The sequence below is a fragment of the Delphinapterus leucas genome, chromosome 19, assembly GCF_059928025.1.
Source record: "Delphinapterus leucas isolate spDelLeu-1000000601 "Yukka" chromosome 19, BTC_Dleu_Yukka2, whole genome shotgun sequence".
NCBI lineage: Eukaryota > Metazoa > Chordata > Mammalia > Artiodactyla > Monodontidae > Delphinapterus > Delphinapterus leucas.
Window position 1 is genome coordinate 47,290,032 of NC_143147.1, and position 70,957 is coordinate 47,360,988.

Below are 70,957 nucleotides of genomic sequence, written 5' to 3' on the forward strand. Positions count from 1 at the left end.
TCCACAGGGAGAAAGTAATAACACTAGGCAGAGCAGGCTGGATCCCTTAATATGATTACCTGGGATTTGTGGGCTGGTGACTCTTTACCCCAACTTTATTGGGTCCGTTCATCTCCACAAAATAGATATTCCCAGAGACCACCAATGCTGCTGGCCAGATGGTAGGCTACCATTAATTGGCCTGACCCTGCTAATCACAACTGAAGCGCTGCCTCCAGCCCGAGAGAGGGGGAGAACCCAACACTGCTGAGGCAGGGGTTGTACTGACAAGTGTGATTTAACCAAGGTCAACAGTGCTGAACCTGCTCTGTATCTGTATTTAAGACATCCTAGGGACTTCCCTGGCGGTCTGGTGGTGAAGACTGCACGCTCTCCACGCAGGGGGCACTGGTTTGATCCCTGGTTGGGGAATTAAGATCCCGCATGGCATGGCCAAAAAAAAAAAAAAAAAAGACATCCTTTTAACCTTTTAAAAACATACCAACTTGAGATATAACTCACATAGCACGCAATTCACCTGTTAAGGGTATAATTCAGTGGTATTTAGCATATTCAACCATCTCTGTAATAAACCATCTCTGTAATAAATTTTAGAACATTTTCTTTACCCCAGAAAGAATCTCCATACCCATTAGCAGTCATTCTCCATTTCCCCCAACACCCAGCCCTAGGAAAACACTGATCTATTTTATTTCCATAGAATATTTTCTTATTCTGGACATTTCATATAAATGGAATCATACAGTATGTGATCTTCTGTGACTAGCTTCTTTCACAGCATGTTTTCAAGGTTCGTCCACGTTGTGACATCTCAGTACTTCGTTCCTTTTTATTGCCAGATAATAGCTCGTTGTATGGCTATACCATATTTACCCACTCATCAATTGACGGGCATTTGGGTTGTTTCCACTTTTAGCAGGTTATTTCTCCACGTTTCATCTTATTCATCTATAAAAATGGGAGTTAACAGCTGTTTCAGGGACTTCCCTGGTGGCGCAGTGGTTAAGAATCTGCCCGCCAATGCAGGGGACACGGGTTTGATTCCTGGTCTGGGAAGATCCCACATGTTGTGGAGCAACTAAGCCTGTGAGCCACAGCTACTGAGCCCACGTGCCACAACTACTGAAGCCCACACGCCTAGAGCCCGTGCTCCACAACGAGAGAAGCCACCGCAATGAGAAGCCCGCGCACCGCAACGAAGAGCAGCCCCTGCTCACCGCAACTAGAGTAAGCCCGCCCGCGTAGCAAAGAAGACCCAATGCAGCCAAAAATAATTAATAAATTTTAAAAAAGCTGTTTCAAAGGGTTACTGAAAGTATACGTGGACTATATGAAATGCATTCTAAACTATAAAGCACTACATGCGTGTAAAGCCATTATTTTAATATTTATATGAGATCAATTAAGGAGATCTCAGTGTAATTTCCCTGAGCTTGTGGCCTATTGTTGGTTAACTCAGGGGAATTAGGTGCTATCTCTTCAGGTTTGAGCTCTGTTACGCTGAATCCACTTTGCTTTTTTCCCTAGGTAATGGACGGCATCTTTTTGCCACAGCCTACCATCTCATTAGCATTTGTTGCTAGGAGACCAGGTTAGAGAATGCTTAGCTCAGCGCAATCCACAGCCACTGTGGAAAATCACTCGAACCACAGGATCATATTTAAACATCAAGGCAGTTCCATTTCATCCCAATTTTTAGCAAGACGAGGCAAAAGGGCTGAAGCTACAGGTGTTCTTAGGGGTCTAAGTTTACCAAATATCTTGCCAACTCTCCCTTCTCTGATTTTAGGTTAGCTTTCCTTCACCACTCACACTCATGTATGCCAGGGTGACTTTTCTCCCCACTGCTTAGTGAGTGAGTGTGCTAAGGTAACGCAAAAACATTTTAATATTAGAAAAGAGAAAATGAACTAGGAAGGAAAACTTGTTGCCATAATAAGTACACAGATTCTCAAATCCATTTTGCTCCCACAAGCTGTTATTTCTTGCAGGAATTTTCCAGCTTTAAAATCTGTGGGTGTAAGAGGTATAGACGGGAAAGGCTGGGGTGATGATTGGATTATATAAGAATGACTGTTTCCTTTACCACTAGTAGATGCCTGGAGCGTAATTTCCCCTTCAAAGCCTTGGTAAGAGCAGCTGGGGATAATGAACAGTGGTTAAAGATGCTTTGTTTTACATCCATCAAAAAGGATCATTAACACCTCAACTGCTTTTTTGTACCAAGCCTGTGGAAGGGCTCCTGCTGCTGTTGATAATCACGGTAACCCTCAGGGTAGCAGGGGCAAAGGGGTGGGTAATTCACCAGAAAATGGTATTCGCTGATTTGGGTTATGTGCACCACTGCTCCTCTCCATTCGTGTGCTTAATTAAGAGCTGACTAGTATAAAATAAATGAAACTGCAATTCTTCACTGGAACTATCTGGGGAGCAACAGAAATTTTGCAGGCAGGGTATCTGCCAGAAAAACTGTGTTACCGTCTCCCCGTTATATTTCTATTCATTCATTCATTCATTTTTTTTTGGGCTGCGTTGGGTCTTCGTTGCTGCGTGTGGGCTTTCTCTAGTTGCGGTGAGCGGGGGCTACTCTTCGTTGCGGTGCACGGGCTTCTCATTGCCGTGGCTTCTCTTGTTGCGGAGCACGGGCTCTAGGCGCGCAGGCTTCAGTAGTTGCGGCATGTGAGCTCAGTAGTTGTGGCACATGGGCTTAGTTGATCCAGGGCATGTGGGAACTCCCTGGACAAGGGATCCAACCCTTGTCCCCTGCACTGGCAGGCGGATTCTTAACCACTGCGCCACCAGGGAAGTCCTATATTTCTGTTCTAGACTTTGTCTTAATGTCACATCTGATTCTTACAGGGCAAAGGCTTATGAGTCCAAGAGACATCATATCGAAATGGTGATACGGGAGAAGCAGTGGGAGTACAGTCTCATCTCCATTTTATCAAAGGAGAAATAAAGGTGAGGAGCTGTGACTAGGACAATACAGTTAGTCTAAGGCCTAACTTCAGTCACGTCAGGGAAAACCACAGAAGGAATGCAGAGCTATAATTGGCTCAACCTGATGCACAGCATCATGTTTCACATCATTCAAAAGTTTCTGTAAAAGTCTCTACAGTGACCAGCTGGCTGACTGCCTGGGAGTCATTTCCATTTGTTCAGTCCCTGGGGTGGAGAAAATGGAATTGCTTTCTTATAGTTCAATTAGGCAGATCTGGATGGAGGGAATTGAAGTTAGTTCACAAAAGGTGCCCAAATCCACACCCTTTCAAAAATGCACAGAAAGTTAGAACAAGAAAGTCAGGGCTCCAGATTTCTCAAACTAATGCTTCGTCACCTCCCTCTCCACCTCAAGATAATGGCCAGGACACTCTTTTGTTGACTAGTGAAGACAGGTGAAGAGAAATCCTTGGTGGGGTCTATAATTCCGACAATCCTTTTGATTATACTTTCCCCACAAGCTTAAAAATAAAAAAACATGAACTCAAGGTTTATTTTAAATTACCAAAGTCCCTGAAGTAGAGGACTAGTTTATTTTTAGTATTAAAGCGATTAACAATAGTTCTTATTCTAACTTATCCATATTCAAACTCACCTGCTCAGAAAGTTGCAAACCCATACAGTTCCTAACAAGTCCCACTAACCATTAAGAAAGGACTTACAACAATAATAGTTATGTGCACAGGAAAAAACCAGAGTAGAAAATGCCAGTCAGAGGTATCCAGAGAGAAAGCCTTTCTGTGAGTGAAGTATTTCATGTCCATTGTTCAGGAATGCTTCCGTCGGGAGCTGGGAAATCAAGATGAGAAAACCTTGGTATCCAAATTGGATGTCTGGGTTCTCTGCCATGCCTTTTTTGACTATTCTAAATTAGTTGGAGAAGGAGGCCTGAGGAGGAGGTAGAAATTCTTAACCTCTGATCAGTCACCAGCCCCAGGGTTAGGACTGAGGACTGAGTGCAAACACACTCAAGGCCTGACCTTGAATGGCAGTGGGACAACCTGGAAAACTACTCACTTAGTACTTGAGTCAGGCCTCCTGTGAACAGCCAGGTCAGCTCCATCCCAGGTCCTTTATGCTGGATACCCTCGCAAGAATGGGCATTTTGACACAGCTGGAGTTATGTGACTTAAAAGGTACTAAAACCCACAAGGATGGAAGTAACAGCCCTTAACACTATGCTTCAGATAATCGACATGACTCCACCTATAGGGCAGCAGGACTAAGTAAATCCCTAATAATTCAGGTTAGGCAGGATCTCGGGTCATAACTCATAGTAGAAGCTTCTACTCTATAAAATCCATGTACAGTATAGATCCAAGAGGCTGGGACACTTAGAGAGTGTGGCACAACACATGGTCTTCAAAGATCTGCTTCTCTTTTGCTGGGAAGGCCTTGTCACAAATTGGACAATTCAAACTATGGGGCTGCATGTGCTGCTCCAAGGTGTGATCAAACAAGTCATCAGGAAAGTCTGATTTGCAGGTGGGGCATTTCTTGATGGAGAGCTGGGAGGAAGAGCAAAGAGGTCAGTCCGAATGTAAGCTATATGCGGCAGAGACTGTGTCTGACTTTCTACTATATCCTCAGCACCTAGCATCATGCTTGGCAGATGGTAGGTGATCAAGAAATAGAGGATGAATGAACAAATTCACATTTGGAGATACTCACTGGGGCATTCTCTAACTCCAGGATCGAAAGGATGTAATACTGCCTGGAAGGGGCACTGGACATACCTTGTTTGGCTACCTGCCTGGTTCATATCTCCTCCCTAGTCCTTCTACCAAACTCAATTCACAGGTGAAAAATCTTCAGCGGAACACTGACGGATGAACCGTGTTTTCTTCTCCCCGCCCTAACAGGCTCACTCAGCTTTCGGCACTGACCAAATTGACCCTGCTGACTTGGATTATCACGGTGAACCAGTCTCCCTACGGTTCTCCCGTGAACTGGATGGAGCAGGAAGGGAAATCTTCTCAAAGATTTGCTGTGGGCAATCTCAGGAATCAAATACTTACCAGGATGGGGGCAGGACTTTCTTGGATACCTGAAGGTAATAAAAAAGACTGCACTCAATGAAATGCATCCTTAGAATACATTCTCCAGCTGTGTTCTAGCAGCTGTTTTTTGTAACCCTCATTGTTCCCCTTCTGATTCTTTAGCTCTCATATATACCATCTACTTTGATAGAGGGGATCTAGGTCAAGGATAGTGGGAAAAGAGGAAAAAATAATGAAGTGGCATTTTCAGTAGCCATTATATAATCAGAAAAAAACAATAAACCTATTTTCAGTGTGCAGAAAATGAGATTTTAATGAAAACAGTAACAATTTAACACGGAAATAGTCTGAGAATAGATTTTAAGACCAAATCCACACAGTCATTTTTTAAATGAAATGTTTAAAAATACTTTTAAGGAAAAATATACTTGTACCCCTGCCTGTTGCAAAGATCAGACTATGACTGTTAAGAGAACAGGACTGGGCTTCCCTGGTGGCGCAGTGGTTGAGAGTCCGCCTGCCGATGCAGGTGACACGGGTTCGTGCCCCGGTCGGGGAAGATCCCACATGCCACTGAGCGGCTGGGCCCGTGAGCCATGGCCGCTGAGCCTGCGCGTCCGGAGCCTGTGCTCCGCAATGGGAGAGGCCACAACAGTGAGAGGCCCGTGTACCGCAAAAAAAAAAAAAAAGAGAACAGGACTGATTTAAACTGTCGCAAAAAAGCAAATGAGGTCTCATATCGCTTTGGAGACAAAAAAGGAGGAAAGTTCCCTGTTTGGCAAAGACATCTGACCCCGGGTCCTTCAATGACAAGACTGGTTGTCACCCCATTTCCTGTCCTCCAAACCACTCAGGAGTCTCTGTTGAGCACATCCCTGCTACCCTTGGTCAGGCCACAGGGGTGGCTGCCTAACAGCCCATCCTGGGTGGCACAGTCCGCCTCTCGTGCTTCCACTTCCAAATCTTAATTAGCTTCCTCAGCTTTAGATGTATGTATCTTCTACACAGAGACATTTCTCTGACTCATATATTTGGAATATAGCCACGGGACTCAATTTGTGTCTGCTGCCTCTAGGCGAATGATCTTATTTGTGTCTTCTAGATTCAGATTTATTTCTCAATTAACACTTCTTGCCTGGCAGTCTTTCTGTTGGGTACTCAGCTTCTGCCCAACAAGTCTTAACAATGAGGCTGGTCTTAATTAGCATTTCAGATAAAAAAAAAATTTATTGGAGGAAAGGGATGCAAGCAGGGGCCTCCAGCTCGAATGGCAAAGTTGTCTTACCAGAATATGGGTTTCCATAGACAAGTCCTGGGTTTTGTCTTGCACCTCCTTGATTCGAAGCAGGCGCTTGATGCGGCAAAGAGTCATAATTCTGACCCATGTAACTCAGCAGTGTGCTGTTCTCCATCTTCAAAAGCTAAGGATAGAGTATTTACAGAGACATGTTAAAAGACAACAACAAATGGCCGCAAGGAACTGGCCAGGGATGCCCATTACAGGTAGTTCTCAATTAACAATGTGGCACTGGAGAAGCCCAAGAAATGATAAACCATAATTCTTCAAAAGGGGAAGCAGCAGCCTCAGTATTCCAAAGATCTGAGTTCTTAATATCTGAATTTAAATATGTATTGAATTTTGTTTAGAATGAATGCAAAAAGGAATTTTAAATCTTTAAATACACACCAACTGAAGGGGGTACAGAAGTTGTATGGATATGTGAGGGTGGTGGGAGCTATATTAAGACTGAAATTGTTACACATTATTGAGAGCAGAATGCTTTTTAGTCTCCTTCCTAGAACAATTTTCTTACATAGTGTGAATATTCATCTGATATAATTTTCCCTCTTCATGTTTTATCCCATTAAATGGATATGCCAACAGAGAGTGAGAGGGAGGAAAAAAGAGAGGGAGGGAATGTGAGAGAGAGAAAGAATGTAAGAGATCAAGCCACAAGGGGGACAGGCAGCATTTAAAGTTCTTAGAAAAAAGAAAATCAGTAAATTTCCTCTTAACATCTTAAGAGGGTTTTAGTATAGTTCCTAACAAAGCTCCCAAATATCAGGTCTTTCTCTTCTCGCTACAAGTTGTGTGCATTCTTCCTCCCCATCCGCTGCACACCCTTCCCCCACCCCATCGACTATTTCCAAGTCAAGGTACCGCTAACTAAATCAAGAGGATGAGAATGACAGGACCAGAAACAGACCCCAAAGTCTTTCTGCAAAATTGAAACACATTGGCATAAATGATATAATCAAAGGTAGAAATGATCACTTGAAGGCACAGCCCAGAAGGGTTATGGAGAGGGTAGAGATGGAGAATGGCTGGAGGTGTAGATCGGAGGAGCAGCCAGAATGCATGGACACCTGCTCTTTGATGCCAGCAAGCACGTAAGAATGACTTCAAGTTCAACCTTCTTATTTGCTGCCATCATCCTCAATCAATCAATAATAATGTGTTTAGCATACAGCAGAAAATAAATACTCGTTGGATGAAAGAATGAACTGATGAATGAATGAATGCATAGTATTTATTTGGGGCCTACCATGGGTCCAGCACTGGTACAGACCACCACTTCTGCTCCTGGTTTGGCAGCAGAGAAAAAGAAAAAAGTTGTGCTGAAGGAAAAGGGTCCCTCAGCTAGCACAAAAATGATGTAGGATATTACTCCCCAAAGACAATACTTAGAATAGCTGTGGAGTTAAAAGCAAAAATAATAAGTTAGATCTTCATCAAGGCTGCTCCTTTCAAGGTCACTACTGCCATGCCAAACAAGCTTCAGTTACAGAACAAAGAATGGGTTTTGTGGTAGATAAGGAAACCAGATGAAATGTACTCTTTGTTTGGGAGCAACTGTCTCATCCAATGTCCCAGAAAAGGCTCTTTTGTTTAACTTTTTATGTTATCACCACATCTCTGGGTCACCCTGCTCCTTCCCTTAAAAAGTCTTTTACACACTTACACCGTTTTCTTCTTCCATTCTCTCTTTCTCTTTCTGCAGAACATTACATATAATCTTGTTCTCACTCAGTCTTTTTGACAGGTCAAAGTTCTGGTCCTGTCAAAAAAAAAATTAGGATTAGGACCACCTATTGCAGTCTGGATCCAAGGTGGGGTAAAACAAGATCAAAGAGGATCTGGCTGTCCAAAGTGGTGGGACTGAGGTGGTGGAGAAGGAAATGGGGGTAGGGAGGAGTGGTACCATGGAGGTGATGCTGACTTACAGAAAAATGACTTAACAAAATGCCTGAAGGCTTGGGCTGGCATCAAGATGCCAGTTTCGTTTGGTTTAGCTGGGAGTAAGTGACCAAAGAGAGAAAAAGTTAGCTTGGGGGAAACCTCAAGACTGGCTTTACAGAATTAGGGATAAACTGAGCTTTTTTTAAACCCCACGCAACCATGGAAACGATCATCATCTTTGTCTTGAATAAACATCTCACCCAACACAGCGTGAAGCACTGAGTTAGGCTGGTGTGACTCCCTCCCAGTGTGAAGATAGGCATATGGACTCAAGTTACACTGAGGAAGAAGGAACCCTGGAAGGCATTTATCCAAGGCTAAAAGGAACCCAGACTGCGGTCCTGGGCTTCCCAGTACGATGGGTTCACCTGACTAGTTTCATGGAGCCAAAACTCAGAGGCATGCTTCAGCGCTTCCCGACACCTGCCTATATACACACACATGCGAATACCTCACAAAAACACTTTAAGCTAATCCTACCAGTTGTGGGGTTTTTTTTCAAGATTTTTTATTTGAATGCTGGTGCCCAGACTGCTGTGCACTTCTAGCCGACCCTGAGGTAGTAATGCGAAAGGGGGCTACCCGATGACAGTACTGACTGCAGGCCCCTGGTTCCCCACCCCCAATGGCTCCTGCTGGCTCTTCTGGTCCTGGTTCACTTCCTCAAAAGGCAGAAATAAGAAAGCACTATCTGAGTCTGTACAGAAACCTGCTCAATGGTTATAAAAACCTTCCCTGAGGGCTTCCCTGGTGGCGCAGTGGTTGAGAGTCCGCCTGCCGATGCAGGGGACATGGGTTCGTGCCCCGGTCCGGGAAGATCCCACATGCCGCGGAGCGGCTGGGCCCGTGAGCCATGGCCACTGAGCCTGCGCGTCCGGAGCCTGTGCTCCGCAACGGGAGAGGCCACAACAGTGAGAGGCCTGCGTACTGCAAAAAACAAAACAAACAAAAAAAAACCTTCCCTGAGACCCATGGCTGAGCTGGGGCCTCTATATCTGGGGATCTCCAGGCTGGTTTCTGGCCCCATACTCCATACCTCTTTTTAGCAGAGGGTGTATTCTCCTTAACAAGGATGTACAATCCTCTGGGCTTGGTCCAGGAGCCACAAACCTTCACACCCTTTGCTTCCTGGGCCCCTCATCTTTGTCACCTACCCGTGCGGCAGCCCTGAGTTGCCTGATCTGTTTGTGGAGCCGCTGACACTCTTTGTACTTCTCTAAGAAACAGGCTTTCCCCGCCTCTACCTTTGCCTTTAGGCGTTCCACCTCTTGTACCAGCTGCTCCTCCACTGCTGTTTTCTTGTTCTTAGGCTCCTGAAGCCTAAGATACATAGTCCTCAGAGTTAGGGGACTTTTGGATGCATGAGGAATAAAGAATTGCTATCAGACAGCTGGGGAGCCCCCGGATCTTTCAAAGTATTCCATGAAAACCAAGGAGGTTCAAACCTTTGAATGGCTGTAGATTATTTAAAGCAGATTTCTTTGTTACATCAGAGGTCACAAGCTCAAAAGTGCCAATAGGGGCCTGGCAATTAATGGAACTGAATGAAGGAGTGGGATGCAACAAAACAGTGAGGATGGCAGCCACATGGGGAACTCATGACCCATCTAAAGGGTCAGCAGCTCGAGCTCCAGATACTGCTACTGGGCGGGAGTGTCGGCTCATATGTTGCCAGAGCCTCTGATTTTTCAAGAAGCTGGAAATACAAATTTCTTTTAATGGGAAATGTTCCCATTTTTAAGTGCTGTTCACCAAATCAGTTTTTTAAAGAACACCATCTAGAACAAATAAAACATTCCTGTGAGCTATACTTAATCTGTGAGTTGATGATTTTCAAACTTTGTTGCATCTATTCTTTATTATATAAGCTAAAATACGCAGTATCTTATATACAGTAGGTACTCAATGATCAATTAGATAATGACTGAATGAATGAATGATGCATAGAGGATATGAGTTACATTCCCAATAACTGGATATTCTCCACACATCAGGAGTTCTCATGTCCTTACAACAGTTCAGAAAATGGAGCTTCTAGGCACCTGTGATCACCATGAGGCCTCGTTTCCAACAATATATTATAGGAAATTATTAGTCAATTAGGCTTTCATTATTACTATATTACATAGCTCAGAACAATTTATAATGATGATAATTGCTAACATTATATTAATTATAACAAAATTTGTTTGACTACTATAATATCTTCTAATTGTAGAGCTCATTTGACAATCATGAATTTGTCTGCCCCGATAGAAACTCTTTAAGAAGGGGGTAAGGGTTATTCTGTGTGATTCCTAGCCCAAGGCTCTATTTACTACAACCTCTCGTGAAGTTTAACTTCCAATATTCCTTTTCACTCGTCACATATTAGAAATGCCCACCTCTCCTAAACAGTCTATAAATGGCAGATTCTCTGTCCCTTTGGGTAGAGAGAAGAAAGTCCAGAGGTAAATGCTATTCTAATCTGTGTCATTTATCCTGTCCATCCCCTGAAAATAGGCTCTATCCCTTCCTTTCTTTAGGCTGCCTCCCACATAGCCATCCAAAGACAGACATGCCGTTAACTCCTGTTCTTTCTTCGCTGCAGTAGTTTCTTTCTGCTTCATCTCCTCCACTGTCCGTTCGAGCTCCTTCCGGTGTTCCCTCTGCACAAAAACAGATTTCAGTACCACTGCTGGGAAAACACACGCACACGCACACGCACAAGCACATGTGTGCACGCACTGGGGAAAGGCCTGCTAAGCTAATGAGTGAGCAGGGTGCAGAGAGAAAAGCAAGTCTTCTCTTATTAGTTTTTGAGAAAAGCCGTTAGATACCTCATTTCAGATGGCTTCCCCCGAGACCTTTCCCGCAGCCAGTGACACCCAGGTATATGACAGAGCAAAGAAAGAACAATGTATATATTTTTTCACAAATGCCTAAAAATATTTTGTTCCATGACTCTACCTGTTCAGTTAAACTGAGAAAGAGCTGGCCATTTTCCTTTTTCAGGTCCTCCAACTGCTCTGCTTTATCTTGAACTCCCTGAACAAGCTTCTCTATTTCTTTCTCTTGAGTTGACAGCTGGGCCTAAAGCAAAAATAGTCAATATAACCAAAATAAAAAAGAAGGAAAACTAAACAGGAACAAGGCTTTTAAATGTACAGTAACATAAGGAGATGTGTGTTCCCCAGCAACTCCCAGCTGCCAAATATCCCTAAGAACTTCTTCACTCTTCAGCTCTACCTTACACCTGAGAATCTAAGACTCAACTGAGTAAAATCTGACAAACCACCCTTTAAAGCCCCTCTTCAAGGCACAGCTTCCTAAAAAAGAGAGTTCCGCTGCTACCTGCTTTACATTCCAGGCTTTTTAGTAAGATTTTGCTTGAAAAGATTTTGTAGCTAAAAGAAAAGTTAAAAAGGGTGTGGAGGGCCAAGAACGGAAAACACACACACTGAAACTGTAGTGTGATGCTCTGAGAGATCCACCACTAGGCACTCAGTACAATGAGCTGTATCTTCCTGGGCCACCACAGTGGAGTGGTGGCAAGGCTAAGAAAATATACTTTGGCAAAGGTTTGGCATTACCTACCTGAAGCTGATCCACTCTGACTCCCATCTTTTCATTTTCTGAGGACATCTTCTGGTTTTGTTCTTTCAGTCTGTGGAAGTGGAGATGACTAAGTGAAAAAAAATACTGATTCTAGGTCAGCTCCCCCAGACCTTAAACGATTTAAGGCTGCCTTGGCCCTAAGCCTGCAGAGTTATTTTTAAATCCACTAGTCTCTTCTTCAGTCCTATTTTGGCTTCCTGACCTCAAACTGCAAGTGTTCAATACTTAACGCTAATACTTGAATTCAGGTCATTTGTCCTTACAATTCTGATACTAATTCTCTAACCTAGAATCAAAGAGCTCATGAATCAAAGAGGGAGAATCATACCTATCACTGTCATAACAGGAAGACTGTTCTAAAATCTAATCGGACCCTGCCTAAGGGTGTCTATAATACAGCAGCTCCTCCCATTCAAGAGTCACACTCACTGAAGAAGCTCTGTCTCCCAACAGTCCTTCTGCTCTTTCATTGTCTGTTCCAATTTCTTATTGATGCTCTTTAGGGTTTCTAGCTCCTCCTGTAGATTGAAACATCAAAGGGACTTAACATTTCTAAGACAGTGTTTAGTATCTCAGGCAGCCAACAAATATTTATTGAGCACTTATTATATGTCAGGCATATAGCATGACACAGCAGTGAATGAAATATCCAAGTAAAAGGATTTCTATATTAAAATGTCCTTAATATGTTCTTTCCATATTAAAAATACATCTACCTTAGGAGTTTGGGATTAACATTATACACACTACTATATATAAAATAAATAACCAACATGAACCTACTGTATAGCACAGAGAACTATACTCAATATTTTGTAATAACCTATACGGGAAAAGTATCTAATATATATATATATATATATATATAAAAAACTGAATCACTTTGCTGTACACCTGAAACTAATACAACATTGTAAATCAAATACAACTCAATTAAAAAAAGTAAGAAAAAATACATCTACCTAATGTCTCTTCTAGTGGAGCTTATATTTGTCCATTAATTCATTAAACAAATATTTAATGAGTGCCTATTACACACCAGACACTGTTCTGGCACTGCAGACACAGCAGTGGGCAAAATAAAGGTGCTTTTCTCCTAGAAACGTGCTGTCCAATTAATTCATGAAAGCCACATACATAATTTAAAAATTTTAGTAGCAACATTAAAAAAAGTAAAAAGAAATAGATGAAATTATTTTACTAATAGTATATGTATTTAATTCATTAAATGAAAATATCATTTCAATATGTAAACAATAAAAAGGAAATCTCTAATATACTAAAATCTGTGCCAGATATTAGTATAAGGGCGTGAGATCACAAGAAAAACAGAAAAAGATTCTGATCTCCAACCTCCAAGTTCACCTTTAACCAGCAGCCATACCTGCTTCTTCTGGAGCCTAGCGTGCATGTCTGCATTCTGCTTCTGGAGGCTGACACAGCTGTCCTTCAGCTGCTCGTTTTCTCTGCAGAGCTCCTCGTTGTGCTGCTCAATCTCTTCCACCTCACCCTACGAAAAAACGTTCCATAAACTCATGTTTGGCCCTTTATAGCTCAATGGATATTCAAGTCCCTCTAGCAGAAAATTCCCATAGGCTGGGATGGTTAGGGTCTAGCTGATTCCCACTCACTGTAGTGACATCTGTGTACCCCAAGTGGAAGCAGCCCCTCAGTATGTAGGGAAGCGGGGTAAGAGAGGTGTGTCTGTATAATTGCAGCATTGAGGCTGCCATTACCAAGAAAGAAAGATAAACAAAATTAAGGCCACAAAAAGTTAAAAGGGGTAATGACAAAAGAACAGAGTTTTTTCTTGCAAACACTTAATATTGTTTGTCTCTCCTCTCAGACTTAGCTCCTTGAGACTGGGACAGGATTTTAATTGATTCTTCACTACATCCCTAGTGCCTACCAGAGTGTTGGATGGAAGTAGGTGTCCTGTTAAATAACTGAGTAAGCAAATGAATCTGAGAGATACAAAGAAGAATATCTGGTGTGTCTCTCCTCAAAGGAGCTTATAAAATTTACTATGGTGATAAGATGTGCAGATGACAAAAATTAAGTAACTGGGAAAGTTAAATAACTGAATGTCAACTGAGTTACAGAAGTTTTAGAGAAAGGAGAAATCACTTATTGTTATGATTCTTGTTAACATTCCTAAGTCATTCCCTTAGGAATGGTGGGTTTGAATGGGTACTGTATAAAATTTTCCCAACAGTTAACTGTTAAGACATTCAATAAAGGCTTACTGACTAAAATTCTACCCTATCCTGGAACTGCTACCCTTAGCGGCAGGAAGGGATTGAGATGAGATGCTTACAGACCTGAGTGGTAACAACCAGGATGTCCTCCTCATTTTCTGGACAGAACTGGAAAGGGATACTTGCCCCCCGGACCACACCATCCTGATCCACATAGCAGAACTGGTAATACTCATCATCCTTGGGCAGGTAATAAGCTGAAAACAGAACATGATTTTTAATCCAAAATAAGGTCTATTCAGAAAACTAAAAATCCGGAAGTCTTTTATCTACCCAGAAAGCTCAAGCTCAAGGGAATTAATTAGTCTTGGCTGCTAGCTGTCTTCTACCTTTGATCCAGTATTTTTCTCACCTTTGAATTGGACCTCCTGCTGTTTGGGAGATTTGCTGTTTAGGTCAACGGGCAAAGTAACCCACATGAAGGTGTAGTACTCACGGGTTGTCTTCCATCCCACCTGCAATGACAAGAGGCTCTTGTTCAGCATCTGAAAGTGCTCAGGTTTGGGCCATGTCTTCGTAAAATGCACTTTTTGTTATGTTGATTTTACAATAGAGTAAGTTCATTATGATAAGATCTACCCACAATGGATCAAATCTTGTTTTTTGACTTATGATAACTATATATACAATTAAAAACTGGTATGCACACACACAGTCTAAATTACTTGTCTTAGAAGGAAACAAAAACTGGCCATTCAACACCCAGGACAAGAGTTCCAAATATTGTATCTCCAAGTCAGAAACAGAACTGAGAGTGATCGGGAAAAAAGTTGTGGGATTGTGAACCTTGATCCCGCTATTTTCCTACAACAGTGTTCTTGGAACTTCTTAATCAGAAAGCACTTCTGATCTGCCCTCTCCACTGGTTCGTCCTCTCCTGTGTCCAATTCAGTCTTGTCACCTATACCAGCCCGGTTATATCACTGCGTTTAAAAGTGCATTTTATTTTTATTTTATTATCTTTAAAATTTTATTTATTTATTTATTTATTTTTGCGGTACACGGGCCTCTCACCACTGTGGCCCCTCCCATCGCAGAGCACAGGCTCCGGATGCGCAGGCCCAGCAGCCATGGCTCACGGGCCCAGCCGCTCCATGGCATGTGGGATCTTACCGGACCGGGGCACAAACCCGTGTCCCCTGCATCGGCAGGCGGACTCTCAACCACTGCGCCACCTGGGAAGCCCCTAAAAGTGCATTTTAAAAATAATGTGTGTGTTTGGGTTGGATGCAAGAGTGTTCTTAGACTATGAGGTACCAGATAACTGAGTCCAATCTGTAGAGTTTTCTTTCTTCAGTGTTTTTCTTAATGCATGTTTAATGAAGGCTTTTTGGTGATAAAGATAACAACAACAATCTGGTAGTCATAAAGGCCCCTTCTAGGTATGGAATGCAGTAAATCATAAGATATAAGGATACTATAAAATATGCCTCAGAGCAGAAAGCTGGCTAAGTGGAAAATATTCTCACTAAATGTGAAGAGGGGTAGAAGACGGCTCAAATCCTATCTGGAAGATAAGAGTATACCGGAGAACAGAAAAGGAGCCATTGTGTCTTCAAGGGGAGAATACTCAGCAAATAAGCAAAATTACATTTATTGCCATATTGTGACCCTGCCTGAGCCCAGTGGGAAGAAAAAGAACTAAAAATAAATTCCGTGTTCATATACTAAGGAATCAGAGCAGGTTTGAAAAGGCTGTAAGTGCATCACACATACTAGGGCATGTTTTAGTGTCTCATTAACACCCACACCATTGCTGTAAGCACCTCTGGGCCACTGAAACCTGTGGAGGTACAGGCAGCAGGAATTTTATGGAGTCTTCATTCACATCCTGGAGTTTCTTAATGCACTGTGACCAAAATATCATCTAGGAAGGCCTAAGAATTACTGCTGCCTTGGAACAAGGAAGCAACTTCTAGCCACCTGAGATTTCTGTCCTTGGCTCTTCCATCTGAGCAGTCCTAGTCGCAGCCTGCCTCTTGTGCTATGACATCTCCCCTCCCCGGAACCCTGGAACATGGCATAAATGCCCGGGTAAAGGAGAGTATGGAGCGTAGGGCTCTGCGTTTAAGGAAGAAAAGCTAACTCCCATCCACTTTAGGCTTTATCACTGGTGGTAGCTTTCACTCTATGGAGAAGATGTAGCATATTGCACGTGCAGAAACATTTTGTGAGTGCCTACTTGGTGCTGGGAACCAGTGGTGTTAGGGCAGATGAGGAGTTGAGGGGTATGATTAAGACTACACTGCAAAAAAAAAAAAAAAAAAGACTACAGAGGTTTGGGAGTCAAACAAACTTGCTTCACCGCTAGGAGACCTTGGGAAGGTCACCATCTTGAGTACATTCACTTTATTCATCTGTGCACAAGCAATACTACTACTTACCTCAGGGGGCTGCTGTGCTGTAAGGATTAAATTAGAAAACACACACACACACACACACACACACACACACACACACACACACACACCCTCATCAAAGACCTGGCACATCATATGTTCTCAAAAAGTTTGTGTTCTCTCTTTATTAGTCTTAAACTTTGCTTGCACACTTTAGGGTAGGTGTTCAAATCAACAGCTTTGTGACAATGAACATCAGAGGCCATTCTCTGGGTTAACCACAATTTCCTTATTGTGGTACGCAATACCTCTGAAATGAATGAAGTATAGATGCATTTAAAAACAATGCTTTTAAACATTTGTTTTTAAAAAGAATAACACTTTCGGGACTTCCCTGGTGGTGCGTGGTTAAGAATACACCTGCTGGGCTTCCCTGGTGGCGCAGTGGTTGAGAGTCCGCCTGCCGATGCAGGGGACGCGGGTTCATGCCCCGGTCCGGGAAGATCCCACATGCCGCGGAGCGGCTGGGCCCGTGAGCCATGGCCGCTGAGCCTGCGCGTCCAGAGCCTGTGCTCCACAACGGGAGAGGCCACAACAGTGAGAGGCCCGTGTACCGCAAAAAAAAAAAAAAAAAAAAAAGAATACACCTGCCAATGCGGGGGACATGGGTCCCCTGGTCCGGGAAGATCCCACATGCCGCGGGGCAACTAAGCCCGTGCACCACAACTACTGAGCCTGCATTCTAGAGCCCGAGAGCCACAACTACTGAGCCTGCGTGCCACAACTACTTAAGCCCGTGCACCACAACTACTGAAGCCCGCACGCCACAACTACTGAAGCCCGCGTGCCACAACTACTGAAGCCCGCGTGCCTAGAGCCCGTGCTCTGCAACAAGAGAAGCCACTGCAATGAGAAGCCCACGCACCGCAACAACAAGTAGCACCCGCTCACCGCAACTAGAGAAAGCCCTCGTGTAGCAACGAAGACCTGACACAGCCAAATAAATAAATAAATAAATAAAAATAGGGCTTCCCTGGTGGTGCAGTGGTTGAGAATCTGCCTGCCAATGCAGCAGACATGGGTTCGAACCCTGGTCTGGGAAGATCCCATATGCTGCGGAGCAACTAGGCCCATGAGCCACAACTACTGAGCCTGCGCGTCTGGAGCCTGTGCTCCACAACAAGAGAGGCCACAATAGTGAGAGGCCTGCGCACTGAGATGAAGAGTGGCCCCCGCTCGCCGCAACTAGAGAAACCCTCGTACAGAAACGAAGACCCAACACAGCCAAAAATAAATAAATAAATAAATAAATAAATAAATTAAAATAAATAAATAATTAAATAAATAATAAATAAATAAAAAGCATAAGACTCTCATCTGGTTTAGAGTGAAGTCCTCACTGGAAGTTGCTCCGGCTGTCCCTCCGGTTGTCCACTACCCCCACCTCTAAACACCAGCCTTGTTACCTACAGCTTCCATCGTTCTATCACTTAGCTTGGAATTCCAAACAATTAAGGAAAAGGAATTCGATGAGGAAATGTGAATTAGCATCAGCTCCTACACAGTGCACTCAAGAACGATGTCTGATTTTAGGATGAACAGCATTGGTAAACAAGCACATGACATACTGAGGTGTCAAAACAAAGGTCACTTATGTTGGGACTCAGCAGTGTAAGTTACTTACGTTTGACCTTTATCTCTGTCTCTGTAAATAGGACGATTTGTCATTATGGTGTGTGAGTGAATGAGTAAGAGTGTGCATGTGTGTGTTTGTGTGTGAGGGGATGTCAGAGACAGAGATACAGAGGGGAAAAGAAGAGGAGCTAGACAGTAAGTTGACTATAATAAAAAGTACCATTTCTGTACTTGAACTGACAGGGCAATTAGACACTGGAAGAGGAAACCAAGGGAACTCATAAACTTTCTGTTCTTGGAAATCTTCACAAAGAAGCAAGACACGCTTATTCAGGAACAAACTTCTTGGATGCAAGATATAGGACAAGGTAAATTTTCAACATCCTTTCCAGATTTGTAATACTTATATTAAAACAAATTAAACATTGTACTAAGTAAGCAAGTGACGTTTAAATTCACAGAAATTATATAAGGGGCCACCTACCTCAGTCAAGTCATAGATGAATATTTCAAAATAGGATAATTTAAAAAACATTTACATTTGGTCTTTGAAAGTATAATAAAACTTGTGGATTGTATGATTTGCTATCTTATTTTAGCTTAAGACTGAAATTAAAATTTGAGTCCTACAGCACATGCTGGTGTGTGAAGGGAGAAGTGCTAGGGAGCTTAGTTTAGGATTTTAACATTGGCCACACATATATGCAAAATGCTTATAATACAGAGACAGACACACACTCAGGTAACTAAGATGAACCTCTAGTTCCCAGTCACTTGGTACTAAATTCACCACTTACTCTAAAGATGCCAATCCAATCCTTTCGACGGGGAATGAAATGCTGGGTGAGGGTGTAATAGCATGTGATGTCTCCTCCAGGGACGTAGAACTTCTCCACACTGTTAAAGATGACCTGAGAGAAATGACAGTGGTCCAGCAAGACAGCTGATGTGGGGGGATCTTCTATTGTCTCTTCCATGGTAGGGGTCCTGTTATGAGATATGGGATAGAATAAGGCTCAAAAAGGGTTGTCTGAAATGCTGGAAATTTCTGGGCTCTCACCCAGGGAACACTCAGTTCGGGGCAAGTCAGTTAAAGCAAAAGCCTGACAAGTATTGAGATCACACAACTTGCTTTCGGTTTCACTATGAGCCACTTTGCATTCATAACTTCCTGTGCTATAAGAATTTTCTGAGTCTCTGTGACCTCTTCACCACAGGCACCACCGCCCTCACATACCCTTGTTCTCTGCTCACATCTAGTTTGCTCCCCTTCCTCTAAATGCCTTAAGTAAGGCAGCCTAGAGGTTCCTGAGCTGGGAGCTGTTAAGACTTAGATTCTAGATTTTTCATTCCAACAAGCCCTGTGACTTTTGGAATGTCAATTTCTCTAGATTTCAGCTTCTCTATTCAATTTCATTTATCCTGTAATTATCGGGTCCTTCTATACATTAAGGCACTCTGCTAAGAGCTGGGGATGGGTGCAGAAAGAAAGGTAGGGATGAGAGAAGGAGATTATTTGACATGCAGTGGTGATGAGCATGGGTTCAGAAATCAAAATGTTGGAGTTCAAATTCCAGCTTCATCACCTATTAAACGCATGCCCTTGGGTAATTTACTTAACTGGACTCTGCGCATGGTTCCTCATTTGTAAAATGGGGCTAATAACATCTACCTCATTCTTTTTTTTGTGAGCATTAATTGAAACACAGGCATACCTCGGAGACGTTACAAGTTCAGTTCTAGACCATCTCAATAAAGCACATACCTCAATAAAGCAAGTCACACAGTTTTTTTGGTTTCCCAGTGCATATGAAAGTTATGTTTACACTATACTGTAGTCCATTAAGTGTGCAGTAGCACTATGTCTAAAAAAAGTACATACGTTAATTTAAAAATATTTTATTGCTAAAAAATGCCAAAAACTTCCAAAAGTAACATCAAAGACCACTGATAACAGAGCACCGTAACAAATATAATAATAATGAAAAAGTCTGAAATATTGTGAGAACTATCAAAATGTGACACAGAGACATGAAGTGAGCAAATGCAGTTAGAAAAATGGCGCCAACAGACTTGCTCAAGGTAGGGTTGCCAAAAACTTTCAATTTTGTAAAAAAAAAATAGTATCTGTGGGCTTCCCTGGTGGCACAGAGGTTGAGAGTCCGCCTGCCAATGCACGGGACATGGGTTCGTGCCCCGGTCCGGGAAGATCCCATATGCCGCGGAGCGGCTGGGCCCGTGAGCCATGGCCGCTGAGCCTGCGCGTCCGGAGCCTATGCTCCGCAACGGGAGAGGCCACAACAGTGAGAGGCCCGCGTACCGCAAAAAAAAAAAAAAAAAAGAAAAAATAGTATCTGTGAAGCAGATAGGTATGCCTACAATGTGCAGTGTCTAGTCCTTAAATCAGTACCTGCCATAGAGTAGGCAATTCACACAAAGTAAAGGCGGAGTGACAGAATAAAGCACGTGCACAAAGTCTGGATAAAGAGAGGGTTTAACAGATGTTAGTGACTATTACGTTTGTGTTTTTTTTCTTTTCTGTCAGTCTTTGCCCTCAAAAGAGTCCCAATCCGATATGGAGGTTAGATGAGAATTTAAGTGACTGCCAAATAAGTGCAAAATGCTCTTGGGTTCAAGAGAGAGAGATGAAACTGGTTAGGAAAATGAAGAAAAGCTTCGAGGAGTGAGTAGAATCCTAGATAAGCCCTCAAGGAAGATTAGAATTCTGACAAATGTGTTTGGGGGTGAGGAAATTCCAGATGAACGAAGCAGCATGCATAAAAACAAAGGAACGGAAAAATGCAGCCCATGGAGGACAGCAAGCAAGTTTGGATTCCTATCTATAAAATGGGGATAGTAAGCTGTATTTCACCTTTCTAGGTCATAGTACAGATAAAATGTGATCAAGGATGGGAACTATTGGGGAGATAAAAACAATACACAAAAGAAACAAAGTGTTTTGAATTGTCGGGACCTCAAAAGCCACATGCCCTGTCTTCTAAATGCATTTAGTGAGTCTATGTTTCTCAACCCAGAGTTCTACTGGGAAATGAAAACAATACTGCAGCTCAAAAAAAAAAAAAATACTGCAGCTCTACACAGCAGATGAAGAAAGAGCTGTACATTTGCAAATACTACTACATGGTATCTTACAAATTCAGCTGTTAGAACATGTTGGAAGATTGTACACACACACACAGAGACACACACACACACACACACACACACACACCCTTAAAAAAACAGTAAGTACAATAACCAGAAAAACACAGTAGCTCTTCTAGCTCTGTCCCACCCCACTTATTTCCTGGTTTTATTTTGAACTCTAAGCAAACAGGCCTCCTCTTCCAGCTCCCCCAGAAGTCAATTTTTTCACAGAGAAGGTAAGAGGACTTTGAGGCACTGAACTGTCTGTTCTCGAGACTGAGCTAAGGAACTAAGAAATATACTAGCTTTCTGGTTTGTGACACAGTTTGGCCACATCCTCAACCTCAAACCTCAGATCAGTTTTTCTAAGGAAGAAAGAGGTCACATTCCAGTCTAGGCCAGTACTTGTTCCTCATGATAAGCCGTTGACTACTGATCTGTTGGAGGCTGTGGGAGGTTGGGCAGGGAGATTTCTCAGCTCGCAGACCCCTGTCTTTCCTAGTGGTCTTCAGTCACACTGAGGCCAGCATAGCCCCTGTGTCCTAAGCCTGGAGCACCATTTATCTGAGCATGTGACTTAATCTGTCCTTTACTGTGGATCATGAGAACACTCAGGTAAGAGTGAATTCAGGGCCTGTCTCTCAATTAACCTAAATACCATCATACTCCCAATTCATCAAAAAGTGAAAGGAAGGGGCTTTGTAGGTAAACAATGCTGTGAATGATGGTGGGGCTAATTATTATCTTTAGCCCTGCTCTTAACTTGTTGGGTACCTTTGGAGAAGCTGTTTCTCAGCTTTCTCTTTTCTAAAATAGGGTGAGGAGGGAGTTCCCTGGTGGCCTAGTGGTTAGGATTCTGGGTTTTCACTGCTGTGGTTCGGGTTCAACCTCTGGTTGGGGAACTGAGATCCTGACAGAATCTCACTGAAGAAAGGACAGCATACACACACAAAATGACATGAAAGAGCTCATATTCTGAGGCCTGAGTGCACAGCCAATGGAACCTTCATCTCTTGTCATTCATCTGAAAACCTAACATCTGTCTGGAAAAGTCAACAGCCTTGGTTCCTGCTTATCAAAAATATAAGAGACTCCATGAAGTTTTCCATTTCAGAGACCTCATCACATTCCCAGAAGGACTCAGGGGACACCCAATGGCACTCCGGGTGTTTGGAACTCAATCATTCTTGAAATAAAAAACTCTTCTGCCAAGACTGCAGAAGGGTTTGAGGAGGTAGAATGAAGAAAAATAGTGGCTTTTCTGCTTCTTACCAAAGCCGACGACTTTTAGAAAAGGCCATGGGTAAACCTAGAGCATAACCATGTCAATCTACACTGGGTCAGTGAGGAGATACCTCATTCAACTTTTCCTGGAAGGAAGCTATCTACTGATTTTTAAGGTCAGTGATCCTTAAAGCTTATCCTCCCTCCCAGTGATAAAATTCCCTGGGAGAAATGGGCTCCAACAACGGCTTGGGAAATTGTCTTTCTGACAAAGCAGTCTAGAAACGACTGTTTGTGGCGGGGGCGGGCAGGAAGGATGCGGAAGGAAAATTAGAATGATTTAAGCATCAGCTCCCCTCTTTTAACCACTCTTCCCACTATAGAACCTGTCCACCATCCACTTCTAATTCTGGCAATATCCACAGAGACAAGGAAGAGAGAAGAAATACAAAAAGAGCAAATGTTAAATTTAGAAACCTAGAGTCATTAAAAAGCAGTGGGATGAATTAGGCTCCCTAGAAGTCATGGAATGGTATTCCACTTAATTCCTTACTCCTACCCTCAAATCAAAGACTGGCCATATAACGAGTGACCAGGGAAAACAAATAGAAAATTTTAAAAACAAACCATCAGGGCTTCCCTGGTGGCGCAGTGGTTGAGAGTCCGCCGGCCGATGCGGGGGACGCGGGTTCGTGCCCCGGGCCGGGAAGATCCCACATGCCGCGGAGCGGCTGGGCCCGTGAGCCAATGGCCGCTGAGCCTGCGCGTCCGGAGCCTGTGCTCCACAACGGGAGAGGCCACAACAATGAGAGGCCCGCGTACCGCAAAAAAACCAAAACCAAAACCAGAAAACAAACCATCAAACGTGGGAAAATAATGCAGAGATTCCACAAACTGTCAGAGGCACTTTACTTGGACTCTGACACAGTTGTTACTTTTTCTTTTTTTTCAGTTTCCAAAATGATTAGGGTCCTCAGAGGAGGCAGGCAATAATAGGCAATATATCTTAAAATGAGTCTCCTGAACTGGCTCCTGGCTTCTAAGAAAACCTGACACATTTTCATCTAATGAGCTTCTCAAGTCTAATACAGTACTCCCAGGACCGTTCCATGAGGGCACAGATTCTCTTATATTCTCCTGAAGGAACAAAAAGCCAGTTCTACTCCTGCTCTTTCTTGAATCTGTAAATGACGCTGATACGCTTTTTAGCAGAAAAATTGAAAAATGTTAAGCTTTCTGTCGTTTTTTTTTTTTTAAGCTTTCTGGTTTAGGTTCTAACAGTGCAAATATTCAACCAAATCAACTCACCAATTTCCCTAAAGATTTTTCCTCATGTGTGCTGAACCACAAAGAATAACCTTATAAAATGACAGCAACAAAAACTAAAATTCTAGCACAAAGAATGCCCAACATTTTTACGTTAGCCTTTTATACCAGTGGGCACATGTTTCAAGAGAAGTGAAGACTACAGATTATAAGTTTCTCTGGATCAGTTCACAGAAGGAAACCAAATGAATCCACAGCCGAGAGAGAAATGCCAATCAGTTCTTCATTTGGGAATAGTAAAAACAAAAATAAGTAAAAACTAAACACACATTCAACCTAATCCCTTCATCCTTCTGCTTACTTAAGTTTCTAAACTACTAGCAATTAGCAAAATGGACGAACTGATTTGAGTTCCACTCCCCCTGGCCCTGGAATAGATGCTTCCACAAAACTACCCTTTAGAGAACACTGACAATAGATATTATGGATATGTAGATGGCCCTGAGATGGGGAGCAAAAGCACAGACACATAGTCACCGGTCCTCAAATTATGAGAGCCACTTGCTCTAATCCAAATTTTCCAAGTTCATTCCAGTTCCTTACCTAAAATCTTTCTAGTGCCTTAAGTAAATTTTGTACCCCCAGGAGACTTTTAATACCTAATTCAGTAACAACTGTTTGGATTAGCTGTCCGGCTTATTCTAAGCAGCCTTCATCCCACATACCACAACACCACAGTGCCAACAGTACTAGGGAAGAACAGAAAAACTGTTCTGGGCAACCAGGAGAAACTGCGAAAAGCTCCAAGCTGTGGACTAAATCTCCATTTTATTCCATTTTACTTTACTGAGATTTTATACTTTTTCTGTGAAAAGGGTGATTCTGCTAACCCTTGAAGTGACCTGGGTAGTGACAGTGTTTGAAGTGTAGTAGAAAGGGGACTAAGCTAGGAGCCAAGGGACCTGGGTTCCTGTCTTAGTTCTGCCACTAACTAGCTCTGAGATCTTGGCCAAGTCACATTACCTCTTTTTAGGCCTCAGTTTCCTCATCTGTAAAACACATGGATCAGGCAAGAAAATCTCTAAGGAACTTTCCAGCTATAATGATGATCCCAAGTGAAGGAAAAAGGAAATGAAAGAGTTTAACTGTCTTTTCATCTAAGAAAATGAGGAAGCATGGTATTATATTAATAAGTACAGTCAAAAATTTTAAAGAGCCCTATTTGTACTATCTGACTCCAAAGACCACATGACTTGTGTTATGTAACTCTTACTACCTTTCTTAGGGTCCTTTCCACTCCACAGCTGTCATTTCTGCAAAAGAGTAGAGTTTCAAATAGACGCCCTCTGAAAGTATCTGTGAAAGCGACTCACCTGGATATTCCTTAATCACGTGCTCTACATAATCTACAAAGACCTATTGTATTAAAAGTCTTTTGCTTTTAACAGTTTTTGCAATAGTGGAGATGTTATAATACATAGCTTTTGTATTATTCTACTCAGCTCCAACCATGGCCACTTGTTGGCTTACATCAGAAGCAAAGAATCCAAGTGATAGAAAAAAGTTTAAGTGTCCAGGAGGGGTTGAAATCATAATAAATTAGAGTGGGAACATTAGCCCCAAACTAAACTGGGGGGGAAGATGGGGGGACGGTGGGGAGGGAGGGGCTACCGGAGATCAACGGTAAAGAAGCAGGTCACCGCACCCCAAGTGCTCTTTCTTCTCGGTCGTCTAGAACATCTCCTCCAATTACAAACGGCCTCAACTGAAGGAAGGGGGCTTCAGGGATCAAGACTGGGAAACTGAGGCCCAAAGAGAAAGTAACTTGCCTACGGTGACTGGGCAAGGTCCGCCCTCGGCCACAGCCACCAATTACGTCAAGCACGGGGATTAAGGAACCAGCACGACCTCGGCCGGAGAGGCGGGGTCATGACGCCGTGACTTCAAGACCCTCACTCGGGTCAGAGGGTTCCTTCTGCCCCAGGAGCCGCCCACCCGGCCCCGGGCACTGAAGCCCTGCCCTCCTCGGGGAAAAAACTGCCCTCAACCCTCCAAAGCCGCGGAGGGGCTCCAGGGGCCCCATGACGCCACTCTCCCTTACGGTCACCCTAGAAAGATGGAAGGAGGTGAAAACCGAAACCAGCCGCACCACTGCCCGCCCATGGCCCTTTCTCAGGACTGGATGTGTGAAGTCGGGGAACCCGAGGGCCCAACTCTCCCTAATTGCCCACCTTCACTCCAGGGACTCACCAGGGGCTGCAGCCAGCGGCGGCGCCACAGCAACAGGGCGGGGAAAGGGACAGAGGCGGGGCTGAAAGCCCAGGGCAGAGCGGTCCCGTCTGACCCCGCCCGCTACGTCGAAACGGTCAGCAAGCCCCGCCCCCACCGCGGTGCTTTTGGGGACTTGTAGTGTTTAGGTGACTGGGCCCCAGGGTTGCTCCGCAGCCCTGTATGGTTTTCCCCAGTCTGGAGCAAAGATCACATTCCAAGGAGCCTACTTCTTTCCCTAGAAAGAGCCATTTACCTTCCTTTAAAAAAAATTTTTTTTTTCTTTTAGACCTGAGTGAAAGCTCCATACATTTGAAGGACCATTGAGAGGTCATCTTCATTTTTCTCCTGCTCCACGTAATACTTCACTAAGAATCTTATAGATGAGAATCTCTTTGTCATTTAATCATGCCTCCCACTTGCCCCTAAAGGAGGCCCAGCAACCTCCCTGGGTAGCCCAGTTTGTGTTTCATCATTACCCCTCCAGAAAGAAATTATTCTTTAGTGTTAACTCTGTTAATGTAGTGCTCTTCTTAATCGGAGTAAGAATAAACTCAGCAAGAATCCTGCTAAGTCAGTTTAGAGAAAATTCCCCACCCTTGATATCTGATCAGACCCTGGCCTGCCTTCAGCAAGAATCCTGTAAGTAGGTTTAGCAACAATTCCCCCACCCTTGATGTCTCCTCTTAGTAATTTTCTATCCACTTGTCCTTATTGTATTTGGAGTTGAGTGCAATCTCTCTCCCCTATTGCAGTAGTCCTGGTTAAAGTCTCTTTTACTGTTTTATCAAGTGTCAGGATAATTATTTCTTTTTTAAAAAAATTATTATTTTTATTTTTGGCTGCATTGGGTCTTCGTTGCTGCACACAGGCTTTCTCTAGTTGAAGCGAGTGGCGGCTACTCTTTGTTGCAGTGCGCAGGCTTCTCATTGTGGTGGCTTCCCTTGTCGCGAAGCACGGGCTCTAGGCGCAGGATTCAGTAGTTGTGGCTCGCGGGATCTAGAGCGCAGGCTCAGTAGTTGTGGTGCATGGGCTTAGTTGTTCCGTGGCATGTGGGATGTTCCCAGACCAGAGCTCGAAGCCGTGTCCTCTGCATTGGCAGGCATATTCTTTTTTTTTAATATAAATTTATTTATTTATTTTTGGCTATGTTGGGTCTTTGTTGCTGCGTGCAGGCTTTCTCTAGTTGCAGTGAGTGGGGGCTATTCTTCATTGCAGTGTGCAGACTTCTCATTGCGGTGGCTTCTCTTGTTGCAGAGCATGGGCTCTAGAGCACAGGCTCAGTAGTTGTGGCGCACGGGCTTAGTTGCTCCACAGCATGTGGGATCTTCCCAGACCAGGGCTTGAACCCGTGTCCCCTGCATTGCCACGCAGATTCTTAACCACTGTGCCATCAGGGAAGCCCTGGCAGGCGTATTCTTAACCACTGCGCTACCAGGGAAGCCCAGGATAATTATTTCTTAACACTGAACATGCTGTCTATGGAAGGTTAAATTCAGAAGTGCCCCTTCTCCAAGGAGTAGCATCTGTCTAAATCTGGAGAGAAAGTTTTCCATGTCATCTAACCAGGGATTTATGCCCCTGAAGCCACTTGAGGTTTCAGGCAGGAGAATGAGCATTCTTAATCCTGCCTTCTCACCAGACTGGTGGCACTCAACTGAGATGAAAGGATGGTGGGAAATGATGAGTAAACCTGGGAGTGGGGTTTCTACTGAAAGTTCAGATCACCTTCTGAGTTACCAAAATAATACTCTTCCCTTTAAAACTCTATCTACAGGGGTGACCTTAGAATCTTGGATATATTTCCATTAATTTTACTTATTAGCTTTCTTAAAAGCACTGAGAACTGACACCTCCTACACACACACAGCTTACTGTCTATGTTAATATGACAACTATTAACACTCTTGCCTGGAAGTTAAAAATGCAAATAAATCCATTGTTCATTTTAAGAACTTCCTAAAAGAACCATCAGCTTTTCAATAGGAAGTATCACTTGACAATTCTGTACACTCCAAGACTCTTAGAACCGCTGGCCTCAAAATCCTTGCTGTGCCCTCCAGTCCTAAACTATTATATCATGACCCTTGCCCAATTCTAATCAAATCCTGCGGCCCCCGCACCTGCACTGAAAGATTCCCGCCCCCACCCCCACCCCGCCTCCAACCAATCTTCAAATTCTCAATAAATACTACTACTTTGTCCTGCCACCTGTCGGCCACTATTACAACTCTGTCAAGATACTAGTCTTCCTTACTGCAGTAAGAATAAACTCACTTTTGTCTTAGCAGTAGGTTGTTTTGTTGATAGCTTGGAGAGCTAAATTTGACAGCACAGAATAAAAAAAAAAAGGTTAATTAGTCTGATTTACTTATTTCCAATAGAAGTGTCAAGGGAAGCCTGCAAGTACAACCCTTTATAACTGAATATTGAAGAAATGGGAATTTACATTCAGACCTACAGAGAAAATCTTCCACTTTTATCTTCAACTTCCAGGTATGGAGTCGAACAAAGACTGGGGATTGGGGTAATTTGTCTGTGCCTGACACAGTGGGTTATCTCATTTAATTCTTATAAGAGAAGCACTTTTATTATCCCCATTTTACAGATGATAAAATTGAGGCTTAGAGAAATAAGGTTACTTGCCCAAGCTCACACAGCTAGTAAGTGCCATTAGAAGGCTTTGAACCCAGCATTCTGACTCAAGTATACTCTTAATCACTATGCTCACTATACTTTTCATGAGAGTTCAGTAATCCATAAGGGACGAAAAACACAAAAATGAGTTTAATACCACGATATTGGCTTTAGAAGAGGAATTGACGTGGTGCTAAGATAGAAGAGAATTAATTTTTCCTAGGGGCAAGAAGGAAGGTTTCATAGAAGAGGTGTTAAAGAAAAAATTATTCTGAAGCCTGTTAAATGGTAAGGAAGACTATTCAGAACTGTTGCAATAGGAACATTAAAACAGGGGAGAGAGATTGTGCTCAGCTCCAAATACAATAAGGACAAGTAGGAATTTATAGCCATTAAGCAGAGTGAGGGGGTCAGTAGGTGAAAAATTACCAAGAGGACACACCAAGGGTAGTGGGGATTCTTGCTAAACTGACTAAATAGGATTTTTGCTGAGGGCAAGCTAGGGATGGATCAGATATCAGGGGTAGAGGATTCCCTCTAAATTGACTTAGGATATTTGCTAAAACTGGACTTGGCAAGGATTAGACACAGAAGCCAAATGTTGAGACCTAGTTGAGAAAAGTGCTCAGAGGCACCTAACTGGAGTTTGGTCAAAGAGACAGTCTTTGTCAGACGCTTGATTTATTTGAATAACAAACGTGGCAGGCAGAAAAAGTGATGGGAGAGAAATCTGAGATGGAGGGAGGGAGTGGTCATCTTCAGTGGTGCAGTCCTGTAGAATTCTCTGCGATGATGGAAATGTTCGCTACTTCACTATCTGATCCAGTAGCCACTTGCCACGTGTGGGTATTGAACACTTGAAGTGTGGCTATTACAACTGGAAACTGGATTTTTTCTTTTAATGTAAATTTAACTAGGTCTACATGATCATTGTCCTGGCTAGTGCAGATCTGCAGCATCTGGGTGGCAGGGGTGTGGACTTTGGGAAGGAGAAGGTGCCCAGGTAGCTGCTGCTACTTTCACCTTTGCCCTCAGCTCCAGCCCTGCCCAGTCCTGTACAGTAGCAACGGCTCCTCTGGCCTTTGGACTCTCGACTCCATGGAAAAGGAAGGTGAGAGGAATTTTTATCACTAAAGCTTGCTGTCTCTGTAACCATTTAGAGACTCTGCAATTTGATGACTTACAAAGCAGAGATAGCTTGTATGCCCAGGTTTGAGAAAGAGAAGGAATGAGTAATCAATGGGAAGAAGGAGACTATTAATTAGGTCAAGTATGGTATTTTATAAACTTCAGGAGAACGAGGAACCAGGGACTCCCCTGGTGGTGCAGCCTGGGTTTGATCCCTGGTCAGGGAACTAGATCCCACATGCATGCTGCAACTAAGAGTTTGCATGTCACAACTAAGGAGCCCACATGCCGCAACTAAGACCTGGCGCAAACAGATAAATAAAATTAAAAAAAAAAAAGAGAGAGACAGAAACAGGAGCCAGGTATGCCTCAAATTAACCATGCGTTTCTAAAATGTTCTGGCAAATCAAATCACCTACTAAGCACTTCAGGGGGTGTTAATATTTAAAGGTGCCTTGGAATGTCCTGTTAAAAATTTGGCAATAAAGATGTTAAAAAAAAATTGGGGAGAGATATATTTGTTTTTTAAAATTACATTAAATAAACTAAAAAAAAATTCTATAATCCCACCCATGTTTTTAAGACTGCCATCTGTAGAGAAAAATGTGTGTGTTGCACACCCTTCCTTTAATTAGCTGATTCAAATTGATTTCACGGGAACTATTTCACAATTCTGTAAATTTTAAGTAATTTGTGGACAAGTAATTTCTGACTTGTCTGACAGAGGCTTGATTGTTTTCCCTCCTTTCCTTGTGGAAAAAAATCAGTTTTACCTCTGCTTGCAATTCCTTTCAACATATATTTTTTAAGTATTTATTTATTTATTTATTTGGTTGCATTTGGGTCTTAGTTGCGGCGCACGGGCTCTTCGTTGTGGCGTGTGGGCTTCTCTCTAGTTGTGGCGTGCAGGCTTAGTTGCCCAGCACGTGTGGGATCTTAGTTCCCCGACCAGGGATCGAACCTGCATCCCCTGCAGTGGAAGGCAGATTCTTAACCACTGGACCATCAGGGAAGTCCCTCCTTTCAATATTCTAATGGAAGAAATTTTCACATATTGTGGTATGGGGAAATCATTCTGGCTTGTAGACGATTGAACTTGAATTTTATGCTAACTACAACAGCCTGTTTGTGGCCTATCGAACATATATTATACATCTGTTTTAGTCATCAAAGAAAAGGTTATATTGACCAGAAGTAAAAAATGTCCATGTTAAAAATAAAAAGTAAACGCCTCCCTTCCTGGGACACCAATGCTGGTACTCCTTTGATGATAAGACTCCCTTCCCAGGTGTCAAGGCCATACTGCTTGCTGTGTATGTGCTGATCTGGTGTTTTTTTAAACCTTGAAGGAATGTATCCCTGACTTTTTTGATGTTCTTTGTTCTGACAAGATATAAAACTGTGTTGAAAACCATGCTTCTCCAGAGCAGTTCCTCAGAGATATCTGAGGGGCTGTGTCCTATGCTATAGTCCTCAGTTTGGCTGAACTACAACTCCTTTCTATTCCTATTATAGTTTGGTTATTAATTATTTACATCGACAATGCTTGGAGTTCTTGGCAGGATATCAGAAAAACTGGCCTGAGGTCACGTGGATGCTACTTTGTGCTGGTGCTTGGTACCAAGCCCCCCTGAGGAGACTCCCACCCTCCACCCCTGCTTCACAGCACTCTTCAGATGCTTTGGTGAGTTTTTCCTGATATCTGGATATCCTTTTATTAAGTAATGGTCCATCACTTTTATTTGAGCTGTTATCTTAAGATTCGTAGTCTTAAGGGGGTAACAGTTCATTTTCTAGGTGAAAGTAACCTAGGGAGAATTCCTAGACAAAAGGACCTAGGGGAAAATTCCTAGGCAGGGACCTAGGGAGAATTTCTAGGCAAAGGACCTAGAAAGAACTTTGGAGTGAACTAGGTCAGCTGACCTTTTTTAAAAAATGTAGCTTAAAATTGGAAAGATGTGTACTTTATAGTAAAATTAAACTTTAAAAAAAAAGTGGGAGGGCTTCCCTGGTGGCGCAGTGGTTGAGAGTCTGCCTGCCAATGCAGGGGACACGGGTTTGTGCCCAGGTCCGGGAAGATCCCACATGCCGCGGAGCGGCTGGGCCAGTGAGCCGTGGCCGCTGAGCCTGCGCGTCTGGAGCCTGTGCTCCGCAACGGGAGAGGCCACAACAGTGAGAGGCCCGCGTACCGAAAAAAAAAAAGTGGGAAACTATGCTTCTAAAGCCTATCAGCTCCCAGACAGACAGCCACCCATTGGAACTGTTGGCTTCATGTACAATTACGGAGCCAATACTTGCAAGTACTTATCTAACCCTAAAATGGCCAGGATGGAGCTCTTTTGACATTCCAGAACTGCTTTTTGCATGTGCAGTTAAAGAAATCTGGCTTGATAAGACATCTTTTCAAAATTCTTACCCTGAGAGAACAAAAGTACTCCTAGGAGAAAACTTGAAGTTATAACTCTTATCATGTCCTTGAAATGCAAACACAGCCCACATTGCCTGAGACTACAGCCTTGGCTCAATTACTGGAAACTAAAATTGAAAACAAAAGGCAGGTGGGGGGATAGGGAGGAGAGAGGCCTTTTAAACTCAAGCAAGAAAACTATGAGATCTCTGTGTGTGTCTATCTGTCTATACGTGTGTCTTGTGTGTGTGTTATAAATATGATGTTTCTACCTTCAGATGATACTATCAAAATTAATTTGTAAAAGAGCTCTATTTAATTGACTTAAAAGTAAGCACTTACAAATCAAATATTTCTACATGTAATGAAAAACTAACCCCAATTTTTAAAGGATCACATGATCTAAGATTAATCTTTAATGAATGAAAACAAGTTTAAGTTATTGGTTTTATTAATACAGGCATGTCTTTGGAGTCATCAACATTAAGTGTAATACTTTTAATGTGCCTGGGTTTACTGAAAGTCAATAAACTTATGTTATCTCTGTTATAAAACTTGTCAACAAGAAAATTAACTTGGTATGATGATATTTTCATAAGTAATAAAATAGAGACAAATAGGATAAGAGTTTTTAGGTGATTAAGAATAATTACATTTTTTAAAATTAATTAATTAATTTTAAATTTTTATTTATTTATTTTTGGCTGCGTTGGGTCTTTGTTGCTGCTCGTGAGGTTTCTCTAGTTGTGGCAAGCGGAGGCTGCTCTTTGTTGCAGTGGACGGGCTTCTCATTACAGTGGCTTCTCTTGTTGCAGAGATCAGGCTCTAGACACACAGGCTTCAGTAGTTGTGGCATGCAGGCTCAGTAGTTGTGGCACACAGGCTTAGTTGCTCCATGGCATGTGGGATCTTCCTGGATCAGGGCTCAAACACGTGTCCCTTGCATTGGCAGGCGGATTCTTAACCACTGTGCCACCAGGGAAGTCCCGAGAATAATTACATTTTATGGTATGTCTATTTTTTTTTTTTGGCCACACCACGCTGTTTGTAGGATCTCAGTTCCCTGATCAGGTCACAGCAGTGAAAGCCCAGAATCCTAACCACTAGACCACCAGGGATCTCCCTGGTATGTCTACTTAAAAATAGGTTCTCCAGGGCTTCCCTGGTGGCGCAGTGGTTGAGAGTCTGCCTGCCAATGCAGGGGACTCGGGTTCGTGCCCCGGTCCGGGAAGATCCCACATGCCGCAGAGCGGCTGGGCCCGTGAGCCATGGCCGTTGAGCCTGCGCATCCGGAGCCTGTGCTCCGCAACGGGAGAGGCCACAACAGTGAGAGGCCCGCGTACCGCAAAAAAAAAAAAAAAAAAAAAAAAAATAGGTTCTCCAGGTTTTTGGGTTTTGCTAAATTAATTTAAATAATGGAACTCATTGAATATTCAGATCATTTCCAATTAAGATAAAATACTAAAACATTAATTGCTAAGCAAGTCTAAGTTTACCTACTTTGTCTTCTTAGATGTTTGGGTTTATTGGAAGAGAAAATGTATGTTTCTAGAGGTTTGGAAATATATTCATAAGTTCACCAATGAGGAAATGTTGGTATGACAAACAGTTCACAGTTGCTTGCTTCTTGGTTTCTTAATCTAGCAACTAAGGTTTTTTAAGGGCTAAAAATTATAATACACATGTAATTAAAGCTACTAGAAATAATATGGGAAACGTTTCAGTATACAAGGAAAATAGGTGTGTGTTTTAAGTAAAAGAAGGTATGAGGAGGGACTTCCCTGGTTGCACAATGGTTAAGAATCCAGCTGCCAATGCAGGGGACATGGGTTCGATCCCTAGTCCGGGAAGATCCCGCATGCCATGGAGCCACCAAGCCCGTGCGCCACAATTACTGAGACCACATGCTCCAACTACTGACGCCCGCGTGCGTACAGCCCATGCTCTGCAACAAGAGAAGCCACCACAATGAGAAGCCCGCGCACCTATATGAAGAGTAGCCCCTGCTCACCGCAACTAGAGAAAGCCTGCGTGCAAAAACAAAGACCCAATGCAGCCAGAAAAAAATGGTATGAGGAATGGAAATGAATTTTGTTAAGGGAAAAGAAAGTAATTTTGCCCTAAAGTGTCTCAAAGGGAGATATTAAACTAATTGGGCTTATTTGTTATGTTAAATTACATGGGAAGCATTGTCAAATAAAAGGTAACATTAAGCCTCCTTTATGTTATGCCTATATAAATATATATTATAAACGTTCCAGAAATTATGTGAAATTCCTGGAAGTCTTTTTTTTTTTGGCTGCTTCAGGTCTTAGTTGTGGCATGTGGGGTCTTTGTTGTGGTGCGGGGGCTTCTCTCTAGTTGTGGTGTGTGGGTTTTCTCTCTCTAGTTGTGGCATGTGGGCTCCAGGGAGCGTTGGCTTTGTAGTTTGCAGCACGTGGGCTCTCTTGTTGAGGCGCACAAGCTCAGTAGTTGTGGCTGGCGGGCTTAGTTGCCCTGTGGCATGTGGGATCTTAGTATCCTGACCAGGGATCGAACCTGTGTCCCCTGCATTGGAAGGTGGATTCTTTACCACTGGACCACCAGCGAAGTCCCTCCTGGAAGTCTTATATGTCCTTACATAAAAATGTCATTAGTCATCAAAATTGAGGCTCACACTAAAGGGACTGAACCGAAGTATTAGGGAAATGCTCTAGCTGACTTTGATACAAAGGCAACAACAACAGAATCTGTAAAGGTTATGGCACGTGTAGATAAAGTCCATTCTGCTTTTGCAAAAATGAACCCCTTGCTGTCAGACTTTTGCCATCTTGATGTCTTTGTAACATGACAACAGTCTGCTCCCAAATCAGAGAAATTAAGATGGGTAAACAATAGCTGTAAATTAAACAGTTGGGGCTGCTATGGGAAACCCAATACAGCTGCTTGGCTCTTCCTGGCTCCCTGGCAACCCCCTTTTTGTTTGATGGGTTAAAGCCTTCCCTTGCTGCAAAGCTGACATCCTCCCAAGGACAAAGAAACTGTTAGAAAATGTATTTTCCGTGAGGGGTATGCTTTCCACAGTCTCCGGTGATCAAGGCACCCACTTCACTGGGCAAATCATAGGAGTCTTCTTTTTATCTTTTATTTTTTAAAATAAAATTTTTTTATTTTTTATTTTATTTTTAAGTTTTTGACCATGCCACATGGCATGCAGGATCTTAGTTCCCCAACTGGGCATCGAACCCGTGCCCCCTGCAGTGGAAGCACAGAGTCCTAACCACTGGACCTCTAGGGAATTCCCAATCATAGGAATCTTAAAAAAAATCTTACAAACTTCTTAAAATGATTACTGTCACCATCATCCTCAATCACCAGGCATGGTCAACAAATCTAAAGGAAAAACTAAACTCAAGCAGAACAAACATCAACTACATGGGATTTGACTAATTGGTAAATGTGATTATGATTTTTGTGACTTTTTATCTGAAATACTACTGGCTTTTGGGCTTCCCTGGTGGCGCAGTGGTTGAGAGTCCGCCTGCCGATGCAGGGGACACGGGTTCGTGCCCCGGTCCGGGAAGATCCCACGTGCCGCGGAGCGGCTGGGCCCGTGAGCCATGGCCGCTGAGCCTGCGCATCCGGAGCCTGTGCTCCGCAACGGGAGAGGCCACAACAGTGAGGGGCCCGCGTACCGCAAAAAAAAAAAAAAAGATTTACGATCAAAAGGGGGAAATAATGGAAGAAATTTTCACATAGAGGTATGGGGACGTCATTCTGGCTTATAGATGATTTAAGTTGAATTTTATGCTAACTAATACAGACCGTTTGTGGCCTATCAAACATACATTATGCATCTGCTTTACTCATCAAAGAAAAGGGGACGTTGACCAGAAGTAAAGAATATCCATGTTAAAAATAAAGTTCCTGGGACACCAGTGCTGGTACTCTTCTGATGATAAGACTCCCTTCCCAGGTGCTAAGGCCATACTGACTTGCTGTGTACATGTTGATCTGTTTTCTTTTGATTCTCCCTGGAAACCTTGAAGGAATGTATCCCTGACTTGTTTGATGTTCTTTGTTCTGACAAGATATAAAACTGTGCTGAAAACCATGCTTCTCCAGAGCAGTTCCTCAGAGTTATCTGAGAGGCTGTCTCCTGGTTGGCTCCAATACAACTCTTTTATATTCCTATTATAGTTTGGTTATTGAATATTTGTGTTGGCAATTCTTTTTATCAGACAAATTGTACTGCTTTATTTGAACGATCTGACTATCTGACTATCTTCAGTGAATAAGTTAAATAACATCTTTAACATGCATTCACTTTTATGCCAGTATGGGTCATGGTTTTACCTTTTTTTTGTTTTTGTTTTGTTTTTTAATTAATTTATTTTATTTTGTTTATTTTGGGCTGCATTGGATCTTTGTTGCTGCTCACGGACTTTCTCTAGTTGTGGTGAGTGGCAGCTGCTCTTCGTTGCAGTGCGCAGGCTTCTCATTGCGGTGGCTTCTCTTGTTGCAGAGCACTGGTTCTAGGCGCCCAGGCTTCAGGAGTTGTGGCTCGCGGGCTCTAGAGCGCAGGCTCAGTAGCTGTGGCCCACGGGCTTAGTTGCTCCGCGGCATGTGGGATCTTCCCGGACCAGGGCTCGAACCCATGTCCCCTGCATTGGCAGGCGGATTCTTAACAACTGTGCCACCAGGGAAGCCCCGGTTTTACCGTTTTTGGTGAACATTCTCTTAGTATTTCAAAATTTTAATGCAAACAAATACATGTTTGACATAATTATAGTCACAGCCTTTATAAAATTATTTTTCCCTTACTACTATGAGGTAAAAAATTCTTTTATACTGCTGTAAAACTTCATAATGATTGGTTTCGTTTTTTTTTTTGGTTGTTGTTACATAAGTGATTCTACCACAGTCTACTTCCCCATTCTCTAACCACTGAATATTTAGGTTATGCATTAAACAAACTTTATTTATTTATTTATATTCTTTTTTGATGTGCTGTGCAGCATGTGGGATCTTAGTTCCCTGACCAGGGGTTGAACCCACGCCCCTGCAAGTGGAAGCACAGAGTCCTAGCCACTGGAATGCCAGGGAATTCCCTAAACAACTTTTAAAAAGCAAAGATTCTACATCTATTTAACTGCTTTGTAATTCTTGAATTTGACTATCATTACTATTTTTACCCTATAAAATGACAGCAATGTGTAAGTGAGAGGAATCCATACTATATACCCACGTCACACACATAAATATTGTTTGGCCCACCAAAAAGGAGTGTTGGTGGGAAATGAGTGCTCCAAGCACTTTGAAGAAAAATAAAAAGGCAACTTTGCAGAGGATCCTTTGCTACATGCAGTGCACTTATAAGTGCATGTGTCTGGGTGTCTCCCATGGCACCCAGCAAACTGCCTTGCTCATAGAAATTGTTCAAGTAATGTGCCTGTTATTTCAGCTGCAGTCAGGGCACTTTCTATGGAACTTGTTTCTAAGAGCATCTATGCCAAGAAAAGGGTGCCCTAAAAACAGCCATGAATAGCTCCTTTCAAGGAAAGCTGTTTTCCCCAGAAGGCAGAGGGAAGATGAAGAAGGACAAGATAAAAACAGAAGCCTGGAGAGCTTCCCTGGTGGTGCAGTGGTTAAGAATCTGCCTGCCAATGCAGGGGACATGGTTCAAGCCCTGGTCCAGGAAGATCCCACATGCCGCGGAGCAAGCCTGAGTACAACTACTGAGCCTGCGCTCTAGAGCCCACGAGCCACAACTACTGAAGCCCACGCAACTAGAGCCCATGCTCTGCAACAGGAGAAGCCACCGCAATGAGAAGCCCGTGCACCACAACAAAGAGCAGCTCCTGCTCGTGGCAACTAGAGAAAGCCCGTGCAGCAACAGAGGCCCAACGCAGCCAAAAATAAATAAAATAAATAAATTTAAAAACAAAACAACAAAACAAAAAAACCAAAGAAAACCCAGAAGCCTGGAAGCTCCATTGCCCTCGTCAAGTAACCCCATTCCGAGGGGCTCTCTCAGCCCCACCAGATACATACCAAAATGGGAGGCATCAAAAGAGGTGCTGGACAGCAACTTCTGTTTCTGTTTCACCAATAACAGTAATAAGAATGTGTGAAGGAAGGAGCAGTTCTCTATGAAACCCTGCAAGGCCTTGGCCAAGCCACCATATTTTTCCGGGCCTCACTTTCCTCATCTGAAAACAAGAGAAATACCAGGGTCTTTAAGATCTCTTCTGATTTAACAAGACTTCTGATTCTGTGATTGGACACAGTTCTATAACATTCCCTAATACATTGCAGCATTTCAACTCCCTACTTCCTCCCTGGTACATATACCAAGACTTTCTTTTGACTGGCACACAGGAAGAGAGTGCTTCTAGGCGGGACCTTGGTTCGGGGGAGCGAAAGCAGGACTCTCTCTTTTTTCATTAATTACTTAAAGGAAGCATCTCAAACTGAGAGTGTGTGTCAACTGTAAACAACCTTCTGAGGGGTTTGTTATTGTTTTACTATTTATTTAGTCAGGTGGGTGCCTTAGGCACAAAAAGTGAAAACAAAAGTTTCAGACCTGTATTTTTTCACACAATCTTTCCTCTGAGTTGGAGCTCAGAGGAGGGTACGTAGTTCACATTTTGCAAGGACCAGAAGGACCCTCCAACACACTGCTTCAACCTTCATACCCAGGCTCAGAAAACCCCTCACTTATTTGTCACCTGTATTTTTCTGTTTCCGGTTTGTCTGCTACAAATCGCTGATGCTCTCAGATCTCCTGGCTGTCACTCTCTGGCCCTGGAGAGGATGCCCAATGGGGTCGAAGCCTGCTTTGTTCTACAGTGGGGGCAGCTCTACTATTCACCCTGTGTTTGTTCTTGTCATCACCCCTGAAAGGACAGCAGTGCCAGGCTCTGGCCTATTAGCTCCCACTGCAGCCAACCCTCTCATAAATAACCCGTTGTCAGGGATTTTAATGGAAGCCCTCTGGAAGCTGTAAATCTTTGCAGCTCCCTCCTGCATCCTCTCCCTCATTTCCATCACAATATCACTCCACAGGAACCAGAGACCAAAGTGTGAGCTTGCCAGAGCAGATTGGTAGGACACTGGGGAAAGAAAGAGGCAGGATGGGGGGAGGGGAACCAAGCTGGGACAGTTGGTCTTAGGGAAGCATCTGCTGAGTGACAAGTCGATGATGGTCACCTGGATCCTCGAGGCCCTGGAGAGGGGGAAGGGCAAGATGGCCTAGGGCCACCTGGAGGGAAGAGGGAAAAGGGAAGAGGGAAGAGGACAGGATGGCAGAGAGTTTTCTGGAAGAGCAGCAGATGGGCTGCTGGTTCCACCTCGGGCCCTACAGTGTGAATTTAAGTACCACGTAGCAGGATTTCAGTGTCTGCTTCGGGTTAAGCTATGCCTTTGCCTCTATCCTCCTGCCTGGGCAGATCGGCAGGTAAAGGGGCAGTGTCCTGTGTTGGCAGGAAATCTTTTCCTCTACCAATTTAGGTCTGAAAGGTAACAGTTTATAGGCATACGAGAGCAGTCTAGAGTGAGTAACTCCCCCGATAGCTAGGAATTAAGGTTTATACATCAGTTTAATAAGGGTGTGTGTGGGGGTGTTCAAGGCTTCAAAGGATGGAAGGCTCTGATGAGACTTATTTAGACAGTTTGTTTGGAATATCCGTGTATCCCGGGATGCTGCCTCCCTGACTGGAGGTCTCCCTGGAGGGGTGGGGGTGTTGCTGGGTTGTAACTGCTGGCTCTTGTAAACCTCTGCATTATTCAGATAAGGGAAGTTCAGATTTCTTTCTGCATCTGCTGTAGCTCAAATGTTTCCACCTTAAAGTAAAAACCATCCTGAAGGGTTTTTATTTTAGTCCCTTCACCTGCTGTTTCTCCAATATCCTATCACAGCATAGCACGAAGTCCTGGGCATAGTCACTGACCAGAATGTTCCCAATGAATCTGCTAAAAGCTTACATACTCTAAGAAACACTCCTGGACTAACTCCAACATGCTTCACATCAGAGATGTGGATTTTGCCTCTTCCCTTAGTTGTTTCGACTACAGGTTTTCTGAGATGGCCTTGTTTCTCTTTACATGTCTCCTCTCAACTGCTGGAAAAGAGCTCTACCCTCAGTGGAGAGTAATGATCCAAATCTTACATAAATCTTACTCCTTGGGACTAAATGATTTTTTTTTACAGGAGCAGTTACATTTCAGTGGCATCAAGTTAAGCATCTGGAAAAATTTCAAGAATGAAGAGGGATGGACACAGGCAGCAAGACCCCTCGGCTCAATCCATAAGGGAGTTTCTCCAAATCACTATGGTTCAAGACCTTAACATCTATCCTTTGTTCAATCTTTCACCAATCCTGAATCAACCCAGGCAGAAACAGCCCTACTGGCTGCCAATCCTTTGCAGGCAGGACTCTGAGCTTAGACAGGTGGAAACGTTAGGAAACCACAATTATTTAAATCCAGTCACTACTCTGATTCTCCACCTAAGGACAGTCAAGGTGTTGCTTCGAGAAGCCAAGACCCCTGAGCCCTGGGCGGCCCTCTCTTATTGGCCAGTTCAGTGCAAGGGCCAGGACCCCCCACACTCTGAGGAGATGTCATGATTCAATAAGCCTGAGCTGTTCATCACAGGTTTGTGATACCCATTTTACTGCTAAAGAAGCGAGGCCTCAGGTCACGTCTGCTGCCTGAGGTTACACAAGCAACCTGAGATCTTGACTTAGGTCTCAATCCAGTGCTCTCTGCAAGGTGCCTCCTGCTCCCGGTTTTGGCTTTTTATCCTCCGCAGAGGCCCGAAGGGCAAGGCGCCCCTAGCTCGGCGCCACCCGCGCCGCCGGAGCTCCGGAGGTAGACTTGCTGATCTGCGTTAGCCAGGACGTTCCAGCCGCGCCTGCGCACGACGCCCCGACGGCGCGGGCCCGGACCGACGCGGACGCGGGGGCGGGGCGGACCGGGGAGGGCGGGGACCTGCGTAGGGTGAGCGGTAGTCGCGCCTCGCGCGCTGGGAGCGCGGCCCGGCGTCCCCGCGTCCTTGGCGTCTCCCGGGGCGACCTCGGGCGCTTCCTTCTCCGAGCGGTTAATTGGGGAGCGGGATGGGCGCGCGTGTCAGCCTACCGCAGGGGCCAGTCGAAGGCCTGGAAAGCCCTATATGCAAATAGGAGGGCCGGGCAGACCCCAAGTTAGGAGGGGCGCGGGTTGGGGTTACGGGTTGTCTGGCAGCCAATGGGAGCGTGTCTCAATCCTTCGAGCAGTGGACCCACAAGTGTGGTTGCGAGCGGTACGGGTGGCAGAGCGGGGCCGAGACGGGAGAGTAAAAATCGCGGGTAAGAGCGCCCCAAAGCTCGGTGCTGTCCCCAGGCCGCGGCTTCCTAGTGCCTCCCCACTGAAAACCAGGTTCTACATGTCCCCGTTGGCCCCCACGGTGCCCAGTGCCCCAGGGCTACCCCCTCTGCTCTCCCTGGTGGCGTTCTACCAGGTGGCAAAAGCCACCCGCACCGCACCCGCTTCCTCTCGGCTCCATAGCCCACCGCTTCTCAGCAGGTCTAGGTATCGCTCACCCTCTTCCACGCCCCATACTGAGTTCACTGCTAAAATATTCTCACACCCTTTTCTCATCCTCAAGACCCCCATGCCAGGACCTTTCTCGCACACCGACCCTTCTTTTCCCAGCTCCTTACTCCCCTCCTGTCCTAGCTTTTCTCCCGAACCCGGGTCGCCCTTTGTGTGCACCCTCACTTCCTGACCTCCCTCGATTTCCCAAACCCGGTGCCCCCAGGGAGCAGTCCCTTAGATACAAGAGATCCCTGGGAATCGCACAACCCTCTCCACCTCCCCCTTCCCCATCTTTGGATCCTTCTCTTGATAACCTTTCTTCCTTTGCCTGGAGAATCCTTAACAGAAAGACACTGCTGTTTTTCTTGGCAACACAGCCCTCTGCAAATAACCTACCCCCTTTCCAGCCTCTTTTTCTTTCATTTCCAGATGTTATTTCTCACCCTCCTTAAGGAAAACTCTTCTAGGCTTGAGAAAAGTTCTTTGGGATATGAACCCTAGGGAAAAATGTAACTTCCATTTGGGGATGACGCAGGAAGGGAGCCAACAGTTTACTAAGCACTGGTATGTGCCAGGCACTTAAATAAGTTATTTATTGTATACACCAATGCCACCATTATATTTTCATTTTACAATATAGCCCTTATTTTGAGCCAAACACTGCTTTAAGAGCTTTAGAAATATTAACTCATTTAATCTTTAAAGCAACCCCATGAGATGAATATTATTATCTTCCCTTTACTTATGAGGGAACTGAGGTACAAAGAAACTCAGTTACTCACCCACAATCGCCCTTGTAGTAAGTGGTAGAGATGGGATTTAGATCCAGAACCATCTGTCTTTGTTAGTTATGCACTGCGTTTTGTGGAGAAAATGACTGGGCATGAGCCTGCTCTGAAAACTGCATCTTCCAGTTTTGCAGAATTCCTCAGTTTCTAGCCGAATAAAAGGTGGCATCTGAGTCAGCAAGGTTCTTATTGTTCCCAGGGAATGTGGTCAGTCATTCTCAGCACTTACTGGCAAAGCCCTTGAGTACCTGAGTGTCCCCTCCCCTCCCTTGTTAGTCCACGTTTTGCTAAGGATCCCTTCAGGCCCTGTGCTGAAATTCAAAGGGTGGCTAGAATGAAAAGCCAAAGACCATAGAAGGCATCTTATTTTATCCTGCCTGCTTCAAAGCTCAATGCACTTTTCTGGATATGAAGCTTTTATCTTCCTGGTGATTCTGTAATGATGGAGAAGACAGGGAATGAGGGAGGAGATAAGTACTGGCTTCTTATGACATACTATGTCAAAGAGGCAAAGCTGAAAGCAAGATCCAGGGGTCCTACCTCCACACCTTTTTTTTTTTTTTTTCCCCTATCTACTTCGACCTTTTCCGAGGGCTACCCACTGAAAACCTTCAGAGGATGCGTCTAGGAGGGGAATGAGGACCAAAAGATGAGAAGGGGAGGGGAGTGCAGGAAAGCCTATTATTTGGGAGAAGAGAAGGAAAGTCACAGGCAGACACAGTAGGAAAAACTCTTCAGTGCCGTATGAATTCCTACAGACTGAAAGAAAAGTCTAGGCTGTGAAGGTCAGGGTGAAAAAACTTGGCGAAAACTTGAAACACTTAACTACCAAATGATTCTTTTCCTCCCATTTACAGAACACCCATATTAATTCAGCCTTGCAAAGGAAAGCACTAAACATTTCCCACCCTTCTGCAATACCCTTAGAGCCAAGAAGAGTAGTCAACATGAGTAGTCCTTCAGAAGTGGAAACGAGTCCCTCCAAGTAACCTGCAAAGTGTTCGCTTGCATGGAGCCATCCCAGTGCTCATCCCCTCCCCCTGGTGGCCAATGAAGGTCATTTTCATGCTGCCTAACCCGGCTTTAGTTGGCAGCCTCTGACTTGGAAGATCCCAAGATCAAATCCCATACCAAAATGGAAGGAAACATCAGGGTTTCTTCACTGTCTTAACTCTCCTACTTGGGAAGGTGAATTGAATGTGTCTTGTGTCGTCAAGAAAAACCGAAGATGGTATTTTCTATGTTTGCTACATATATTTGTACAACATAGTGTTCTTTTTTGAACTCCCCAAATCCCTTGGTCCTCATTGCCTGCCCACCTACCTGGCATAATGGAAAGCTATGTAGAAGGGCAGGAAGCTGGGGCTTTGATCCTGGCTCTGCAGACTTCTCTCCGGCTTTGTGCATGTCCCCTCCAGCAGCTGGGAGGGGGGATTTCAAAACCTTTAAAAAGCAAACAGATTGAACTAGACACACTCCAAGGTCCCTCCCAGTTGTAATATTCAGGACTTCCACTAGAAAATGTTCTAATTACACTCCAAATAAGAGCCCTGGTACAGCATGGATACTGGTGAAAAGAAGGGAAAGAAACAGAGTGAAAATAAATGCGAAGTAGAAACAATAGGGCTGGTCCCAGGTTATGTCAAACCTGAGGAGACCTAGGCCCCTTGTTGGAAGTGGGAATTTAGAGGCACTTGGCTTTAAGGAAAACAATGTGGGACCAGCTGATTCTTAAGGGACTAAAGTCACCGAGACTGTTTCTGGGAGCTAAGAAGTAAGTTGCTTCTCTTTATGGTCACAATCATTTATAGGTGATCAACAGAGAGGAAAAGGCAGTGCATGGAGTATAGAGGAGAGACAGCTGGTGGGGTCAGACAGACATGGCTTCTAATCCCAGCTCTGCCTCTTAACCTCTCCATGTTTCAGCCTTCTCATCTGTAATAGAGGGAAGAGAGTATCTGTGATATGATATTATGAGGATGAGATGAGACAGTATGTATATAAAGTGCTTTAGTATAGTTAATACCTGTTACTTGGTAAGTAGGTTGTAAATTGTATTTACTATTATAAGTGAATGAAACTAAGTGTTTTAAGTGCCTGCTATATGAAAGGATGCAAGGTCGATGCTTTAAAAAATGTTTTTTATTTTTTAATGCTCACAGCAACATTTCTATTATATAAATGGGGAAAAAGAACCTTAGTTAGGTGAAACTAGTTCATGCATTTATTCATCCTTCCAGTCCATTCATTCAAGAAGCATAGAAACCTCTGCTGTGCGCCAGACGCTGTGGTAGGAGCTGAGAATTTAGACATAGCCTCTTCCATCAGGGAGTTCACAGTCCAGGGCCACACAGCTGAGAATGATAGGTAGCAATTAGTGAGCACCTACTATGTGCCAGGCACTGGTCTAAGCACATTGTATTAACTCAAATGAATTACCTCATCTAATTCCCATGGCTGGGGCAGACCATTTTACAGATGGGGAAACTAAGGCAGAGGGCTGTTATGCTAAGTAAATTGCCTGAGGTCACACAACTAGGAAGTGGCAGAGCAGGGATTTAAATCCAGGCAGATAGCCTCTTAGCAAGTGATTTAAAGCCACATCCCTGACTGCAGAGGCCCTTAAACTGGGAAATAGATATAGTATTTCAGGATGCCAGCAGCAGCCCCCTTCTCTCTTTTGTATTCTCCTTAGCCTTGTCCTTTGAATCTGTGGCCCCACCTCTTTTGATTCCCCAAGGCTGCAAGACTGCTTTTGAACAAATTTTAAGGCAGGAGAGGAACCCCCAGGTTAGCAGGGAGCAGTTGTTGAGACTGGGAAAGAGAAGTAGAGATGCGCAGGTGGAAGATGGGTAAATTCAGATGTCTGGGGTCAGGCGTGTAGCCTAAATGAGAGAGAAGTGATCTGAGGCATATGAAAATGTCCCCTCTCTCTTAATGCTACTATATGGAAGATAATAGCACAGGGACAGCTGTCACTTGGCTCCTGAATCACGGAGACAATAGGGAAAGACGGGGACTGGGACAGGCTGGAAAATGGCTAAAGAGGGAGCCATTGCTCGGCCCTAGTTGATTGCTGGCGTGAGGCAATGGGGACCTGCTTTTCCAAAGAGGAATGGAAATCTAGATTTTTATGAGAAATCTACATTTCCTAGTTATTGGCAGCTGTTTTTATGAGAAATCTACGTTTCCTAGTTATTGGCAGCTGTTTTATGAGAAATCTACATTTCCTAGTTATTGGCAGCTGTTTTTATGAGAAATCTACATTTCCTAGTTATTGGCAGCTACTTCTAGTTTACAGCTATAACAACTACCACCACCACCGTGGCCCAGTAAACATTTCTGTAGGCTAGATTCAGGACGCAAGCCCTGGTAGGCAACTTTTTCTTTTTTGGCGGTACGCGGGCCTCTCACTGCTGTGGCCTCTCCCGCTGCAGAGCATAGGCTCCGGACGCGCGGGCCCAGCGGCCATGGCTCACGGGCCCAGCCGCTCCGTGGCACGTGGGATCCTCCTGGACCGGGGCACGAACCCGTGTCCCCTGCATCGGCAGGCGGACTCCCAACCCCTGTGCCACCAGGGAAGCCCGGTAGGCAACTTTTGAGTGAGCCGTTCTCTTTCAGGGGTTGGAGAGAAGCCAGAAGGATTTAGCCTTGGGGATGAAACAGGAAGGAGAGAGCTGGGAGAAGAGAAAGCCCCCAAAGAGAAAGCAAATATAGTTACACGTGGCACTGACTGTTGTCTGCCGTCTTGCACCTGTCTCGGGTGCCTTCCAAGAGGCTCTCGTGTCATAGGTAGCCTAGTTTACAGGGGAAGGTGGGCAAGGCTGCCGTGATGAACCAGCTCCTGCAGAAGTATCAATACATGGGCTCCATCTCTTCCTTGCTTACGTGCCTGAGGCCCTCTTGTGCGAAAGTAAACAGAATTTGACTGTTTTTTTGTTCTTCTCTTTGAGGCAGACAAATATAAGCGGCCACGGCTTGTTTATACCACTTGGGCAAGGATTCGAAAAAGGGCAAAGACAACTCACAACTCCAGAGGCCAAATTCAGGGTCAGTTTTCTCTCCTCAAGTTAACATTAACATTTAGGTAAACGGAGCCAGTGCTCCTGGAGGGCTTGGTAAACAGGAGCTGTTGTGGAGGCCACAGGAGGGGAGCTGGCCCTTTACCTGGCAGGAAGGGAGCAGCCCAAGGTCAAGATCTCATGTACTGTAGTCCTCTTGAGCTTTTGCCAGGAATGTGCCCGTTCACTAAGGAAAGCTGACTCACAAGACCCAGGTTTCATCGTTAATTGTGCTGAGCACAACCCTTTCTCCCCCTGTTCCGTGTCACCACAGAGGCCTTGGGTGTTAAGGGACAGCCCTCTTCAGCAAGAGAGAGAAACAAGTGGCAATCCCTGGCCATTAAAAAACTCTGCTCTCCCTCTGAGAAGTGGCTACAAGCATTCAGTGAGATCGTATATGTGACAATTCTTTGGAAAGCCTAAAGAATGATGCCCATGTAAGGGTTTATTATGAAATTATTCATAGGTAGCCTCTGAGTTAGAGCCCCCTTCCCCATTCTGGTTTGAGAAAGAAGCAGAGAGAGGTGGCAGGGTGTATTAATGTTAAAAAAAAAACCTGGCCGTAAGGTATAAAAGTTGTCTAGAATTAGCACGGCTGGGTACAGAGGGGAGATGATTCCCAAGAGATTGTGTGACTCTGGTGAGCCTGCTATAATTGCACGTTGCTGGTGGTAGTCGAAATTGTTGGAATCCCTCTGGGAAATAACATGGTGATATAAATAAATAAAATATCAGAGGCTACATAATTTTCATATTCATTAACTTAGTAATTCTAGTTCTGGATAAATATCTTAAGGATATAATCCTGAAGAAATACAAGCTCTTCTGAACATGAAAGTGTGCATTTTAGAGCTATTTATATAATAGCAAGATTGAAAGCAACTTACCCTGCCAGTAATAGGGCAATGGTTGGTTAAATTCAGACACGTTCCTTCAATGGGATATTATTACACAACCATTAAAAATTAGAACTATGTAAACTTTGCCACAACCAAAAGGATGGTTATGTTATGATTGTAAGTGGGCAAAAAGCAGATACAGAATTGTTTATCTATTATGGTCACAATCATATAAGAATAATTATGCTTAGAAATTTAGAATAAAAAAGAATACACAGTAGGGCCAAAGTTGCTATGTTAGCTACGGGTGATTTCCCACACTGCCCTTTTCTGAGCTTCCTTTAATGTTATAGTATTTCAATGATAATAGTACATTAGAATACATTATAATAAAGATATTATTAATATCTTTTTTCAAAGCCAAAGAGTTTGTGAGGAAAGAACAGGGTAAGTAGCAAGAAGAGAGAGGGCCTGAAATAGTGAGGAGGTTGGCGGGCTTTGGAGAGGTGAGGAGAGGAAGGGAAAGCACCAGAAATTTGGCTTTATGGTCATAGAAGCCTCAGATGTGAAGAGGATATGAATCAGTTTATTGGGCCTGGGCAGTTCTGGGTACCCAAAGGCAGACTAAGCACATTCCTAAGGATTAGTGAAGCAGGGGCATTAAAAACCATGTCAACAAATTTGATACTTGAAATTTCAAGCAAACATCACAGAAGTCATCACGGGGGCGGCGGGGGTGGGGGTGGAATGGGAACTTTGCTGGACTTCCTTGTAGGTATTTTACAATTTGGTCTTGCTTTTATTTTGAATTGGATAGTGAGGGAGACACTGTAGCCTCTTTTGTGGTTGAGGTCTCTCCGAAGGGCTGCATCTGGCCCCGGGCTTGAACCTTGTTCAACCAGCTACGAGCCAGTCCTGCACTCATGAGCGCCAGTTGTGTTCACTCTGAGGCCAGCAGATTGTGGGAGGGAGGTTTGGTGCAGAGCCCAAATAGTTAACAGACCTCCTCAAAGCACCTCACCTCATCTGCACCCACGGGGACTAACTTCCTCAGCTAGGGAGGCTTAGGGCTTGGTTCTGAAGCTGTCTCCAGACACTCACTCACTTTAATAATAAGATTGTTTATGGCATGGTGCCATGCATAGCATCTCAGCTTGCTTCTGAAAACCCCAGGAGGGAAAAACCAAGGCCAGTGTTGGCTGAATGAGTCCCCAAGGTCATAGTCATGGCAAAAGGTGGAATCAGCTCCTTGCTGGAGCCTGCACCAACTGTGGAGGTGGCGTGGCATTTTATAAACGGCAACCTGTTGTCTGGTCTCTGAGCGCTGGTCCACCGCCCACAAGAGCAAGGGAGGGGGGTCCCCCTGCAGGTGGATGCGAGTAACTGCCACTCCATTTACCCTCTCTCCAGGGGAGGACCCGTGTTTCCCCAGAGCTTCCTCCAGGCAGGGGAGATGCTTCAGTGCCTGCTTTTGGAAGGAGAGGAAGGGACAGACTCAGAAGAGAGAGAGGACAGTTCCATAGAAGATTCAAAAGAAATCGTCACCCTGGCTTTTGTGAGAGAGAACACTGGGGCTCAAAATGGGCTTCAGCATGCCCAGCAGCAAGGCAAGAAGAAGAGGAAGAAAAAGAGGTTAGGACTGAAAGATGAGGAATGGGGATCCATGTTGGTAAGAGCAGGAGGGACCTGGAGGGGGACGGGCCTCGGCTGCTAAGGAGTGGGTAAAGGAGAAACTGTGCGGAGTAAAAATCACACCACTTTTGGTTCATATAAAAAGAACCCACTTTTGATCATCTGTTTTATAGAATCAAATAATGGTGTGTAATATAAAACCATGCCTGTCCTAATCTTCATTCTATTTGTGTTTAGAATCCCTTTAAAAAATTGTGTGGGGAGAGACGATGGATTTCCTTGTTTTAAGAAAGTGCTTATTGTCTTGGGGATTTAGTACACTTTAAATGTAACAGAATCACGCCGACTTCTTAGGATCTGACCGCAGCTTCCACATTCTAGTTCTTATTTAATATTTTGCCATACCTTTTGCTCCATTCTGGAGGGGGAGTGAATTCCTCCTCAGACTGATTGACGTCTGAAAGCTTGTCTGCTTTCTAACTCACAGCTTCCCTTAATGGGGGGGCAAGAGGAGGAAGACTATGAAGTATTTTGGCCAAAAAGATATTCACTTCCTGTTCCCGATGGGCCACTGGAGTAAAAGGATTGAGGAGGTGATGATGTTAATATGAAGCTTCAAGCAAAATCAGCTATAATCACAATACAGAATTTCTAGCTCGTGGGCAGAGTAACAGTACTCTGAACCCATGTTTTCTGTCACTCTGCAACCCTGGGGATTTGTGTCCTCAGTAACAGGGATGGTCAAACCGGGCTTAGTGTGACCACTTAGGTATCAGGCAGCTCCACGTGGGACACCATGTTTCTACGTGCAGTCCCTTGTTCTGGCATGTGTGTCTGTCTCTGTCTTGGTGCTTTCCCCTTTCTCTTTTCCAGATGATTGGTGATCAATCTATCCAGCTGCCGATATGAGAGTGGTGAGCACCTGCATTCAAGGCACCCACCATGGGGACCCACTGGATTCCCCCAAAGAGTTGGGAAGGCTCACTCATATATTCTTCTTTCTATTTTTTTTTGAAGGGTGATTTTTTAAAAAAAATTATTTATTTTATTTTTATTTTCTGACTGTGTCGGGTCTTTATTGCTGCCCATGCTTTCTCTAGTTGCCACGAGTGGGGGCTACTCTTTGTTGCAGTGCGCGGGCTTCTCACTGTGGTGACTTCTCTTGTTGTGGAGCACGGGCTCTACACTCATGGGTTCTAGAGCGCAGGCTCAGTAGTTGTGCCACATGGGCTTAGTTGCCCCGCGGCATGTGGGATCTTCTCGGACCAGGGCTTGAACCCGTGTCCCCTGCATTGGCAGGCAGATTCTTAACCACTGCACCACCAGGGAAGTCCACTATTTTCATTTCAAATTTGGGTGCTTTAGTTTGGTCCTGACTCTCCTGGTCACTGCAGGCACTTCTTTTTTTCCAGGCTCTTGAAGGCATTTGAGTTTGTGTTGGAGTCAGCTCCCAGTTATTAAGATTAACAGGGACTGGAGAAGAAGGACGTGATAGCATATATATGGTTTTGAAATACACTGCATAGTTTTTTCTGTCAATTTACCTTGCTAATTAAGCTTGGCTGTGGCTGACGTTAAGGATTCGTTTATATCCCCTGAACATTCAGTGCTAGTGCTTGGAGGAAAGCCAGAGGCCTACTTCCTGGCAAGGGTGGGTGAAACATTCACCCCAGAAAACCTTCTGTGGAAGTCACTGGGCACAGGCTGTGTTCCCCAGGAGCTTTCCACTCTCTGTGTTCCTTTCTCGGCAACGGTGTGTCCAGATGGGGCAAGATGGCTTCCAGTCCCAAGGAGCCCAGTTGTCTGGCTTCAGTGTACGGTCTGGGAGCACCTAGAAACATAACCTCCCCACCACGTGCTCCTCCCCCACTTCCCGGCTGACGGGCCTTTCTTTCTCCACCTGCCACGGCAGTGCGTAGGGCTGCCCAACAGTATGGCCTTCGAGAGGGAGGGGAAAACGACGACTGGACTCTCTACTGGACCGACTACTTGGTGTCGCTGGGGCGGGTGATGGAAATCAAAAGTTACCAGGTATCTGGGTCAGAGCCGGTCCTCTGTGTAAGCGTGGCATCTACCCCGTGGAGCCTCAGTCTTATGACTGTCCCCAGGGGGAGCTCATGGGTACTCCCATGGGCCCCCTTGTTCACGACTTCCGGCTTCCTTTGCAGAAAATCAATCACTTCCCAGGGATGACTGAAATCTGCCGCAAGGACTTGCTGGCCAGGAATATGAGCCGCATGTTAAAGATATTCCCAAAAGATTTCCACTTTTTCCCTAGGACCTGGTGTCTTCCTGCTGAGTGAGTGCCCACCTGCGCCCCTTTCTCCACTCCCCACCACCAATTTACATTTTCCACTTGCCCCCGAGTCCCTGGTTGCTACTTTCCCTTCCCATAGGGTCTCCCATCTCTCTCTCCTCTTCAGGAAGAGAAGGAATAAAGGGTGTGTCCAAGGTTGAGAAAACACAAGGCTCTGCCTATACAATTAGATGACATTTAGGGGCTGGGTGCCTTGGAGCCTGTGCCTGCAGTTGGGATGAGAATTTGTTCTGACCTTGAAAGCTGTTGATTTTGAACTTGTTCCAGCCTTTTCACTGTGCACTTTCGGAATTTTTAAGGCCCTCGAGCATTTCTGGAGGGAGTGAGGTAATGGTTAGCACCCAGGTTAGGAGCAGGGAGGGACACCTGACCTCTGACCCATGGCAGTGCCGTGGATGGCAGTCAGCCTTTTCCCATCTCTGGTCTCACTATATCCATTTGGAAAATGGACATCCATTCCTGGTACCTAAAATACTCTGGACCACATCACGAGAAGCAGGAGGAATGTGAGATGACATGAGCATGACCTGGGTACAGTCTGGTGTTTGGGACGAGGTGGGGGAGTAGAGAAGCATTGCCATCAGAATTATACTTACTCACAAAGGCCCCCCAGGAATCCCACTCTCCCGTCTCCTCCCAGTGCTTTCCCAAACCAAGCGCCCCAGAGTTCCCAGCCTTTCCTAACTTGTCTGGAACAATTTGCAGAGCTTAGCAGCAACTTCAGAGAAAATGTGTTTGCCATCGGGTTGACAGGAGCCTCCAGATTTCATGGCCACTGAGGGACATTGCAGTCATGTGACTTCTCCAGTGGTGACAATGCTCCTTTGAGTTAAAATGGAAAATAAGAAGTATAGCAAGCCTGAGATTTATAATCCTTGAAGTTGGTTTCTTTCTTCTGAATATACTTTCTTCAAACTACGTTCAAAGATAGCATTTGCCCTGTCACACTCTAGCTGGAGTGGAGGTGTTACGGAGGAAAGGCTGAAGCCCAGAGCAGGGGAAGAGACTGATGGATCCAAGGTCACATCATTTGTCAGGGCCTGAGTCAGATTCAGAACCTCACACGTCTTGTCTGCAAACTCAGAGAGCCGAAGTGCTTGGGTCACAGTTAGTTACCTTTGTGGGGTGTGTGGCGTGGACCAGCACCGTGCCCGCATCATGTCATGTGTGAGATAGCTGTCATTGTCTTCATTGTGTAGATGATGGAATTGAGGCTTAGAGAGGTCAAGTCCTGGTAAAGGGCTGCACCGCTGGTGAGTGCTGTTGCCGGGGCTAAAATCCAGGTCTGAATTCCCTCCAGAGCCCATCTTCTCTCCGCTGTGTGTGCTCGACTGCCTCTCCTATAACCAGATCTCTGGGCGTCTGTCTGTCAACTCCAGGGCTTTTGTCACTTTTTTCTTTTTTTTTAAATAAAGAGCTAGCCTTCATTTTCACTGATCCCCCCGCTAAAGGTGTATCTCATTCTCTTCCTGCTCTGGTAGCTGGGGAGATTTGCAGAACTACAGCAGGTCAAGAAAAAATAAGGTGTACATCTGTAAGCCGGATTCGGGCTGCCAGGGCAGAGGTATATTCATCACCCGGACAGTGAAAGAAATCAAACCAGGGGAGGATATGATCTGTCAACTCTATATCTCAAAGGTACTTCCTCATCGTGATTATTTATTTATCATCCACGGCAACCTCAGGCTGAAGCTCCACTGGACTGGTTGTGAAAAGAGGGAAGGGATGGTGGGGTGGGGGTGAAGCCAAGTCCTGCCTTGGACTTGGTCGGACCAAGCCTTCTGACCAGAGACGTGACATGTGCCTGGGCCAGAGCGCCCTTGCCCTTGCACTCTTGTCGATTGGTCTAGCGCTGCCAGGCTGGCCCCTTGCCTCTAACAGACGGCAGCTGGGAGAGCCGCTTGGGTCTGTGGAGGCCCCACCTCCTTTGGGAGAGGGAAGTAGCCCTGGAGAGAGCATGGTAACCAGCTGTCCATGACTGGAGGTATAGCCCTTTACAGGGAGGGAGCCTTCTAGAAGGTGCATAGGAGACCTGGCTGGCATCGCAATCAATACTGCAACTGCAGGGAGAACTCTGGCAGAAGTGCAACGGTAGCAAGCCCTGGGTGGTGACAACATGGCCTTCATCACAGGCCTTTTTCATGTTATTTTGTCTTGTTGCCAGGAAAGCTCTTGGAGGTGGTTACTCATGCCATTTGACAGATGAGGAAACTGAGGCCTGGTGTGGTTAGTGGCTTGCACAAGGTCACATGGCCTAAATTCCCTTGTCCCCCTCCCCAACCCCAGCCTGGCCTCTGTAACGCAGGTAACACCGGAGCTGAAACCACAAAAACAAGACAGGGCGCTAATGGGCTTCAAGTCGGGGTTTCTCCTCTGACGCTGCCGTGTGTCTTCTGTTCTCTCCTCCCAGCCCTTTATCATCGACGGGTTCAAGTTTGACCTGCGGATTTACGTGCTCATGACATCCTGTGACCCTCTCAGGATTTTTGTGTACAATGAAGGACTGGCGCGCTTCGCCACCACCTCCTACTCCCGCCCCTGCCCAGACAACCTGGTGAGCTCGGGGACATGCCGCCTCCCCTCCTCTCTTAGCTGGTAAAAAATCCTAGTTAACACCTACATTCTCAAGGCATGGTGGATGTGGCTGTCACTTGCTGAACTGTGGTTTACTATGTGCCAGGGTGTATCTGTTCTTTCGTTTAGCGCTCCCAAGAGCCCTCAGAGATAGGGATTATCATCTCCAGTTTACAGATAAGGAAATTAAAATCCAGTTATAAGGGACTTGTCCAAGGTCACAGAGCTAGGAAGAGGTGAGGTGGGGACTCGTGGCCTGACTGCAAAGCAACAATTCCGTGGTGCTCAAGGAAAGAAGGATGTGGGCAAGCCCCCAGCCCTCCCCCAACATCCCCAGGCCCTCAGGGCTCCTGAAGTCCCCCCTCAGCAGAGCGCCACCCAACCTCAGGAGTGGGAGCTTCTTATGCTCCAGGCTGTAGGATACGCCTTCTTACTTCCTCTGTTTTGCCAGTGTAAGTAAGCCCTAAGACGCCCCCTTTCTTTTCCATCTCTTTAAGCCCCAGGGGCCATGGAAGGGCACAGAGAGGAAGTGGAAGGCTGCCCTTCCTCCTGACCCCACAGACTTGTGTCTCTTTCCCCAGGACGATATCTGCATGCACCTGACTAATTATTCCATTAATAAGCACAGTTCCAATTTCCTTCGAGATGCTCACTCTGGCAGCAAGAGGTAAGGAAGCGGCTTCCCTTCTCTTTTCTTTCCCTGCTGGGCTCCGAGCTGCTCTCTGAGATTCTATCCAAACCCTGTCAGTCCCCATCAGTGTTTCCATCTTGGGTCACATGGTGTCAGAAAATATTTCTTTGCCTCTAAGCCCAGAACAGACTCCTTAGTCTCTGCCCTCTGGCTGTTAATCATTAAAAGAAGGCCACATCATAAACCCTAGGAGATTGGGAGGAGGAGAGATAAACACGAACTGTTTCCTCAGCAGGATACACACACACACACCAAAACATACTCTTATTACAGCTGGCCCTTCTGACATTTCTAGACCAACAGATATTTATCGATTGCTGGTCTGACACCGGAGAAGGACCTGCCAGGCCTGTGGTTCCCTGGGGTGTTGCTCCAACAGAGATTCTCAAGTGATGTGTCACGATGCCCCTGCTCTTTCTCTTGCATCAGACTTAAAGGACTGATAAACAGGCAGTCTGTTTGGCTTCAGAGCATCAGAGAAGCACAGGAAATTTCATGACTCCCTTGGTAGCAGAGTTCCAAAAAGCAAATGGAAAATCACTAGGTTAAGCCTGCTGGAAGGGGACGTGTTGGGCTGGCAGGAGGCGATCTCCCCCTTGTCGGAGGGCGCTGGCCACCCGACTTTGCCCACGGCTCCCCCACTTCCTCTTTGCCCACCTGGTCTGTGGGCACCCTCTGGCCTCCTGCGCGGTTGCATGTTGAACATCAGGGCTCGGTGAGGCCTGGCTTCCAGTCCCCGCTCTGACCCACGCCAGCTGAGTCAGCTGGAGCAAGTCCCTTCACCTCTCTGAGCTTCCATTTCTTGGTCTGTAGAATAGGGCAGTGAGACGCCCTGCCCTGCCCACCTCGTAGGGTCACCCTGAGACTCAAGTGACCTGTGACAGAGCACAGATAATGCCTGTAGTTACTGTGATTTCTCCTTCGTCTAAAGGCACGTCATCAAAGGCCCCTCATCTCCCTCCTCTTATGAGAATGGACACCCCACTAACAGGCTTTGGGCCCTCAGGCTGTGATGGGTGTGTGTGTCATGTGGTGCCAGGGCTAAGGTGAGGGTGTGGAATATTGTTCTGCTACCCTATTTCCCCCTCCCTCCTTCCCCTTCCTTCTCCTCGCCTCACTCACTGGGGCCTGGCCTCATCCCTCTTCTCCATCCCCGCTCTCTGCTGGAGCTGTCGGCTGCCCCCTCTTCCCCTGCCCCTGCAGTACGCCCCACCTGTCCCCCTGTGGTGCTCCAGGCCCATCTCTCCTCAGCTGCACCTGGATGTCTCCCCGTTGCTTCCAGCTCAGCATTTCCCAATGTCACGTGTTCTCTCACATCACTTCCACCTCAGCAGTCCAAGCTTCCCCCTCTCTAACTTCTAACCCGCAGGACTGGAGAGTTTGGTGTCATCTTAGATGTTTCCTCTTCCAGCATGTCATTGAATTCTGAAGTTTCCCCCTTCAAATGTCCCTCCATCCCTTCCTTTCCACCAGACTTAGCTTCAGCCTCATCCTCGACAGCCGCACGGCCTCCTCACTCTTCTTAGTCCCAGCCACCTCTGCTTAACCTTTCTGTACCTCCGGTTTCTCCTCTCTAAAATGACGCAATAAGGAATTCCCAGGCAGTCCAGTGGTTAGGACTCTGCAATTCCACTGCAGGGGGCCCAGGTTTGATCCCTGGTGGGGGAGCTGAGATCCCGCAAGCCGCAGGGCGCGGCCCAAAAATAAATAAATAAAATGACACAATAAACATGAATCCCGGCTGGCCAGCCTCACAAATATGCCGTAAGGACCTATTGAGATGATGGGTATGAATAGGCCTCAAAAGCAATACCCCCTATGCAAGTGGGTGCTGTTATTATCACACATTCCGTATACTCATTACTTCTGCTCTCAGGTAACCGGTGTGGCTCCCAGGTGCCTAGAGCATCCAATTCAAACTCCTCTGCTTCCTGTATGCTTTGACCAGACCCCATTTCCCACTATTATTATTACTACATTAATAGTTACCATTTTATTTGTTGAGCGCTTCCTGTCTGCCAGGCACTGCTCTAAGAAATTTACATTCCTCAACCTATTTAATCCTCATAACAACACTATAAATTTGGCGTGATATGATCACCCCGATTTTGCATATTGGGGAACAGGTGTAAAAAGGTTAAGAAACTTGCCCAAGTTCGCACAGCTAGGAAGTGGCAGAGCTGGAATTAACCCTGGAGTCTGTGCCCTTAACCACTAGTGGTACTGCCGGTGCCACCCGCTCCGTGGTGTTCTCCCAGGACACTCTTTTGCTCATTTTTGATACACAGGCCTTGCTCATTCCCACCTCTCTGCCTTTGCTCAGCTCCAACTGAAAACATGGGAGAACATCCTTGATGTCAAACTAAGCTTCTGTGTTGCCTTCTCTGACCTGGTTCTAGGTGCTGGTTCAGCCATATAACCACTGCAGTGTGGGTGAAACCCATCTTCTCTGTGGGCCTCTGATTCCTCACCTGTCAGATGAGAGGATTGGCTTCCATCTCTAAGGACAAGCCTATGGAATCCGAGTCTAACCACCCCCAGTAACCTCTCTGTCTCTGGACTCCCACCACCCTCACGGTCAGCATCAGCTGTAGCCCGTAACTTCTCTGTGCTTGGGGCACATGTTTTCCTTGTGTCCCCAATGGTACTTAAGTTCCTTGATGGTTAGAATGGTGCCCTGGCCTTCTAGGTGCCTCCCATGTTGCGGGGCAGAGTCCTTTCCTTTTCTCCCTCCTGTTTGCTTTCACCTTTCCTCATCTTCCTCTTCCCCATCTTTTGAGACAATCTGCTTCTCCTACTAGCCCATCCCCTACCTCAAATTCCCCCCTCCCTAGCCTGAGGCCAGCTGTACCAGCAGTAAATCCCTGCCAGGCTGCAAACTCAGTAGGAGCAATGAAGAAGAAGAAAAACTGGAAACCTGGCCGGCCTCTGGGGCAGAGACCGGGTCCTCTTCGTCTTTCAGGGTGCCTGGCACATAGCTGGTGTGTTCAATTGAATGGACTAGCCACTGGCCATTATGAAATTGCACAATTATGTGTATTCATTGTGATGTGCCTGAGTCATCAAGAAGAGGTTATGTTATGATTCATAACGTCTGTTATAAGAAGGTAGAGGTGTGTATAATCTACTCTGGGAACATTTATTTTCCAGTTAGGCAAATTAAACACTTTTTTTTTTTTTTTGCACTTGAAAGGGTTGCTTTCAAGCGATCTGGAAAATTCACGTAAGTGCAACACTCCATCCTTGACAATGGCAGGTAGAAAAGGTGTGCCTCTATGTTGAGTGGCCTCTGTTTATCTGTCGTGATATAAATGCATCTTTGGTTGTCTCATGTGTGTGCTGACTCCTCAAATGGTCCTTAGGCTTCCCAGAAGAGAGGTGCTGGTTTCTTGGGATCCCCTCATTGCATGAGTTTTGCACACACAGCAGGTCCTTCGCAAATGTGCATTGGCTCCATTGACGGGAGTCCATCTAGCTCTTTGGATGGCCCGGGTGAGCTGTGTTTCCTGTCTTCTCATCCTTCTCTTTGTTCTTCATTCCCCCGCATCGCCCGTATTTCCTCCTCCAATATTTCCACTTCCCACTTTGGTTCTCTGTGCACACCTGTGTGCGTGTGAGTGTCTGTCCCCGCCATTGCCTTTGGGACCTGTCAGATGCGCCCTGTCTCTGTACTGCCCAGCTCAGAGCTGACCAGAGCATTTCCTCAGATGTTTCCTCACAAACCTCTCCTCATGGAGTAGATATCCTCTGATTTCTGTGATAGGGTGACCAGCCATCTAGGTTTGCCTGTGACTGAGGGGTTTCCTGGGATGTGGGACTTTCAGCTCTAAAATCAGACTGTCTGGTTTGCCCTGGGACAGTTGGTAACCCTATCTGTTGAGATGCCCTGGGGTTTCCTTTCCCCTCTGGTCAGCCCTTTAGGGGGTTAACAATGAACAAAATTTCTGTGTCTTTAGCGTCCCCAGAATCCCCTCAGATAGCTGAGGTGGAACCCAGGTATCGGTGGCCTTAAAAGCCTCCCTAAGTGCTTCTAATGAACACCACAGGCTGAGAAACCATTGCCTCCAAAGCAAAACCATGATGTAGGGTGTTTTTTTTTGCGATACGCGGGCCTCTCACTGCTGTGGCCTCTCCCGTTGCGGAGCACAGGCTCTGGACGCGCAGGCTTAGCGGCCATGGCTCACAGGCCTAGCTGCTCCGCGGCATGTGGGATCTTCCCAAACTGGGGCACGAACCCGTGTCCCCTGCATCGGCAGGTGGACTCTCAACCACTGTGCCACCAGGGAAGCCCGTAGGGTGTGTTTTTAAAAAATTTTTTATTCATCCATTCAGCTTTCACCTGGGATACCGAATTCCTGCCCCAGCCCACAGGTGCTTTCTATGTTACAGTGAAAGTGCCCAGGCCAGGGCTTACAGTATGTCAGTATATCTCTGCCCACTCCAGGACTGTGGAGGCTTGAGGAGTATGGCCCTGTGGCTCCTGCAAGGTCCTCCTGAGCCGACACAGCCCTGGTATGACCCTGGCTCCTGGGTGTCCCTCCCCACTGGCCTTGGGGCCTTATCTTCTCCAGAAGTTTCTGGTTTCCAGCATGCCATGGCCTTAGATGACCAGAGGTGGGCTGCCCTGCCTCATGGCCCGTGGTTCCCTTCCAGGAAGCTCTCCACCTTCAACGTGTACATGGAGAGCCACGGCTACAACGTGGGGCAGATCTGGAGAGATATCGAGGACATCATCATCAAGACGCTCATCTCGGCTCACCCCATCATCAAGCATAACTACCACACCTGCTTCCGCAATCACACGCTCACCAGTGCCTGCTTTGAAATCCTGGGCTTCGACATTTTGCTGGATCACAAACTCAAGCCCTGGCTGCTGGAGGTGCGGGCTTGGGGCGAGGGGTGAAACTGATGCCTGTTACCAGGGTGAGCCAGCCGGGCCCATCCTTCCGCCCTCCTGCTCAGCCAGGATGTTGTAATCCACTTCCCAAGCCACTGCCCCCCCTCGGAGGCGCTTGCTGCCTGGGGCTTCTCCCTTTGCTGAAAAGTGGCCACCAGAGGGAGGTAGACGGCCGGGAATTAGAGAATTCCTTGTGCCTTCTCGAGGTCCACCCAGACTTAGAAGCTCTGATCTCAGGCCTCTAAAGACAGCTCTACCTTTCATAACAGAGTCATCTCCCAGAAAGGGGTGGTTCTTCACCAAAGCTGGGTGGAGGATGTTCAAGATCAGACAGGAGCCACCAGGCTTGTTTCTTAGGGGCCTGGACCACTCAGTTCCAAGCACCAACGGAGAGCGGCCCGGTGTCTGTGGGCACGGGAATGGGTGGGGAGCCACTCAGTGAGTTTCTTGCTTCCCCCAGACCCGTGGGGTGGTGGGAAGAGGAGGAAGAGAAGCTCCTGGGTGGCCTCCTCTCTTCCCGATTGGACCTGTGCAAGCAGCCCTCTCCCGTGGCCATTCAGGGTGCACGCCGGGAGTGGGGGTGGGAGTGGGGCTGCGGTACAAATCAGAGGTGATGGTGACAGCTGCCAGTGACACAGCGTCAGCCCTCAGAGCGCAAGACCCAGATTTACAGATGAGATTCCTGGGGCCTTGCCTTTCCTCCATTCCCAGCCCTTATTCCCAAGTGTGGCTGGGAAGGAGAATATGGCCGTTTGGAGCTCTCACCCGAAGAGCAGAATAAGCCACCAGGAGCAGGCCTTCAGAAACTGCTGGAAATCTTCAAATGTCACACAGTGCCTCTGAACAACGTAGACTCTTCTGTGGGCAGAAATGAGTCCTCTCCGTCCTCCCACCAGTCTCCCTGTCAACCCCGGTCAGGATCCCAAATGCATCACTCCTTTCCCCTCCCCACCTCCCAGCCTGGCCCTTTGGACTGTCCCCTTCCATCTACTCTCTGGGATGCACAGTGCACGGGACGGGGCACACGCACACCAGTTGGAGGGGAAACCAAAGACAGCCCCCCCCCGCCCCCTGCCATGCTTCTCAGGAAGACAGGACTAAAATGAAAGCTAGTTAAACTGGAGGGGTTTCTGCTTCCTCCTTTCTTCACTGTGGCTCCAGTCTAGACCCTCTCTCCCTCTCCTTTCCACTCATCTTGGTAGCCCGGGCCCCGACCGAGGTGGGCTCGGGTGGTTCCCTGGAGGGGCCGTTTCGCCTCACACCCTGCTTGCACCCTGCCCAGCCTCCCCAGCTGCCGTCTTGCCCTCACAGGTCAACCACTCTCCGAGCTTCTCCACTGACTCCTGGTTGGATAAAGAGGTAAAGGACAGTCTGCTGTATGACACTTTGGTCCTGATCAACCTGAGAAGCTGTGACAAAAAGAAAGTCTTGGAGGAGGAGAGACAACGGGTGCGGTTCCTGCAGCAGTGTCGTTCTCGGGAGACCAGGTACAGTAATGGGTCAATTCTAACAAATGATAATCCTGTTTGGAAAATTAATATATATTGGCAGGATGTGGCAGTTTGAGCAGTTTTACTGTGGCTATTCCTTTGTTCCTAAAAATAGATTAAGTTATAGACATAAATACCTGTGATGGATATGAGTTTATTAATATCATATGAAGATCCAGGGATTACCAATTCAAAAGTAAAACCATTTATCTATACAAAAAGGAGGATTTGTCCATCCTCCCCTTGCCACTGTGTCGGCAGGAGCCTCTGTCGCCCTGCTCCCTGCTGGGTAGCATTTACCTTTTAACAGAGGCCTTCCTCTGTAGAGTGAGAAAGAAGACAGGAGCCTGGCCAAGGAGTGGCTTTGTTGCTTTTCAGATCCCACGGTGGCCCGCTGCCCCCCGCATGAGCAGAGCCAGCCTGATCCTTCGGGACTGAGCTTCTGGAACCGGGGCATGGCATCTCGGTTTGGATGGCACTGTGTTTCTCAGAGCGTGTTCACGTGCACTGTCTTCCCTGGAAGGGGGATGGGTAGGCGGTAGCATGGGGTGTTGTATGGTCCTATTTTTGGAGCTAAGAAGACCAAGACTCTGGAAGGGGAATTACCTTGTACAGGTCACCTCGCTGGTAAGTGGCAGGTCTGGACACAGAGCCCACTGGGTGGGCTGCCTTCCATTAAACTCCTGGAGAAGGAGGAAGCGTCAGCTAACGGGCGGCCAGGGCCCGTCTCTGGATCAGTCTCCTCGTCATGACTTGGCCCTGGGTGGCTCAGGGGCTCCTGGTTTCCCTGCTGTAAAAGGGGCTTATCGTTCCTCGCTCCCTGACCTCCACCTCCCCGGGGGGTTGTGAGGAAGAATGAGATCATCACAGCTCATAAAAGCTCATCAGGCTCATCCACGAAGCCCTCAAATTTAGCAAAACACAGGCTGCCAGTTCGCCAGAGAAGGGTAGCAGGGGCTGTGATTGGGAAGATGGCGACAGTCTGCCTCGTCAGAACAAAGCCAAGAGGGAAATAGGCTCTACTTGTAACGGGAGAGAATTTGGTGAGCTGTCAGGAAGACCGTTCCAACCAGCTCTCAGTGCACTGTGACACTTGCTGTCCCGGGAGGGCTAGAATCTCCTTTCAGGGAAACGTTCATGCGTTCATTTATTTAGGAAATGCTGACTGACCACCGTTGCGTGCGAGGCCTCCGTCTGGCCCTAGATGACATCTGTGTCCTTGGAAAGGCCATGTTCTCTCCAAGCTCGGTCCCAGGAAACCCCAAATGCAGCCCTGTGTTCTGCTTCCCAACAGGAAGGAGGAAGTCAAGGGCTTTCAGGCCGTGCTTCTAGAGAAAACTGAGAAGTATGAAAAGGAAAACTGTGGAGGCTTCCGCCTGATTTATCCCAGTGTGAATTCGGAGAAGTATGAGAAGTTTTTCCAGGACAACAACTCCCTCTTCCGGAATACAGTTGCCTCCAGGGCTCGGGAGGTGTATGCCCGGTAGGAAGGCTCCTGGGGCTAGGGGAGCAGGGTGTTGGGGGAAGAGGGGTTTGCTTGACCTGAGGCGTAACCTTGGGGCAGGCTTGAAGTTGCTTTGGTCTCGCAAGGACCAGGAATCGTAAGATTCTTTGGTGTGGGATGTTGTTAAGTGGATATGAGGCTGTTTCTAGAAACTCACCCATGAGACAGGTACCCCCACCCCACTCCAGAATGCCCAGCCCCTCAGGGCTGCCTCCTGGATTCATGCAGGTGTCAAATCTAAGGGCCGGAAGGGACTCATCCCATCTGGTCCATTCCCCGCCCTCCACCTCATTTCATGGAGCAGAAAAAGGATCGTACAGCAGATAACGACAGAAGAGGCTCTAGAACCCCTGTCTCCTGAGTCATGTGACTGAGTTATTTCCGTCACATCACTGGCCAGAGAGGCCCAGCATATGAAGGGGTCCAACGTGGGAGCCCCTAACTTTAGCGTCCTACCCAGACCTTCTTCCCAGCACCTGCCAGTTGTGGGATCTGGCCTACTGGGAAATGAGGAGAGAGGTGGGGTGTGGTGAGTGGGGTGCAGCCCGCCACTCCACTCTATGAGGTGGGCAGGGCAGGGTGTCTCGTTGCCCTCAAGGAGAGTGTCCACATTCCCAGCCCATCCCTAACCTACATGACTGTTCCTCACTGGGCAGGCAGCTGATCCAGGAGCTGAGACTGAAACAGGAGAAAATATCCTTCCAAACGAAAGATAAGAGGGTGGAAATGCAGGGGGAATCAGCAGGCGAGCGAGTGAGAGGCAAGAGCATGCAGAACTGGCGACAGAAACAAAGGCAGGAGTGCAAGACCGCCACCAGCCTGGCCTCCAAACAAGTAAACCTGGATGGGAGGGGAGCGCACATGCCCAGCACCCTTCCCTGGCTGGGGCCAGTTCAGGGGGGGATGCTGAGGAGGCCGCTACTGAGATCTCAGGCACACTGAAGGAATGGGGCTGCATGGAGAGCTGGGCCCTGGGAGGGGAGCCCGGAGGCCTTCAGAGGATCCCTCCATCCAGGCAGAGAGGACTCTCGCTGGTCTGCCCTTCGTCCTTCAGCTGGAGTAAAAACAGCTGGGAGGCTGACCACCATCCCCATGTAGGGAGTAGGCTCTAAGACTACCTGTGGTCATGGTCCCCAACTCTAGTTTGGGTTGGAATGCTCCCCTCCAGCAGGCCAGGGGCACAGCTGAGAGAGGAGGCCACAGGGAAAAGCTTCTGGGAGGCAGGACCTCAGAACACTGCATGGGGTGACTGAACACAGCTGGTGCTTCCAGCCTGCTCTCTGCCCAAAGTGTGGACCAGCCTCTAGGCTGGGGCCAGCTATCCAGTTGTCCTATCATCTGAATCTCTGGATCCTCCGCTTCTCTGCCTAGCTCTCTCTTCTGGCTCACTGGAAAGATTCATTGACTTTTCAGTCTATCTCCTTCTCAAAGACTTACCTGAAGGGACAGGTTTAGAGCAGGTTTTTATTTTTTAAAAAAATAAGTTTGTTAGGGTCATAGACCCTTCGAGAATCTGATAAAAGCTATGGAATCTCTTGCCATAACGTATACAAAGATACAATTTTAAAACTGCAGTTTCAAGTGGCTCAAAGGCCCCGTGAAACCATCCATGAGCCCTTTAGGGGTCCTTGGACCCCAGGTTAAGAGCCCCCGCTTAGAGAGACTTTGATTCTGATTGCTTTCCTCTCCTCCTCATCTCCTTTGCACCCACCCTTGGGTGCAGATGATCTGGAAGTGGACAGAACTGGGTTCCCATGGGCTATACATTTGGTTTCCTCCTTCCCAGTACCTCCAGCCATTGACATTAGTGTCCTGCACACCCGACTTGCTGTCGAGCATCAGAGACACAAAGAAAAATGAGACAGACAGCAGCCTCGAGCAGGAGGCCCCCAGGGAGGAGGCTGGCCCTGCTCCCCATAAGCCTACATCTGCGAGGCCTTACAGCTCTATTACTGACTTGAGGAATTCAAGCCTCCTCAGCTGCTCCAGGCCAGAGCTCAGTAAACCCGTCTCCGGAATCAAGGAAGCCAAGTCCACCTCTGCAGTGAACACAGTCACCAGCACTGTGGTAAGTAGAGCAGTCTGCCTTCCCTGAGGGCCGAACTGGTGGTGGGGTGGGGTGGGGGGTGAGGTAGGAGTCTGGCTTTCTGGTCCCTTCTCTGCACTTACTATGGCCCTTTGAGTAAGCCACTTACCCTCTCTGGGCCTCGATTTCCCCACTTGTGAAGCCCAAGTTGTGGAATGGCATACTATTAGGAGTCTAGACCTATACCTTTAGGGCTTTTAGAAAGGCCGTCTTATGCATCCCCTCTTTTGGGCAGGTTACCACCTATTGTGTTAGCTTCTGTAGGGCTGCTGTAACAAATTACCATAAACTTGGTGGCTTGAAACACGAATCTATTCTCTCACAGTTCTGGAGGCTAGAGATCTGAAAACAAGGTGTTGGCAGGGCCATGCTCCATGTGAGGGCTCTCTAGGGAGGATCCTTCCTTGCTTCTTGCTAGATTCTGGTGGTTGCTGGCAATCCTTGGCATTCCTTGGCTTGTGGCAGCATAACTCCAATCTCTGCCCCTGTCATCACACGGACTTCTTCCTGTGCTTCTCCTCTGTGTTTCTTCACATGGCTTTATAAGGACACCAGTCATTGGATTTAGGGCTCACCCTAATCCAATATGAGCTTATTTTAACTTGAGATCTGCAAAGATCCTATTTCCAAATAAGGTCACGTTCTGAGGCTGTGGGTGTACATAAATTTTCGGGGGCATATTGTTGAACCCAGTCCACGACCTAAACAGTGTTTTTCAAACTCCATTGTTGTACGGACACGTTTTGAAGGAAAGAAAGCTCTTTTAGGTTCCAATTGTAAACTTAAATTATTTGTATAAATATATGCAAGCATAAAACCAGATATAAAGTCTTTACACGTATATAGCTCTTATGCAACTGCAAAACAAAACAAGTAGCACCAATAAAATTTGCATAAGATATTAATTTAATATGACAGTTGATTTTCTATTTTTCTGGAAACTAAGTTGCCACATGAATGTAGTACCAACAATGCTAACACAGGTTCTTTTGTGTTCATCATACTTAGGCCCACCAAGAGCTATGTGATGACTCTACTATAACTACTGGAAAATCTTCCGCGTTGTTGGGTCTTTGCTTGGTCCAAGTGCAGTGTAGAGTAGGGCAATGTTTTTCAAATTTCTAACCATAGCCCATAGTAGAAATTCATTTTATTTCATAGTCCATCACATACACACACATACAACTGGAGAAAATTTTCTAAAACAGTGCTTAGCCACACTGCATCTAGTGACTCATTCTTTTTTTTTTTTTTTTTTTTTGCGGTACGCGGGCCTCTCACAGTTGTGGCCTCTCCTGTTGCGGAGCACAGGCTCCGGACGCGCAGGCTCAGCGGCCATGGCCCACGGGCCCAGCCGCTCCGCGGCATGTGGGATCCTCCCGGACCGGGGCACGAACCCGTGTCCCCTGCATCAGCAGGCAGACTCTCAACCACTGCGCCACCAGGGAAATCCTCATTTTATTCTTTTAAAAATACCCATTACATGGGCTTCCCTGGTGGCACAGTGGTTGAGAGTCTGCCTGTCGGTCCAGGGGACATGGGTTCTAGCCCTGGTCTGAAAAGATCCCACATGCCGCGGAGCAACTGGGCCCGTGAGCCACAACTGCTGAACCTGCGCATCTGGAGCCTGTGCTCTGCAACAAGAGAGGCCGCGACAGTGAGAGGCCTGCGCACCGCGATGAAGAGTGGCCCCCACTCGCCGCAACTAGAGAAAGCCCTCGCACAGAAACGAAGACCCAACACAGCCAATCAATCAATCAATCGAAATGCTGTAGAATTATTAAAAATAAAAATACCCATTACAGTCCACTAAGTTAATTTCCTGACCTACTGGTAGGCTTGCAACCGTGGTTTGATAAACACCTTTCCAAGAGTATGCTTTGGAGCTTCATCACATTGGATTTGGCAATGATTTCTTGGATATGACACCAACCCCACAGGCAACAGAAGCAAAAGTAGATAAGTGGGACTACATCAGACTTAAACAGTCAACAAAATGAAAAGGCAACCTGTGGAATGGGAGAAAACATTTGCAAACCATATATCTGATAAGGGGTTAATATCCAGAATATATAAAGAACTCTTACAACTCACAATGACAACAACAACAAAACAACCCGATTAAAAAATGGGTAGAGGCGGGCTTCCCTGGTGGCGCAGTGGTTGAGAGTCCGCCTGCCGATGCAGGGGACACGGGTTCGTGCCCCCGTCCGGGAAGATCCCACATGCCGCGGAGAGGCTGGGCCCGTGAGCCATGGCCGCTGGGCATGCGCGTCCGGAGCCTGTGCTCCGCAACGGGAGAGGCCACAACAGTGAGAGGCCCGCGTACTGAAAAAAAAAAAAAAAAAAGGGTAGAGGCTTAAATAGACATTTCTCCAAAGTGAAATCAGCCAGTCACGAAAAGACAGATACTGCATGATTCCACCTCTATGAGACATCTAGAGTAGTCAAACTCTTAGAAACAAAAGGTAGAAGGGTGGTTGCCAGGGGCTGTGGAGAGGCAGAAACAAAAGGATGTTTAATGGGTATAAGTGTCAGTTTTGCAAGTTAAAAAGGTTCTAGAGATGTGTTGTACAACAGTGTACATAGAGTTAACACTACTCTACTGTACACTCAAAAACGGTTATGATGGTAAGTTTTACATTATGTGGGTTTATGTGAGCCACAGCTACTGAAGCCTGCGTGCCTAGAGCCTGTGCTCCGCAACAAGAGAAGCCACCGCCAGGAGAAGCCCACACACCACAACTAGGGAAAGCCCGCGTGCGGCAACGAAGACCCAACGCAGCCAAAAATAAATAAAATTTTAAAATAATAATAATGAGTAAGGAGTATACTTTGGGGAATCTGGCTGCCACTGTTTGGATCCTGGGGTCTCCTTTTATTATATACATGACTCCCATCTAGTCACTCTAATCTACCTAAGCCTCAGTTTCCCCATCTAAAAACTGGTGTTTTCATAATAGTACCTACCCGCGGATCATTGTGAGGATTAAATGAAAGGATCCAAGAAAGTGGATCCACGAGTGGTGTTTATCACACAGGAGTCAGTACGCGTTAGCTATTATTTTAATATAACTACTTCTTAAGACTGCCCTTGTTCTTTTTGCATTAACTTAAGGCTTAAGGCAGTACTATTTAACACTAAAGAGATTAAAAAAATAAGGCAGCTAACAACAATTCATTATTTTTTTTCTTTTTTGGATTTCATGTTGATTTAATCAAATTCATTGGTTCAGGATGTTGTATCATACTTGGTTCATTCAAAGCCTTTGACTGGTGTGTTTATTTACTTGTCCCTTTATCCCTATGCTCACCTCCCATTCATCTATCCACCATCTTTTGTTAGTTTGTTTCTTTGTAAAGCAGGGATTTCTAAATTTTTTTATAATCTTTATTTTGTAAATTTTATTTAAAAAAAATTTTTGGTCATGCTGTGTGGCATGCAGGATCTTAGTTTCCAGAGCAGGGAATCTAACCCGCGCCCCCTGCAGTGGAAGCACGGAGTCTTAACCACTGGACCGCCAGGGAAGTCCCAAGAAGGGATTTTTTTAAATACATGCATTTAAAATCTGTTTAAATGTGATTGGGTTATTTATCTCATTCTATGTCCTATTTTTTTTCTTATTGAACCCCCCTTTTTTTTCTAAAATCTTAACTGTACAATTCTGACAAATAAATACACCTGTGTAATCCATATCCCTATCACAATATACAACTTTCTGATATTTCCCCAAAGTTCCCTCCTGCCCATTCCTAGGTAATTGCCCTCCTGCTCCCTGCATCCCTCCTCAAGGCATCCACTATCCTGACTCTGACTTTTTCCATCTTAGAGTAGTTTTGCCTATTCTAGAATTTTGTGCAAATGGAATAATATAGTATATATTCTTTTGAGCCTGACTTCTTTAGTTCAGTATTATATCTGTGAGATTCATTCATGTTGTTGGGTATATCAGTTGTTTGTTCTTCTTTATTGCTGAATTGTGTTCCATTGTACAAATACACTGCAGGGTTTTTTTTTATCATTCTCCTGTTGATGGACATTTGGGTTTTCCCGGTTTTTATTCTTTTATTGCTATTGTAATTAAAGCTCTTATGAACGTTCCTGTACAAGTCTTCTTGTGGACATAGTTTTCATTTCTCTTGGATAATTACCTAGAAGAAGGATTACTAGGTCAAAGGGTAGATCTATGTATAACTTTATAAGAAACTCCAAAGTCTTTATTTAAAGTGATTGTATCTTTTGTACATTTCAGCCAACAATGAATGAAAGTACCAATTGCTCCACATTTGTCAACATTTGGTGCTGTCTTTTAAATTTTAGCCACTCTAATGGCTATGCTGTGATTTCTTATTGCGGTTTTAATTTGCATTTCTCTGATGATTAAGCATGTCAAGTACTTTGTCAAATGCTTATTGGTCATTCTTGTATGTTTCTTTATGGAGAGTCTGTTCAAGTTTTTGCCTTCCTCCCTTTTAAGAAATGGGATTATTTATGTTTTTACTGTTGTGTTGTAGGAATGCTTTATATAGTCTGGAAACTTGCCTATTCTTTTTCTTGATAGTGTTTTTTGATTAGTGAAAAAACTTAATTTTGATGAAGCTTATCAATTTTTCTTTTATGGTTTTTGCTTTCTGTGTCCTATATAAGAAATTTTCATGCACTCTCAGGTCACAAAGATATTCTCCTAGGTATTTTCTAAAAGCTTTATAGCTTTAGCTTTGTGTATAGTTCCATGGTCTGTTTCAAATTAACTTTTGAGTGTGCTAGGTGATGGGCACTAGGATTTTTTCCCCATATGCATATCTAGTTACTACACTATTTACTGAAAGACTTTCCTTTCTCATTGACTTGCTTGGGTGCCTTATAAATTCTAGTAAGGATTTTTGTTGTTGATTCTGTAGGATTTTCATCAAACAAGTATGTCATCTTCAAATAAAGATGGTTTTTACTCCCTTCTTTCCAATCTTTATGCCTTTTATTTCTTTTTCTTACCTTATTGCCTGGCTGGGATTTCTAGTACAGTGTTGAACAGGAGTGGAGAGAACAGATATCCTTGCCCTGTTTCCAGTCTTAAAGGGGAAACATTCCAGTCTTTTATCATTAAGTATGGTGTTAGCTGTAGGGTTTTTGTAGATATTCTTTACTAGGTTGAAGATGTTCGCTTCTATTCCTAGTTTGCTGAGAGTTGTTTTTAATCATGAATGGATGTTGAATTTTGTCAAGTGCTTTTTTGGTATCAGTTGATAGTATCATATAGTTTTTCTACTTTAGACTGTTAATATGGTGGATTACATTGATTATTATTATTATTTTTTTTGGCCACACCTCGTGACGTGCAGGATCTTAGTTCATGGACCAGGGATCAAACCCATGCCCCCTGCAGTGAAAGCACAGAGGACTGCGAGGGAAGCCCCATCATTGATTAATTTTTGATCTTGAGCCAGTCTTACATTCCTGGAATAAACCCCACTTAGCCATGATGTATTGTTCTTTTTATGCATTGCTGGATTCAACTTGCTAATGTTTTGTTGAGGATTTTTTTTTTTTTGCGGTACGCGGGCCTCTCACTGTTGTGGCCTCTCCCATTGCGGAGCACAGGCTCCGGACGCGCAGGCTCAGCGGCCATGGCTCACGGGCCCAGCCGCTCCGCGGCACGTGGGATCTTCCCGGACCGGGGCACGAACCCGTGTCCCCTGCATCGGCAGGCGGACTCTCAACCACTGCGCCACCAGGGAAGCCCTGTTGAGGATTTTTATTTCTGTGTTCATAAGAGATGTTAGTTTATAAGGTTTTTTTTCTTCTTTTACTTTTTTTTCTTTTTTTTGGTCTGTTAGCTCCATAAAATAAATTGGGAAGTGTTCCCTCCTCTTCTGTTTTCTGGAAGAGATAGTGTAGAATTCTCATTATTTCTTATTTAAATATTCGGTTAGAGTTCTCCAGTAAAATTATCTTGGCCTGGAGATTTCTTTTCCGGAATATTTTAAACTACAATTCAATTTCTTTAATGTTATGGATTTTATTTTGAGTGAGTTTTGGTGGTTTGTGGTTTTTGAGGTATCGGTCCAATTTATCTAAGTTGTTGGATTTATATGTGAAGAGTTGTTTATAGTAGGTCCCTATTATCCTTGTAATGTCTGCAGAGTTTGTAGTGATACCCTCTCTTTCATTCCTGATATGGGTAATTTGTTCTTTCACTCTCTTTTTTTTCTTGGAAAGTGTTGCTAGGAGTTTATCAGTTAATTCTTTTCGAAAAACTGGGTTTTTGTTTCATTTTTTTCCTATTATTTTCCAATTTTTTATTTCACTGATTTCTGCCCTTATTAATACTTATGTTCTGCTTGCTTTGGATTATTTTTCTTTTCTTTTTTCTAA

General features: G+C 45.5%; 2 protein-coding genes across 4 annotated transcripts in view; one reads left to right on the forward strand and one right to left on the reverse strand.

Annotated features, from left to right (window-relative positions):
• Window positions 1–3,490: 3,490 nt before the first annotated feature.
• Window positions 3,491–26,059, reverse strand: CALCOCO2 (calcium binding and coiled-coil domain 2). 3 transcript variants are annotated; one of them, XR_002642587.2, is made up of 14 exons: window positions 25,958–26,057; window positions 18,868–19,057; window positions 14,449–14,551; window positions 14,160–14,293; window positions 13,223–13,348; window positions 12,268–12,356; window positions 11,818–11,887; window positions 11,191–11,313; window positions 10,803–10,889; window positions 7,964–8,059; window positions 6,286–6,421; window positions 5,019–5,047; window positions 4,018–4,508; window positions 3,491–3,789 (listed from the first exon to the last, which is right to left on the reverse strand). XR_002642587.2 is itself a non-coding variant. In XM_089901126.1 (14 exons), the coding sequence occupies exons 2-14, from the start codon at window positions 19,045–19,047 to the stop codon at window positions 4,335–4,337; spliced, it is 1,506 nt and encodes a 501-aa protein (XP_089757252.1). In that variant the 5' UTR covers window positions 19,048–19,057; window positions 25,958–26,059; the 3' UTR covers window positions 3,491–4,334. The 3 variants fall into 3 exon arrangements, 2 of the variants coding, with proteins under 2 accessions (XP_089757252.1, XP_022413634.1); XM_089901126.1 differs by adding an exon at window positions 9,396–9,554 and having other exon boundaries at window positions 3,491–4,508; window positions 25,958–26,059; XM_022557926.2 differs by having other exon boundaries at window positions 3,491–4,508.
• Window positions 26,060–48,721: 22,662 nt separating this feature from the next.
• Window positions 48,722–70,957, forward strand: part of TTLL6 (tubulin tyrosine ligase like 6) — a 28,715-nt gene continuing 6,479 nt past the window's right edge. Inside the window, 12 exon segments of the mRNA XM_022557828.2 lie at window positions 48,722–49,025; window positions 49,899–49,939; window positions 50,938–51,056; window positions 51,194–51,324; window positions 52,824–52,980; window positions 53,753–53,896; window positions 54,498–54,583; window positions 59,261–59,486; window positions 60,816–60,991; window positions 62,289–62,477; window positions 63,155–63,332; window positions 64,285–64,566. Of these exon segments, the coding sequence (XP_022413536.2) occupies window positions 48,847–49,025; window positions 49,899–49,939; window positions 50,938–51,056; window positions 51,194–51,324; window positions 52,824–52,980; window positions 53,753–53,896; window positions 54,498–54,583; window positions 59,261–59,486; window positions 60,816–60,991; window positions 62,289–62,477; window positions 63,155–63,332; window positions 64,285–64,566 (1,908 nt within the window). The 5' untranslated portion in view covers window positions 48,722–48,846.

Excerpts from the sequence above, each read along its gene's own strand:
- CALCOCO2 (XM_089901126.1), bottom strand. The coding sequence starts at position 19,047 with ATGGAAGAGACAATAGAAGATCCCCCCACATCAGCTGTCTTGCTGGAC. Across the intron at positions 11,888-12,267 it reads TGGGAGACAGAGCTTCTTCA|ACTGAAAGAACAAAACCAGA; the intron begins GTGAGTGTGACT and ends CCACTTCCACAG. Across the intron at positions 11,314-11,817 it reads TCAGAGTGGATCAGCTTCAG|GCCCAGCTGTCAACTCAAGA; the intron begins GTAGGTAATGCC and ends TTTTTGCTTTAG.